The sequence below is a fragment of the Psittacula echo genome (genome assembly GCF_963264785.1).
Source record: "Psittacula echo genome assembly, chromosome: 3".
Lineage (NCBI taxonomy): Eukaryota > Metazoa > Chordata > Aves > Psittaciformes > Psittacidae > Psittacula > Psittacula echo.
In genome coordinates this window covers 44,520,265-44,592,353 of record NC_137736.1, presented here as the reverse complement: position 1 = coordinate 44,592,353, position 72,089 = coordinate 44,520,265, and the positions used below count along the sequence as shown (strand labels likewise).

Genomic DNA, 72,089 nt, shown 5'->3' with positions numbered 1-72,089 from the left:
GGTCCTCTCCATTCACCCTACATCCTGAATGAGTCTTCTTTCCACCTCAGATCAATCAAATCACACTTGGCTTTTGATGGCTCAGGCCACCAGAAGAGAGCAGAGGAATGGAGACACAGGAGTCCCAGTGTTCATGTGTCCCTTTGAGTCTGTCTGTAGGTGGCAAGTAGGCCAAGAATGCTTAACTCAGTTTTCCGCCTTTGGAAGTTTAAAAACCTGCTGAGATCACAATATGCCATCAGTTGACATTGCTCCCACTATCTTCAAAGCACTCTGGTTCAGGCCTCCAGGGGTTTGCAGGTTCTGTGCCATTTGTCTCCAAACCTCAACATCATTTTTCCCTGAGGCATGTAGTGATCCCCTATGCAGTTTCCTTCTCTTTCTAGAGGAATCCTGGCACATTAGCTCCATCTCTCTGCAAGGCTCCTGAAGAAAGTTCTTTTGTACAAAATATTGGCCCTGATAACTGCAAATTAAAGATATTCAGCAGATAAATGAGCTGGATATTATTCTATTGTAATTTAAACAATCATTTTTGAAGTATGTAAGATTATATAGAACCTGTAATCAGAGCCAAGAAATGTCACTGAATAATACATGACATGCTATAAATTAAGGAAAGAATGATTATACGTAATAAAAAAATAAGAAATTTCTTCTTGCAGGAAGGATAGGAACCACATTATTACTGAACAGAGAGCGATAAAAATCCCAACTTTATGAATAAAGCAATGGAAAAAGGAAGTACCAGAGACAGTGGAAACAACCAAGGGAAGCTTGACCAGGAGTTAGTAAGCAAAGTCAGGGTCTTATAACTCTTCCACACAGAGCAGGGCAGTGATGCTCACAAATAATTTATTCAACAACCAATGTATAAACTATTGATGAATAATTTTTGGTTTTCAAAGGGCTTTGCTTCCTACAGTTTCCTGTCTGATTACAAAAAAACCAAAACTGGCATAATGATGAGCTCAGTCCTGAATAAAAAGTGGAGTGTTAGCCAGCAAAAGAGCAACCTCCCCTGTGCTGGTGTAATTAACCCTGCATAAGGAATCCTGGAACAGTGCACAAGGCACTTAGGGAGAGTAGGGTGACTCATCAGGACTGACATTGTGCTCCCGGACACTATTGCTCTACAGGCAAGGTCATCTCCTTCTGAGTCTGCTAATAGAGGTAAAAATGTATTTGTTCCATGGAAACTCATGCCTCCACTACTTCTTATACTGAATGGCCATATAATAAAAGAAATTGCCTGTGTTCAGCCATTCAAGATATGGTGGTTACTCACAATATGATAATTGGTCACCTAGGTATGATAATACAAGGCGCTCTAAGAAAGTGAATGTGGCAGCCTCTGACAGCAACAACACTCAGAAGCTTCTGACTTGTAAGGTCAGTCTTAATCAGCATCAGTTCCTAATAAGCTTACACCCCCAAAGACAGCATGAGTGACTTGTACCCTCTAAACCAGACTTGGTGATGGTTGAGAAGTTCATATAGAGTTGAACCACTTTTCACCCAGCTCAGAGGAAAAAAAGAAAAACATAAAGATTTGCCATACTGAGGATAGAGGAGAAACATAACTGTGACTCCTGTACGTTGGTCTGAGCCTCCTTTGCCTTGCAGAATAAAAAACAAGGTGGTGCCCATACTCCAGCCAGAAATGCTGCCACAAAGGTGAACAGCAGGATCACATTAGGCAGCACAAAGGGGTGCTTTCTGCAAACTTGAGAGACCACTCAGAGTGTGAGGAGATGGAGAATCAGACATTCATCTGCTGGGTTTGAAAACATTCACCTGAAAACAGGCAGAATTAAGCTCCGCTAAAGACGAATAAACCACAGTGCTTCCAGAGTAGATGTAAGGATAAAGATGTGACTTCAGCTTAAGAATGAGCAAACTGAAAAAATCACTCTCACGTCAGTGTTATCATCCTCTTATGTCTATGCACTGTTCTGACCCTCCTATCCTGTAATATGTCAGCCCTTCACAAGTATTTCAGCATAGGTACAACATTCTTTCAATTGTTTTCTTTCTTTGCAGCTGGCAGGAGAAAAAAGCTTATTAGTTTGCAGCTTGGGAAGGGAGTAGGAGGAAAAAGGGCTGCAGTGCTCATTGAAGAAAAGCTAAGTCAGCAGCCTGAGCCTGGCACTGAGCTGGGCTCCCAGCTATTCTCCCTGGATGAAGAAGCAAGTTCTCCTGATCCTAAAATATACATTGCATTAAGTACAATAAGGGATTTGATGGGGTTTTATTTTCAGTACTGTGCCATCAGAAGAACAGGCAGAAAAGCCCTGTTAATCAGGAAAGAAATGATGTTACCACAGCTCTTTAGCATGCAGGATTGATTTCTAAATGAAGCAATATGCAGTTTTCACATCATGACCTGAGTCATTTTACATACAGTACATACATCTCCAAATCTTTCTTCATTATAAAGTATTAGTTCTTTGAACTCCTACAGCTACTTTCCTTGACAGCTGCATATCCATTTTTCCTTCCTCATCTGTTTACAACGCAATGTGTTCAACAGGTTATCTGCAAAATGCTCTGCTATTTTCCTCCCCACTAATGATGAGGAGCTCTTCCAGGAAACAGAAAAATTGGCATTTACACCTGCATCTTGCTTCATATGTTCATCATGTCTCAGCTTCTGCCATGCTTTCCCTTGGCACTAGTGAGTTTGGGGTTAGTTTTCTGGCTGCTCTCACTTCCCCTGGTGTAAACCTTGAAGCAGCCACAGTAAAATCCTCACAGCTTGAACTGGTGTAAGGAGAATAAAGGGTAATCTTCAGTGCATGGAGCTTCAGATGAGTTTATAGTTTATTATTTTTTACAAAGTAGTCTAGACAGAGATTTTTCTGACCAAAAATAATCATCTTCGTTAGAAAATTTAGTTCTGTGAAGGCAACTTCCTATGTCCAAGGATGAATTTCTGGCAAAAAAAAATAAATGCTTTTCTGCCTACTTCAAGTGGTTGCAGTCTTCAACCCTACAATCACAGAAATGCATGAGCTCAGACAAGTACCTTGCAAATTCTGCTTCTCTCTGACGTGACTGAAACTTTCATTTAAAAGATAAGAAGAAAAATGGGAAATTGTCTTTTCTGACCAGCTTTATTTACTGATCTTTTTTAAAAATCTTCCTGCCTTTCCATGGTAGGCTTGCAAGCTAAAAACATGGAGAATACCTTGCTAAGTAATGCATATTAATGCAAATATGAATTTATTTAAGCTTCTTTGAAAGACTCAGTGTCATATCATGCCTAAAGAAACCCATTAATCATTTCTTGAAAATTTTCACCCCTTTAAATATCCATGATCCTAATAACTCTCTCCTGGTTTTCTTCATCTCTACTGGGTAAATATTTTGGATTAAATCCTGTTGATAAAACCTAGTAAATCAAAGCAGGTACAAACCAAGTTTAATAATTGAATTATACTTCTAAATACTATTCTGCACTTACCTGGTCTCTTTAAGCAGAGATTCCAAAATATTTTATAAGAGTGTATTAAATGATTGATAAATTAAGCCTAAGAACACCCTGGGAGGCAATACAGTTAGACAAACAGAAACACAGAAAGGTTAATTGTCCAAGGTCACACAGAAAGTGATTTGCAAAACCAGGGCAAGCACCTAAGGAGTCCTAACTGCAGTTGCTGCAATTTGCTCTCTGAAATATGTCAGGCCTGATTCTCAATTGTCTTCATCTTTGTGTAATTATCCACTGCAGTGCAAGACAAGTGTAAAACAAGAGTAAAACTGGTGCCAAATCAAAATAGCATGGGTATGAAACGATGCACAAGGCAGAATCCTTATATTTCTTGTCCGTCATGACCAGCTTGTCTCTGGTCCATTAACTCTCTTGTTTACCTACCAACTTAAATGACAAATTTAATAGTGCTCTGTTGACAAACGGGTTGGCTAGTTATCATTTTGCTGATGGATGACTCTGCAGCAAATGAGGTGTACTCTAGGTGTCATACCACTTTTTCCTTCTGTTTTTTCAGCAACAACATGTAGGCAGAATTAGAATTCAGGCTTTTTTAGTGCACTGTGTCATACCAGGTAGTTAAAATTCGGGTCTTAAATTTAACAGAATTTTTTTAAATGTAGGAGTATATCACATATATAGGTACCTGAACTAACATCTTCTTATATAGGCCTAACTTGGCAGTTGCATCATGCCAGACAATATTAAATTCAACTTAATTTGAACAAATTAGAGAAAGATTAAGGTAACACATTAAAATATTTCTCACTGAAATACAAAATGACTAATTTAGCAAAACACTTCTCATAACATTATCCTTCCCTGTTATCAGATAGCTAACATTTTAAAACACATTTAATCTCAGTAGTGACTGAAAAATATGCTGAAGTATGGGAGGGGTTAAGAGACAGTCGCTACACCCACTGTATTTTAGATTCATCCTACCTAGAATTGGATTAGAAACTTTATATTGGAAAGATTTTTCCAGCAGATAGCACATATCCCACATAATGAAATATTGGTGGGGAAGAGGATATATAATGTTACTTTTTGGTTTCACTAACCACAAAAACTTTTAGAAGCATCTTGATTTAGATAGTACTATTCAGATGTAAATATTTTATTGTGACACAAAATGTTTATATTTTGAAGCAGTCTGGCTGGGTTTCACTGTAATGGTACATGTGTTCAGTTCTGCGCCCCTCATTATAAGACCTATACTAAGTTGCTGGAGCAGGTCCAGAGGAGGGCAAGGAACCTAGTGAAGGATCTGGAGCAGAAGTCTCATGAGGAACAGCTGAGGGAACTGGGAGCATTTAGCCTGGAGAAAAGGAGGCTCAGGGAGGACCTTATTGCTCTCTACAACTGCCTGAAAGGAGAATGAAGTGAGGAGGTGGCCGATCTTTTCTCCCAAATAACAAGCAACAGGACAAGAGGTAACAGCCTCAAGCTGCACAAGGAGAGGTTTACACTGGATATTAAGAAAAATTTCTTCGCAGAAAGGGTGATCAAGCATTGGAACAGACTGTGCAGGGAAATGGTGGAAGCACTCTCCCTCGAAGTGTTCAAGAACCGTGTAGACAAGGCCCTCAGTGACATGATTTAGTGGTGGTCTTGGCAGCGCTGGGGTAACGGTTGGATTTGATCTTAAAGGTCTTTTCCAACCTGGTTGATACCATAATTCAGTGATTTCCCTGCTGTGAGCTATTCGTCCCTGGCTCATTTTTGTTTGGGCCAGTTTTTCTGAGACGCATCTCCCCTGTTACAAAATAGCCTTCTCCCACTATTTGCAAGACCTACATTTTGCTCTGATTGAGGCAAAATAATGACAGTAACATTTTCAATAGCTTATAAAATTTAGAAAAACTGTAATTCAGAAAGTTGTTTATACATCCATTTCATTGTTTCCCTATCAGAATCGATTTTTTTAATTTTGATAATTTAGCATTTTTTCTTCGCTCAATAAAAGTTAATGTTAAGGAAAAAAACCTCCAATTTTCATCCAGCTCTAATCTTTTATCTCCGAAACATGAAATCAGAAAAAAAAAAAAAAAAAAAAAAGACAAATTATTCTTTCATTAGTCTTTACAAAAAAAAAAAAAAAAAAAAAAAAAAAAGAAAAAAACACACCAAGCCAGCAAGCAAATCACAAATCCGGAGAAGACATTGCAAGTCACTTTCAAAATAACAGCAACTGAAGCTCATACTGCAGAACATGGCATTAAGAAAATCTGCTTTAAAACATAAACACAACTAAGTGTTTTTACGATGATCCTTTGACTAAAGTACTTTTCATGGTAATGTCCATCCAAAGACCTCACAGCAATTTTCCAGCACTGATGCGCTGACTCCCGTGAACTGACAAACACACCATTCTTCCGTTTAGCAGTCACAGAAGCTGAGCCACAGAAAATAAATTCTCCCACAGGAAGCCTTACAAGAAGCCAAAGTTTCCTAGGTGTTTGTTCTGCAACTCAAGAAGCTGGCCACTTCCTCCACCCTGCGGGTACCAAGTTCAAACTCTCCAGTTGCACCTTCAGCAATGTGGGTCCCACACAGCACTTCCTTCAAACCTCTGTGACATGAGCTTTTCCTGCAGACCCCACCACCACTGCTTTGTCAACATTCCCAACCTAAATATCCTTAATTTTTCCTCAATAAAGTATGACTGGCCACAATTCTAGAAAGGTCTAGGTTGAGCATTTGATGTGCTCTACTTGAAAGCCACCTTCAGCTGCAGTCCAACCGCAGGACACCTGCCTGTTCTGTCCCTACACCTGGTACCTCTTCCCAAGCTCTTGCATTTTGCTCCACATGCTTCTTTATATTCAGTTCACTCCCGAGGCATCTCTTTTGCCTCACTCCAATTCCCAGGAAGTTGCCTGGAGAGGGGGTGGGAAAGTGAAGACATGGAGGAGGAAAGGCTGCAATTAAATGGACCCCAAACTTCATTCATGCTACAGTAAGAAGTAGGGATGTCCTTCTGTTGCCCACCTCGCTTTCTCTCCTCCCTTACTTCATTTGCCTGCCCATGATTTTTATCATAGATTAGGTAACAGTTTCTCAGGGTAAGAAGAGGGACTGTATTTGGCAGGCATGAGTGGTGCAGTGGCCAACGGTCCTCTCCCTCACCCCAAGCCATGGTTGCTCACCCTGTGCCCTGCCCAGGACGGCCCCAAGCAGGTGGTGCACCTTTGCTTCTGTACATCAGGTGCCCTGTGTGTTTTGGAGCACAGAGAAAAATGCAAAATAGACAGGAGGCAAGCTCTTCAGCTTGGCAAAGGTAGGACTGCGATGACAGAAGCTTGAAAACCTAAAATGCTGGTTTCAGTGTTTAACCTTTTAAACTGGCACCAGCATTGCACCACAATTAGTTTTTAATCTGTCACTGCCTAAATCCTTGTATCTTTGTCCCAGGCATTATATTTGCTGTAGAAAATGTCTTATGATCACCTGCTACTACCGAATTACATAACTGAAATACGTTCCAGGGTGTACCCATCCAACATCATAAAATATCAACATGTCAAGCAATTTTCATGTTGACAACAATTTCATGTGTGCACAAGCTAGGGAGTACATACACCTTGTCGGAGGTGACACCAGTTTTCATAAACCACAATTAGGCAATAATCACAGTGAATAATAACTAGGGTCCACAGTACAGACTCATTAGTCTGAGGGAAGATGGCAGTGACCAGAGTAAGAAAAAGACACTAACATTAAAAACCCTTCGCTTGTCCTGGCAGCAAAGGCTGGCAGACAAGAAATACAATGAACTCAAAAGGTATAAGAAACTAAACCTACAGTTGGTTCTTGTAGGCAATGTACAGACAGTAAAACCCCATGGGAGGCGTGTTTGGAGCATGCAGGGAAAAAAAGGAGAGGGAGAGCCTCACATTAGGTAAATCTTCCTGGGCGATGCCTTGTTTTCCACAAAGGCAGCTAGAAGTGTTGGAAATGAGCAGTGGAAGGCCAGGTCTTCATACCAGAAAAACATACAGCAAAACAATGTTTATTCCTTCCTTACTGAAAAAAACCCACACTTATAAACAAAGCACAGACAAGGGTTACTCCTCAAGGCTTCCTAGCAGGGCTGTGGGAGCTCCCTTTCTGCTCAGTTTTACAGAACCATGCAGGAAAGGGAGGTGATAACCCCCTGGCGACATTTCACTTAACACTTCTATGGTAGGCAGAAACTCCTGTGTGCCACAGACACCAGCATAATGGAAGCAGGCTCTGTCTCAGAGAAGAGAGTTAATGTATTTGCAGCACACAAAGGCACTATTATGAGCTTAATCCAAGTCTTGATGAAAGCAATGTAAAGCTCTTACAAGGCCTTTGTGACATTAGGTACTTTTACTTCAGAGCTCGTGTTGTTTGGCAACATAAACACTGGAGACTCCAAATAAAAGGAAACTCAGGCCTGACCCAGGAACCAGGTAGCAGGATTTCCACACACTGCAGGTAAGTGAGCCACATCCCTTCCACTGAATATGCAAGCAACAGCAGTGACTTGAGTAAATAAGCAAACTTTAGCACATACACACAAATCCAAAAGTAATAAATGTTCACACTGAAGCTTTTCTAAATGAGGACCATATGATGAGCTTCAGTTGCTAATTAACAACAGCAGACTGGGAGCACAAAAAATGGGGAACTGTCCCCCAGCACTTCCTTTTAGGGGCAACTTATTCCCTCCCCAGACATCCCTCAGCAGTTTGCATGCTCATTCACCTTGCAGGCACAGGTTCTCTTGAGCTTCTTTGTACAACTAACACCAAGTTTTCTTACAAGCTGATTTCTTTTCACAGTCAGTAATAGTGGTGCTTACTGCAGCCCACAGGCTAACATACTCATGCATTTTTAAGGGCTGCTGTGGACTAGGACATGTTTCATGAACAGATAGAGAAAAGAAGAAAGAGCAGGAAAATGGAGCTAAGGGGAGCTGGAAGTGTTAGAATATCAAAGCAAAACTGTATCTGTAAATGATGGCCTTTGCTATTTTTAGCTATCATTACATAAACAACAGTACTGATGAATACCACCTTTGTACCTCAACTCCTTAATGGCAGCTGCATCCCTTCTCCTTGTGGTTTTACCACCGCTGCGCAAGTAGATTATCTTAAGCAGACAAGGAAAGCAGAGCAGCTCTGCATGGGACTGTGCCCAGTGATTTAGCTGCAGAGCTGCCACTCATTTTGCTGTCTTGCTGTATAGAAGCTAATTAGCCCCACTGAGAGTCAAGCTTTATTAGCCTGAGTGCACGTTTGTTAACCTTGTCTTACCATCTGGGGACACTGCTGGGCCAGCACAGGACCAAGGGTCCTTGCACTAGGCACTTGCACATAGACGTGCCACATGTATTGGGTCTGCCCTGGTTTCCCCAGTGCAGTGTCCAGCTGGGGAAGCAGAGGCATGATTCACTTTGCTCCCCATTTCTTTCCCATGACTCTCATATGCAAGCATGGGAGAGGGCATACACCAGTTCAGCAGAAATTATGTTCTGCCCTATAGCTGCTGCTCACCATAAGAGTAAACATATTACAATAGTGGTACTACTTCAAGTTTGGGACAAAGCAGAAACTTACACACAGCAAACACTGTCATCATGTATTTTGCACCTACATTCCTGTTACTTCAACTGCAGTTTGGACCCAAAGTGCCAAAGTTATTACAAGCAGAACTTAGGATACCTGGTGATGGACCATGCTTTAAGGCACCTTGCCTGGAACCTGTCTTCTCCGAACTGGATGCAGGCGACTACATGCTCGTGGCAAGGCACCAAAGGTGCTCAAGCTTGCTGAATTTTGGCTACTCCCCATGAGCTCATTTTACCTGCTGAGGATTTCTGGAGCCTGTTGCCCCTCTGTACTGAAACAGCTAAGCAGATCAGGACCTGGCCACAGAATCCTCTCCATGGCACTTTGAGCCTGCAGGTCTGATCATGGTCTGCCTTCTCCAGCCATCCTGGGTTTCAGTCAGTACATCTCTGCAGTGCCTCTAATAGGCACACGCTGTCTCTATGGCAATGAGAGACAGGAAGCTCCTGAGAAAGATACTGCAGAAAGGACTGTGTCTGGCACCAGGAGGAGACAGCAGAATGTGCAGAAGCCCAGAGGGAAATGTTCCCTGAAGGCGTAAAAAAGTGATGTGGCCATAGGATGACATAAGTGACCCAGAGGAGGATAGCAAATACACATCTGTTTTCTTCAAGTCAGGTTTTTAATTCCCACTGATGTTTTTATTACCTTTTATTTATAATAGATTTTTAATTATACAGTACTATGAAAAGTGCTTACTGCACATCACCCAGCTCAATCTTCATCAGGTTCCTGTAAACTAGGAAATGCAACCTTTCCAGCTTTCTAGTGGAGAATTACACAGCATGTTATGTACTGTGTTGTAGCGCAGGAAGGGATGTTACGAAATAACAAGTACTGCATAAGAGTACTTTCAGGTGCTCTCTGTGTCAGGCTTTTCCCACTCCAGAAGAACTGCAGTTAAAAGGCATTGCATTAGCATAAAAACCATATTTAACTAAAAACAGATCTACTATTCTATGACTGATGATTCAGAACAGGAAAAAAGTAAAACTTCACTCTTCCCCATTTATTGTTTCCTTTTTAACACTTCATTCAGACAAGAACAATGGAACAGCCTTGTCAGTCTCAGCCTCTGCTTATGGCTACCTTTCAGCTCAGATGGTACTAGTGCCATCTTGTCTCATATACAGGAACAAGGCAAGTAGGTTTAGAAATTTCCATGTTTTAATTTTGTGAGGATTTGACGTCGCTAGAGAAAAGTGCAATAAAAGTCTCCGAGCTTCTGCTTCTGCTATAGCTTAAACTACTGATCGTGATCAAGACAATATGACAGATTATTAGTCGTAATAATTGTTATAATTCATATTCAGAAATTAATTTTAATCCTGCATATACCTATTTGCTTTTAAAAAACTATCAAGAACAGAAAGGCCGCTTGTATATTTAAATCCCTAAAAAGAAGCTAGCTAGCTATCTACAAAAGCCGCTGCAATTCACCTCTATAATTTCAGAGGGCAGATTAAGGAACACTGCAAATTTTTACTTACACCAAATAAAGGAGGAAGCAATGCAGTATGTATTTGCGAGCTTATTCACCTGTGCTGCATTCCTACTGTGTGCTCTTTCACAGCCATCTATTCTCTACAAGTGGCGAGGAGTGAGGGGAAAAGTGGGAAGGAATGAAAAACTGGGATGAGGAAGAAGTATATAATCGTGAAGTCACTGGAGAAATCAATACACAGGTAATATATTAAAGTACTATACGTATGCATAAACAAAAGAACAGGAATAAGATAAAAATCTGCATATGGAATATGGAACTTTTTCTGGAATGACTCCCTGAGAACATACACTGCTGCCCTGCTGCTGTGGTTCTCAAAACCCACATCTTTTCTAAAAGGGAAAATGTCTGCACCTAGCAGATTCTAACTTCGTGTGGGTGTGTAACTGACTTGGTTACCAAAGAAACTAGTCCATGTTCTACCCCACTTAAAACTAATATTACTATTAGAATAAATAATTTGAAGGCAAGTAAAGGAGGGGAGGGAATGACTGCACTGCAGATTTGTAACAACCAATTAATGGCTAGAGAGAGGAATTCCATAGCCTTTGTCACAAAATTTTCAGTCTCCCTACACCATCCAAACAAGCCTTTGCTTTCGATGCAAATATTTCAAAACCAAGCCTACACTGCCATGTTCACGCACCACTGCACTGCATACATGACATGTTTTCTGCATAAGTGGAGAGTTGCAGACATCTTGTACTGTTGCCAAGACACTCTGACACTTGCTCAGAGACACTCTACTGCTACTGCTACTGCTGCTGCTGCTGCTGCTGCTGCTGCTGCCGCTCAGGAATGCCCTGACTTCCCACACTTCAGTGCTGTACCAGGGCTGTCCCTCACTGCTTACACCTTCAGCCTTGCTTTTCCATGGCATTGGAGTTGCCTTTCTTCTCTGCAGCAGTATCCACCTGTACCTGAAAGGTGAAAAAAACAAACAAACAAACACCTAAAGGATAGAACCTGACCATTTATTTTGGGCAGAAATACCATATTGCTTTGTAGTATTTGATATGCTGGCTAGGTAGCACCCAAATGCTTAATGCAGCCTCACACCAGAACACCAGCTTATTCTTCAGCTCAGGAGCTAAAGCATCCGATTCAGAGATTCAGGCTTGTTTTCTCAAATGACCCAAGAAGTCCCACAGCCGCGCTCACACCGCAGCCTGCTGCGAAGGCCACGCCTGGTTCCCCGCCGACGTTCGGCGGCCGTTAGCACGCAGAGAGGCATCGCTCGCCAGCCAGCGCTCGTCTGCGCTGTCTGCATAGGGATTAACTTCCACGCCCGTGAATGCAAAGTGGAAGCCGAGAGCGGGAGCCAGAAAACCGCTCATGACTGCCCTCGCCGCTGGGCCGGGCCACCTCAAAAGGCCCCACCGCTCCCCGCGAGCACGTAATGGCGTCTCAGCCCCGTGAGGCCTCTAGGCACCGGACCCTCCGTAGCGCCGTCCACCGGCGGGGCAAGGCGGACAGGCAGGGTCTCGATACCACCGCCACTGGGCCGCACAACGGTCCCGGACCCCGCCCGGCCCTGCTAAACTCGCGGGAGCGCTGCGCAACACCGCCGCCCCGTGGCCACAGCCTCCCTGCCGCTCTCCGCGACTTCCTCTGCGGGGTGGGAGCCGCTAGCGCGTTCCCTCCCCGCCACCCCTTTTTTGCCGTTGTATGCCCGGCAGTCGAAGAACAGTCCGTGGGGACGGCGGGCACGGCCTGCTGCGGCTCAGGCTGGCAGAGCCGGTGGGAGCTCACAGGTGGTCTGAGGGGAAGAGGAGGGGGACACCGAAGACAGTGCAAAGGAGAACAAGGAAGAGCAGAAAACTCGGAACCTCATAGTGACATAGAGTACAAGTACGCCCTGTGCACCAGCCCAGCAGAAGCAGGGATGTTGTCTTGCCACAGGATTTGGCTGAGTGCATCACCAGCAAGCTCCTTCATAGGCTCTTTCCAAGAACTGGAGGCAAGGAATCCACAACATCGCAGTCAGTGTAAATGGAAGGCACTGTTTTCTTTACAAGAAGTAGTAGACCTTTTTTTTTTTCCAGGTAATCCTCTGTGTTTACAGTCTGTGGCAGCTGATGCATCAGCGGGCTGGTGGCATCCTCGATGACCTCTGAAAGCAGCAGAGCCTCAGAAACTGCAAATGGGAAGGACTTACGAAGCTTTACCAAGAGATGGTGGAGTTTAGCAATCTCTCTTGACCCTGAACTCCACCTTACTGAAGGTTTCCCTTTCTCATTACCTTTTTTCTCACGTCTGTGAGCTTGATTGTGCCAAAGCCTGGCCACTCTTCATATTCTGCTCCTTTTCCTCCTCTCTTGATCTGCAGCCAGTTTCACCTCTGTCCAGGCCATTCCAAGCCACCTGGACCTCTGGCTACAGACCAGCGACCCAGGGATTAGTGTCACTTATCTTGATTTTCTCTTTCACTCAGAGGATCTCCCAGCCCTGACAAGACAGATAAGAAATTTCAGGAGTCAAGGCTGAGATCACTCACCTTACTGCAGCTCTTCCTCACTCAAGACCTTTCCTCACGTACTTTTACCCAGACAAAATCGTACTTCCCAGTTCTCAAGTGCCAGAGTCCTCAGGCAGTCAGACATAGCAGTGAGAGGCAAGGACAAAATCTGGTTTGCAACAGGGTATACAGCTATGTAACTCATGAATCTTTACTTTTTCTCTTTCCTCTTTGTTCCACTCACAGCTTCTGTCCAACACCTACAGCACAGAAGGCAGTGTCTGGCCTCCAGAGAACAGACTCACTCCATGTGCAATACTGACTTCTTCCTTAATTGATCCTGGGCACCTAAAAAGGAAGGGCTTAATCCTCAAAAAAACAAAAAGCTAATGTGATACCATGTAAGTAAAATGTGGGCGCACTGCGGCCAGATGAATGTTAAATTGGCATCTCAAATTAGGTGTTTCTGAACATTGCAGTGCTTGACTCTGCAACCTGAATGCTCTTTAAATATAGATCTGTATATAAATTGGGGGGGGCAGGAAGGTGTAATTTTAAAGCAAATGGCTTCTCCTCCCCAGCTGCACTCTTGCATGCAGTGTTGACCCACTGGCAGATCTGAACTCCTAATATAGAGACTTTGACCTCACAAGCCGAGAGGGAAACTTTCCAAGAGGATAAAACACTCCCTTTACTGTGATTGTCAATACGCTACTCCGGCAACAGAAGAGACTCACTAATACAAAGACGAGGGATATATGGTGGTGGTTACAGACACATCTTCCTGTTCATTTTCTGTTCCTGTAAGTAATGTGTTCCCAAGGCTGGGATTCACTCTCTTACTGTTATATCCCACCTGCTCCCAGGACCCAGTTCCCCTCTGCACTATTATTCCCCCATCAGCTTCCGAAGACTTCTGTATTTCCATGCTATATCCCACCTGCTCCCAGTTCCCCTCTGCAGCATAATTCCCCATCAGCTTCCTAAGGCTTCTGTATCTCCATGCACCTTTGTTCTTCTCCATTCCAGTCAGACTAATTCATCTTCCATGATACAAAAAAAAGAGAAGAGGAAAACAGGAAAAAAATCTCCCGGAATTTAACAGAATTGCCAGGAACCAGAGCAGCCCCTGGCTTCCAAAAAAAGCAATTGCAAAGCCCCAAACTGAGCATGCTAAATACAGTGTGGTTTAAGCAGCCATCTCTTAGGAACCATCTGCTAAGCATGTGCAAATAGTGACTTTTGAGATTATTATGACTTAGTGAATTTGGGAAGAATTTTACAGGAACAGCAAGAGGAGGCTCTAAGTACTACTGTGACATATTACAGAATAATGAAATACTGATTTTATTCTTAGGAATAACATTCATCTCTCATGAACCAAAATGTAAGCTTGCAGCTGCCTTGAGGAAAAAAATACTCTTAATGATTTCCTCAAATTTACAGTAAATTTCATTGAGATAGATATAAAGCAGTCTTTCCTCGTATGATATTCCCATGCAGTCAAAGCATGCACCTTCAGGTGCAAAGCCAAACTCAATTAGCATTATACACAAACCAGAATATACCCTGAATTCTGATCAGAGACAAGCTGATGATTCATACTGCCATGGTCTGCACAGGCGTATTTGCTAAGAAAGTCAGTGTACGGCTTGATAAGGGGTTTTGATCCAAAAATAGGCACATATGAGATTTTAAACATTTGCCTTAGAAAATCAGGTTTTGACACTCTGCTTTAATTGTGTGTCCTCTAATGCTGATGGGCACTTACCCAGGTAGATCACCAGCTCCTCGATTAAGATGTAGAATAACCCATTAGATTTGCAGGAATAATTCTGTATTCATGAGCAGAAAGCACTGTTTGGGATACAGCTTTCATAGAAAGCAAACCCCAAAACCTTATAAAGATCAAATGTACATTGTACAGTAGCACAATTCCCTGCTTCTGTTTTTATCTCAGGAACATCAGGAACACTTGGAAAATCAAGCCACTCCTATGTAAAAAAGCATGTAAGGTAAAAAGGCATCTGATGTTTTCTTACTTGGAATACACACCTCCTTAAATATCTAGTGCTTCTGAACTGAAAATGTATGTCTCAAGAATAAGTGCTCTCTACCAAATGCTCTATGCATATCTTCTGCTCATAAAATGCACACCTGTGACTTACTGCAGTGAGTTTCTTCCAGCACAGTACATTCCATGCTTTGTCATGAGAGATTGTAGTGCTTAAAAATACAAACAGGCAGTCTATTGTCTTCCCAAAATTCAGTCCTCAAAGAAATCTTCAGCTACTGTCTTGCATATTCTTTACACGGCAACCTGGGGTAAGCAAGTAATGGGACATTTTTAAGGGCTATTCAGATATGGCTGTGGTACATTTTTTGTGATTTCATGTAAAATAAGGGATGTATGAATGGCAAATCCCCTGCTGTAAAATAATGTGGCCGGTACAGTTTGTTTTTCTACTTTTCTACTATTTCCTCCTGATTGATTGTGGCCAATACCTGACTTCATTCATGGGTACTTACAGCAATGCAGGGGAAGACATGTTTGTGACAACAGAAGGGACAGCAGCAGCTCCAGACACAGCAGAGAAACAGCACGGACGTACATACAAACTCTTGTCAAGCAGGTACTTGGTGCAGTTGTCCAGTGTATGTTGAGAAGGCACTGGGGCAGGGCTGTGACAATGGCCATATGAGATCTGTATTTTTGCAGGGAGCTGAAAATGGGCTGGTTAAAGAGTAATTAAAATTCACCTTCCTTTTATTTTCATTGCATTACTTGGCTCATTTTGACATTGAATAACAGTTGATAAAGAATAACAAAGCATATCATTAAAAATTATCTTACAAGTAAGGGTTTCTGGTCTGAATACTCTATAACTCTGCATTGGTATATCATACTGTATTTCCTAAGTGCTGCTAAATTGCTGATTATGCTCATTCCATTCCCTGTGAAAGGCAGACAACCTTTATCATCCCGATTTTAAAGATGGGGAAAGTGAGACAAGGGAGATTACAGTGAATTGCATGCGACCATACAGCACTAGCAGAACCTGATGCCTGCAGCTTTCAGTCCTTGGTCCATTGTCTATTCTGCATCCTGTAAACGATACAAACCTCTGGTATTTTCTAAAATCTAGTCAATCTGATAGCAGTTCATACACACATTCTGAAAGACTGGAGAAAAATTAAGAGTTGGTTTGGGGTTTTTTTAATGTCCTTTACTGAAGGTCTTTTACTTTATAGCCAACTACACTGCCAATATGACTCAATATGCAATCTAGATGCAGGTGGAAGAACGTGACAGAGCAGTATGAAGACAATTCTGAGTCAGTGTGCTGTCCCAAAGCTGTACATCTGTAATTTATATTTAGATAATTGTCTTTACTAACAGCTTTAGAGACACAAAGCCTAGCCAAGGGCTATAAAGTCAGAATGTGAAGCAGTAAAGCAAGGGAGAAATAGGCTGACCGGCCCTGTCTATACAGCTTGGCTGCTCTGCCAGGGACTACCACCAAACCCATGTTTTCTCTTCTTGTAGGCGAGCTAAGGAGGAGCTGTCCTCTGTGCTCAGTAATAAATGTCTCTGCATCTGCAAATCACAGGCTGTTTTCTTATACTCCATCAGATGTGGATGTGTAAAAGCTAACCTACCTCTGGGCTATACCCTAGAGACACAGCAAATAATGCTGACTGCCAGAGTCCTCCTAGACACCTAGTCCATTCTTCTACCCCAAGGTGGGATTAGCAGTATTTATGTCATACCTTACACATTTACCCAGCTTGCTTTTAAAATTCTCCAGTACTGGAAAGCCTACAACCTTCCCAGGTGACCCTAGTGCTCCACATTACTATTAGAAAGTTGTACTTTTAGAAAGCTTTTCTAGTGTCTGACTTAATTAGTCGTTTTCACTGAAGCGTCTCTAAGTAAATATATATAAAAATCTACATTTACATACATAAATTTATATGTAAAGCATTTACATTTGAGATCTATATATATGGTGTACATGAGTGTATACATTCACATATACATGTGCATCTCTGTATTTATTTCTAAATCTGAAATCAGATGCTAACCTATTTCAATAATAGCTCCTTGTGTTTTCTTCCACTTTCACTTGCAACCTACTTGTTTTGCTGAGTTTTGTATGCAGACACATAAGCAGAAAAGAAACATTCACACTATTCTAGGAGTTGCACTCTGCCAAAAGCCCAGTGCCTCTAGACATATTTACTAAACTCCCAGTTAATGTTTTGTTTTATGCTAAAACTTGTCTTTTAAAGCAGTGCTTTATTCTTAAAGCAAAGAAGCCATACACTTTATACACTTAACTGTGATAGTGAAATTATAAATTCCTATTTTCCCCATATGATTTATCCACAAATTATACCTCTTTTTTCTTTTGTTCCCTTGAATCTTGAATAACAGTTGTTTTTCTAGTATGATCAGGGTTATTCTAGCAGGATAGCATATACACAGCTATGCTTCTTCATTGGTTCACAGACTTCTTTCCCAAATAATATATTGTTTAAGTCTATCCTCTTTCTTTAGGCAAATTCATGATCTTGACAAAATTTGTACTTTTTTTTTTTTTTTTTTTTGGGGGGGGGAGGGTGGAGGAGGAAAGCTGCATCATCCAGTTGTCTGATTTAACTGCTTTCAATTAACATCAACCAGACTAGGATACCAGGCAGATTTATTGTGCTGTCTTGTCTGCTTGTTTTGTTTCTTAAAATGTAGTATGAAAGCTGTAAATTGACTCGTCTGCTTATATTAGCTGTAACATTTCAGTACATCAGGGCCATTTAGGCTGCATTTCAAAATAAGAACTTAATCCATCTTTCTGCAAGGAAGGGCTTTTTTTCAGGCCATTATTGGTTACGGCAAAGGAAAGACCCTTCCTTAAGGCTGACAGAAGTGTCAGCAGTCACTGTTTTAAAATAGATGAGAGACCATGATTAATAATTTGGTCAATAGCAAGTGTCAGATGGCCTGGCCAAAAATACAGCCAGGGAGAGATGATCCAATGGTTTCATCTTAAGAAGTAAATCTAGATCTAATGTATTATGGGAGAACCCTAATAAAAGCAGAACTGTGTTTTGTGCAGCCTATGCCAATATGCAAGGGGACAGAACCATCCTTCATTTCTACTGAGTTTTCATATAAGCAAGTTAAAAAAAAAAGCACAGGCTTCCTGTAACATTCCAGGGTATTTTTTTTTTTTTCAGTCTGTTGATGTTAATGGTACAATCGGGGATCTCCAGTTTTTGTCATCACTGCCAGCAGCAGGCTAATGGAGCATCTCAGAGACAGACCACAGATCTGCAGCACCAGCCACAGAGGGCACTTCCCTCTTTTTATTACACTCTATAAAAGATGTCACACATGCTTTCCTCAGGAATCAACAAAGAGTTGCCAAAGAGTGACCATCAGGGAGCTTGGGAAAGAATCAGGTGCCAGCTGTCAAAGTACTTCTTGGTGATTTACATTCTCTTTATATATCTCTCTATCCAAAAGTAGAAACAGGCCAGCAAGGAGCATTTACATATTTACATTTTACAAGAGAGGCTGCAAAAGAGATGTTGTCATGCAGGAGCAAGGGTTTCTTTCCTTTTAGCTGATGAAAAAAAAGACATTCTAGTTCCTGTGACTTCTCCCAAGATCTGCATTAGCAAGTCCAATTAGAGTATGTATGCCCTGTCACGGGTGGCAGAACATCAGGGCATTAGGGAGTGCAACGCCAAAGCGCATGCACAGCCATAGCTTTCTGTCAGCTTTACCTCTCTTCCATTCTGTTTGGTGAACGCTAGGGGCTTACATATGCTGAAGGAAAAATTCCAACACAACTGATTTTGTCAGTAGCCTGTTTCAGGAGGTAAGAAGTCAGCCATCTTGAATTCTGGTAATAAAATCTGTGGATGCCGAATGCAAAATGTGTGGCCATCCCTCAGCAGGGTATTGCTTCATGGTTTGTACTTTGGGTTAAGAAGGCAGCGATTGTTCAGATAGCCCCATCCTTCATGCCCCAAAGCACTTGTTCAGAGAGAGATCATACATGCTAAAAATTCTGCTTTGATCCTGTATTTCATTTATGTTTTTCTGGTTCCAGAGTTTAAAAAAGCATTTTAGTTTTGAGGTTCTCAAACTGTGATCATGCTGTTTGTGCCCATGATGCCCCACTCTTTTCTGCCAGCCAAGAGAAGGTGGGACTGAGAAGATTTAAAGATAAAAGTGAAAGTTTCATTGATTAAATTATATTTTATCTATTAACTATTAGCTAATAGAACAACTAGTTAAACTATTAACTGCACTGAAGCCAGTGCAGTCAATAGTTCAACTGTTTTCCATGGTTGCTTCTAGAAAGGCCTTTTCAGCACAAGCAAATTGCCATCCTTGTGACAGAAGTGCTGCACGTATCAGGGAAATGAATGATACTTGTGAGTAATCTCCCACTGTGATGGGATGCAGGCTGGAAATAAGAAGGAGGCCTCCTGCTTTGCTTTTCTGTAACTGCAAATGGACAAAAGCTACAAGTCTGAGGTTCCCTCACCAATCAGCAATGGGAGATTAACTTTATCGTTAACCTTGTCTGTGCCCTAACCAATTTAATTGACATTGGCCCAGGTCCCAGATCTAAGGCCAAGAAAGACAAAGTGGAGCTCAGTCGGGTGATGCAATGAGAGCTACTGCTCTCCCCAACTATCCTGGGCTGGCTACCTGTCATTTTGTTCCCTTGGCACAAAGCACGGTGTCTTTGGATGTCACCAGCCAGACTTTCAGCAGGTATAAATGAGCATAACACACAGAACTTCACTGAAAAAGGATTTGCATCCCTTAAGAATCTAGCCATAATTATTAAACTCTCCTTGAATTTTTTCTTTTTAGATCTCTTTTTTAAAAAAAAAAAGTAGCAAAGTCTTTGTTACCCATCTCCTCACTGTGGGTAACCTCATTCTCTCCAAGCTCCAGCTGGAATCTGCATCACACATTGCTCAGTGTGCTGTGGCAAAGATCATTTCCCATTCGTGGCACTAAATCCCCTGCACACACTCCTAGAATATCTTCTCTGGTTTCTCATGCCTAACTAAACAACACAAAATCCTTATTCTCTGCATACCTCCCACAGCCATCCCAGCTGCTCCTGCTACCTTTCCTTTCCCCTAGGCTCTCTTCACTCTTCTGAAGTTACTCATCAGGAATCCTTTCCTCCATCACTTCCCTCAGCTTTTTCTTTCATTAGACCACTTCTGGGGAGGTAGGAGAAAGAGGATAGTTTAAATAAAACTTTGTCCACTTCTTACTCTCACATTAGTTTTAAGATTTGCCATCATAACAAGATTTGAGCAGATGCATAGGTAGGTGCTCATTTCTGGATGCACAAAGCATCCTGTTTGTGCTGGCAGACAGCTAAAGCCCTGAGGCCTGGGCTGTGGGGTGCTTGACCCGCCCTGGCCTTGCATACCCCAGGAATGACAGCATGGCTTCATGCTAAGCACCAGATCTGTTTGGCCTTGACAGCCCCTGAGCATGGGCCAAGGTGTTATCTTTGCATGAGCCTGAGAGTCAACACGTTTCACAACAGAGAGGTTGGCTCTTGGGAGCAGACTGAACCCTGTGCAGACGCGTTCTTTATGACTTCCCCATCTCCCTTTAAAACTTCGCCCCCAAAAGGAGCTGCCCTGAGGCGTTTACTCTGAAAGGACATAATCATATTGCCCTCCCCCTCATTATCGCTCTTCCCAGCATCTGCACCACATTGTATGGTCATCTCTTCCCATCGTTCTCTTCTTAATTTAGTTTGGAAACTCTCTAGAGCTATGAGACATCATTATCTATTTTGCAAAGTGCCATTCAGAGCAGTAGCAGAGTAGAACGTATAAGTGATGGAAATCCTACCCTTCCATTTCCTCCAAAAGACAGTCAGACCTGGTTAGTGCTCAACAGGTTGATACACATTGCCTGACATGTGCTCCTGGCAAAAGCTCCAGTCACCAGAGCCTTCCCCTACAACAGAGGTGAGATCTCAGCCATGGTTTGCTCTCCACACAGTACTGCGGAAGGCCCCCAGCTGCTCCACTCTGGACAACCATAATACCACAGAATGTATTTTGACAGAAATTTTTGGAATGCTAGAGCAGCAGTGGTCAGTAACAAGGCGATTTCACTATCTGCAGAGTCAGGAGTACATAGGAAGTCTTGCCTTTGGTTTGGCGACACACGCAAGATGCTCATGGTGTTGCAACATTCTCACACAGTGTGGTTACAGCACACACTGCTGAGCTGTGTTTCCAGCAGCATGTTGAGCTGCCTATCCCACCTCTGTACATCCTTCCCCTTCAAGCAGTCCCCTCAGCGAAAAGGCAGGCCAATTCCCTGGGGTAGAGGGAGGCAGAATTTCTGTTGGATAAAAATCAATGACTACCTTTGGAAAGACATCATTTCCACCACAGCTAACAGCTCAGTCTGATGCTGGTTACAGTAGGTAATAAAAAAGACTCTGCTCTGGGAAGACAGAGGGACACCCAGCAGAACTGCTGATACATCGGCTTTCCTCTCTGCCCCTACAAAATGGATATATTCTTCATGCATTTTACTGGGTTACCCATGGCTTACCCAGTGTTAACATGCTTGGAACTGGGCTGGATGTCAGGTCCTCGAACCAGTTTTCCAGAGACACCTTGGAGACCTGTGCATCAGCTACTGGGTGGTTGCTGAAATAATTAATAATCCCCTTCATTTTTAATAATAATAAAAAATGTTTAATGGAGACAAAAAAAAATACCCGCACAGGTGATACTGTCAGCAGCAATGACAGCAGCTGTTTACTTGTTGCTAATGACATAAGGCACTCGGCATATTCTGGTGTTTCTCCTTGATACACAGTAACGTGCCTGTGCCTGTGTTGTGATTGGTGTGCAGCTGGAAACAGGCAGCGAGGGGAGAGCACAGGACTGGGAGGCAAGAGACCTGGGCTCTGCAGCCTCACCTGGTACCAAGCTTCACCCAGACTTGGCCCTGCTCCTCTCCCATGTCTGTGCTTCCACTTCCATTTCCATTGCTGAAGTTCTCTTCAAACTATGTACAAATCTTTTTTTTTTTTTTTTTTTAATCTTAAACTGATAGAGGACTGACACAAGCAGCAGGCATGATCGTGTGATAAACCCCAGCATTCCTGGATCAGGCACACCAGATGGCAGCCTGCAGGTAAAGTACTGCCAGGAGCACTTCCTGGGCTTGGACACAAAACCCAGAACCAGGGAACATGGGGACCTTTCTGGTCATAATGCGACCACTCAATCAAGCCATTCACTCACCACAGTAGAAGCAGTGAAACACGGAGAGTTCAGCATTCTAGCTGGTGACCCAGCTGCGAGCAAGGCGACGGGAATGATGTCAAGGAGGTTTTGTGCATGAAGCATCCGTGACAAAACATTAGCTTAGGTCAGACACTACTGAAATGTAAAAGGAAGGATGACTGTCAGCTTATCAATAATCAAAACAGGCAGCTGCTGCTGTTTCAAGCTACAACACGTGTAACAGCTGTCAAACAGAAACTTCCTTTTCACCGATTTGTAAAACCACCGGCCCGGGTGGTAAACGGGCTCTCAAAACCGGCACCTTCACTTTAACGAACAACAGCTAATGTCCAGCTGACAGCGGCATGAGCCCGCATACCCGCCTATGCCAACGGCCACTGACACGACCCACATGAGCACTGCCGCTCGTTTCCGTTATTTAACTGCAATTTGCGTTTACGAATGAGGCCGTCCTTCGCAATCGCACCCCGCGGGGCGACATATACCTACGCACAGGTGGTAGCCGGGGTTGCCGGCGTGTGGTTAGGGGAGCGGCAGTGCGCTCCGGTACCGCACAGCACCGTACCGCATCTCATCGCATTGGCAACAGCGGCGGAGCGGGCGCGCGGGGCGCTGCCGGGACAGCCCAGGGCGGCTCCGGGGCCGACGCCGGATGGCGGGGGTCGCCAAGACGGGCAGGGGCAGCCCCGCCGACGACGACCGGCTTTCCTAATGGGCATGTGCGGCGCTTGCACATGCCCATTCTGGCCGCGCGGGGCGGCGGGCTATACCGCGCTGCCGGCGCCGCCGCCGTAGGCTGCGTGGCGGGAGCGCGGGGCGCGCCGTCGGGCACCCCGGTACGCGGCCCCGCGCTATCCCCGGGGGAAGCGCCCAGGCGTCTCTGGTCGCCAGTCCCCGAGCCAAAGCCCCCCACGAAACACATCCACGGGAGGCGGCCGCTCCGCGGCCCCCGCGGCCCGCTCGTCGGGGGCGCGGGCAGCCTGCGCTACCCTGCCGTCCCGGGGGCGGCGGTGCCAACGGCGGCGGGCGGAGCCGGCAGGCAGCCGGGCCGGGCGGGGCGGAGCGCGCCGCCGCGTCCCGAGCGCGGCCCGCGGGGCGGCCCCGGCGGGAGGCGCGGCGCTGCGCCCCGCCGCCCTGTGGTAGGCGCCGCCCGGCGTGGCCCCGCGCCCCTGGGCGGAGGGCGGCGGCGGCGGGGGCGCCGCGGAGCGCTTACCGCGCCCGCCCCGCCTGCCGCGGCAGGGGGATTAGTCAGCAGTCTGCGGGCAGCCCCGCTCCCGCGCAAACTCCGCGGTGGGGGCGGGGAGCGGCGGCGCCTGCCCCTTCCCGCGGCGAGGGGCGGTGGGGCCGCGGTGGCGGGGCTGCCCCCCCCCCCCCCCGCTGTCCCTCCGCGGCGGCGACGAGGAGCGGCGGGTTGACAAGTGAGGCAACGAGGCGCTGGAAACTCCTCCCGGGCACGGCGGCGTTGCGGGAGGACTAGCGCCTGAGCCGCCCCGCGCACGCAGCCAAGCGGGAGCGCACACACTCGCACACACACACACCCCGCGCACACCCGCAGACTCGCGGCGGCGGCCCCCGGCCCCCCGCTGCCGCGGCCGGCAGTGAGGCGGCGCCCGGCGGGGCTGCCCCATGGTCTTGCGGGGGCCGTGGGGGAGCTGCGGGGGCCCCGGCGCGGCGCTCGCCCTCCTGCGCGCCCTCCGCACTAGGATGTTGCGGCAGGTCTTGCACAGGGGGCTGGGGACGTCCTTCTCCCGGCTCGGCCACTTCGTCGCCAGCCACCCAGTGTTCTTCGCCTCGGCGCCCGTGCTCATTTCCATTCTGCTGGGCGCCAGCTTCAGCCGCTACCAGGTGGAGGAGAGCGTGGAGCACCTCCTGGCCCCCACGCACAGCCTGGCCAAGATCGAGAGGAACCTGGTGGACAGCCTCTTCCCGGTGAACCGCTCCAAACACCGGCTCTACTCCGACCTGCAGACACCCGGGAGGTACGGCAGGGTGATCATCACCTCCTTCCGCAAGGCCAACATGCTGGACCAGCACCACACCGATCTCATCCTCAAGGTAACCGCGGCGGGTTCCCGGCCCCGGGCACGGCCACCTCCGAGCATGGCCCGGCGCCCCGCATCCCGCCACTCCCGAGCCCGCTCTCCGCACCTACCTGGGAGTGCCGGGCTCACGGACCCACCCGTGCCGCGGGTGCTGCCACCGCGGATACCCGGTCACCTCCCTGCAACAGTTGGGATGCCTGCCCGTCCCGGGAGCCGGCACAGCGCTCCCTGCCAGAGCCTCGGGCTCCGCTGCCTTTCTCCTTCCCCCTCTCCTTGTTTTTTCAGTCTTTTTCCCCTGTTGTGGTTTGAGTCGCTTTGGGTGAGCGAGAAGGGCAGGCTGCTGGCTGGAATGATTTTTCAGTGCCTCTGTACTCGCCCTGCAGCCGTGTTCCTGAGTTAGGGCGACTCGGGCTTTGATAAACTCAAACTTCAAAAACAGTTAGGTACCAAGATGCCAAGCTGCCTAGAACGCTTTTAGGGGCTGCTGCTGTGGCTGGACTGCACTTCTACCTGGAGAGGGATCGCACAATACCCCTTTCTCACCGCTCATGAAGGCAAATGACATAACTCAGCCGATTATTTTTAGCGGATAGTATTTTCCCCCCCTCCGCTCCCAACCCACCAGCAGAGAAAATGCTGGTTTTGTAGCTGAATTAAAACGTAGCTCAGCTGTAGGTTGCAGGCATGGTGCAGCCTGCGCTGCTGGTTCTAGTCAGAGCGGGCAGCGTCTTTCCCTGTCACTTGAGCGGCTCAGAGTGTGCGAGTTACAATCTCACAGGACATCTCACCGTACTAGATGTCATAACATGTCGGAAATCAACATTTTTTTGAGCTGGTACTGTAGCTTACACCCTGCTAGTTTCGAACAGCCTTGGAAGGAAAAGCAGGGAGGACAGATGCAAAAACTGTCTATTAAGAGGGTCAGGTTCACCGGAGAAAAAAAGAAAGGAACGTTTACAGATAACCAGAGGTGTGGCTAGCGCAGTCCTGCCCGTTCTCACTGTTGCCGTGTGGAAACCCCAGAGACTCAGCATTGCTGCTTTTTTTTTTTGTTTGTTTACCCCTGAATGTCAAGCTGTCAGCCCACACAAAAAGCCAGGGTTAATTCCTTTTAATCGCTTCAGGGAGTGTCTCTTCTAAAATGGGAAAATAAAGGCAAATACCTATTGTAAGAGACTTTGGGGAGACCTCACTCTTTGCTAAACAAGGAGATAACTATTACAGTGGGTTTACTTATATTTTATTTCCACTGTATGTACATACAGAACTATAGCACAGAGCCAGTTGGTATTTTGTCTTCCTTTTGACATATTGCCCAGTGGTAATGAACAAACAGATTTAATGAGCATCGACTCACTAAGTACAGTAACAGAAATGTTACCAGCGAATGAGAAAACTCCAGAGAGATGATTTTCATTCCTTCATTTTCTTGTATCATGAATTGCATTCGCATCCAGTATGTGCACATTTACTCAGTCATAGGATAATAATGATAATGGATTTTTTTCTCTGTACCACTTTCTCCAGAGATCTGTAGTTTTGTCAATAGCATAGTGACACACAGATAAATGGTACTCAGAATCTTTCCGCAAGTAAACTTCTGCATAAGATGCATCTCATCAGCGGAACTATAACTTACAAAGTTCTGTCAGTATTTAACACTGCCTCATTTTTAATAAACAGAATTTGCTAACAAAATGGTTATTTTTCATTTAGTGATGTAATGAATATTGCCATTTGACTGTTTCCTCTTACTGTTAATCTGACATTGTCAGGCGTATTTGAAGCATTATTTCCAACTCTTATCTAATTAATTCCAGTATGTCTTGTGCAGAACAAATTATGGCCTTTGTCCTAATTATTTTTCTGTTTAAGGGCAGAGCCAGGCTCGGGCATCTGCCTATCCAACCCTGTGGACGCCCCGTGGATCAGAGCACAGGAAAACAGGAGGGAGGACTCCTCCTATCTCCCAATATTCTTACATCAGTGGTGATGCAGGGCTACGTCATTTTGTATTAACATGGCTCACCAAGGGAAAGGTGGCCACCAATGTTTTTTTTATATATGTGCAGTTGCGTGAAGGGGAGAGAGGAGCAACAGCTTCCCCAGCCCCAGTCCAGAGCCAACCAACCCAAAGTGCACTGCTTGTAAATAAGTGTCCTAGGTGAAACCATGGAGTAATCCCACCTACATTCCTGAAAATGTGGCTGTGTAGGCAGAGTCAGGGCAGAGATGGTATATAGCAGCATTTGCTTATCTTTCCTTTCCTGGAGAAGGATGACCTTCCCAGGGGAGAGGCTTTGCTTTAGAGGCATCAGGTCGGACACTAGCTCCTCCTGAATGGTTGTTGCTGCATCTCCACCCATTAGTAGGAGGATGGGAGACCCAGGAGGATTGTTGCCCCAAGCAGGCACCAGCTGCTCTTGCAGCAGTTCTTCTCAGCTTTCTTACCTGCTGTATCCCACCTCATCAGCCAGGGAGAGGAAGGAATGGGCCTTGAACAGCTGCAGTTACCTTAGTCACGTGGCAAGGGAAGGAGAAGATTTCCCCTGGTTTCAGCAGAGGAAGAGGTCAGCTTCCAGTACTGTCCTCTTAGTAAAGCGATACAAAGTTTTGGGGTGTGAGCAGCTGAAATTGAAACGTAGCTGGTACTATCAAAAGTTAATTACTCTAATATCCTAATCAATTAGTTAGTTAATGAAATAACTTCTTCGGTGGCATCTCTAAAATACTCTGTCCAGCTTACTGCGATGTCCCATGGGCATGTTCCAGCCCTAGAAACTCACTGTTACCACTACTAATGATACCCTGTTGGCTGGCTGGGAAGACATTTAAGGAAGGGCTCAGCCTCATGGCTGTCTCAGGTGTAGATCTCAAGCAGCACTCCTGGAGCAGAAGCTGCTGTAGGACTCCCCACTGACAGCATGCATCTGCCAGCACAACGCTGCTGGCACACGACAGCAGCAGCCCTCTCTGAATGTACAGGCTGCTCCACACAAGGTCTCTCGTGCTCATTACAGGGAGGTGTGTGGCTGCTTTGTATAATAGATTTGACTTGGAGATGATGACAAGTACATTTTTTATTGTTAGTTTGTGTAAATCTCTATCCCTCCTTCTCATAAATCCCCATAAATGCTTAAACCATTCTAGGTCTGCCATCCCAATGTTGTGTTTGAAGGTGGCATAGTCATTTGCAGAAGGAAGACAGAAACCTAATCATGTCCTGAATTGCTGGCCTTGAATAGATGATCCAACAAAAAGCCTCAGTAGAGTCTTGTACATGCAAGAGATACGTCCTGAGACTTGAGATGCTGTGGGAGGACAATAATGAAATTTTACTCACTGCTCAACCTGCTCTGTAGCTGAGCACAGGGTACCGGTATCTTGTGCTTCTTCCTCTAGATTTTACTCTTTCCAGAGAGAAACAGGAAATAAAAACGTGTAACTGAATAAAGTGTGTTTTTACCCCTGTATTTCCAAAAGTACTTGGAGAAACAAACGTAACTGGGTTATTTGGTGTGGATCATCATGCAGAGGTTCAGATGACTCGGATAAAGTTTGTAGAAATAGTCAAAGCCTAGATGCCACATAAATAGTGTTAGAGCAGCCCCCTACCATTTCATTGTGGTATTTCCACTTGCAGCTAGAAACTTGGTAGGTTAAAGGCATACAGAGTCACTGGAAACACAGGTCTAGCCAGATTTTTGAGCCCCAGAAAATATATTCTGATTTAGCCAGAATCTGAGGCACCCGTCGTTTTGAGCCTGTTCATTCCTCTATACTTACGGTGAGTTAACTGCATTATACTACAAAAGACTTTTTATTTTTTAATGAAAGGTTTCCTTTTCTTGCGGAAGAATATCCTCTCTTCCCTTTATGTTATTGTGTTTGTAACAATAACACAGTACTAATTATTTCTTTGGCAAAAACTCTGCTTAAGATGACAAGATCCAAAGATGAAAAGAGATTGAAATGTAACATGCTTTACTGAAGAGGATTGTATTTGCAGTTTGCCTCTATGAAAATCTGTAGATGAGGGTTTATTTTATTTAAAGAAACTTCTCCTGACTACATATTTTCAGACAGTGCTTATACATTGTCTCTCTCATATAAACTGTCCATCAATGGATCTGGAAAACTGATTACATATCTATTTGAACATGCAAGTAAATAGCAAAATTGCATATTTCGTTTTAAGGACACTTTTATTTAAGAACTGCACAGCGTCCTTCTGCAGAACAAAATAGTTTTAACTTCAGAATTTTACAGACTTCATACTTGTTGGGGTTTTAAATCCTCTCTCTACTCCTTAATTATTATGTCCCTGCATGCTCTGTCTACAGTCTTCCCAGCTTTCCTCACTTATTTTCTACATATGAGGAAACTCATGGAGGAAATAACCATATTTATGTTCCCCTGTTTGTATTTCCAACTGTGCTGCTGTGCAAACATGGCATGCTTAAGCCATTATTTTCCAAGTCGGTGGAAGTGGGTTCTGGTTGTTCAGCAGAGCTGAAAGCTGGGTCTGTCGCAATCCTGGCTAACACAAGGTTTTTTCATTTTAAAACTTTGACTACTTCTGAATGCCTGGACATAGGCAGGTAACTGTAGGTCTAGCTATAGACACAGTAGGTTTCCACCTTCTCTAGGCAGCTCCAGTACTAAAAACACATATGGGCAAGCAGTCAGCAGAACAAATTTTGCTAAAAAAAAAAAAAAAAAAAACCAACAATAAAGGATGAAATGTCTTTATAGCAAGGCCATAAGATGAGGGAAGAGTCCTAATACAAGAAAAACAAGGGTGTAAAAGCAGCAGAAGTGCAAGCTGTTGTCATAGCAGCACAATGCTGCAGGGCTAAAATGTATCTTATGCGAAAACAGATGAGAATTAAGATACGCAGGTAAAATCTGGGCACAGCCAGGGAAGGGGGAAGATAAATAGCACACAGTGAGGAGAGCGTGGAAGACTGTGCAGAAGCCCCCCCTGAGCTCCCGATGTCAGCAGCGGCAGCTCCTCTGTGTGGTTCCTGTGGTTAAGAGAGTTTGATCTCTCCTGCAAACACTGGTCAGTGGCTGGAGCAGAAGTCCTGAAGTTGCCTGTGCCTGGGAGGACAACCTCATCCCACTGGTACCCACCACCCCCCTCCCCTGCTCCAGCAGTGCTGGCTCTGTTGGAGCCTTTCTGCTTTCCCTCCTGCCTTATGCCATGGTGCAATGCTCCCCTTCAACCCTGTGCTCCAAGCTGCATGGGCAGCCCATGCTAGAGATGCCCAGCACCCTGTGTTGCATCTCCTTTCCTGCCTTGGAAGGTCAGATTTCACCTCACAGCTAACAAATAGAGCGCATGGGGAACAGATTTTCTCAGTGCATGCCTGGACAGGTTACATCATCCTTCCAGGAAAGCACAGCAAGTGGGCAAGGCATTGGAGGCCCCGTGGGTCACAGCCATCAAAACCAGGCCACTGGTGCCCCAGGCAATGCTGCAGGGCTTGAGAGAGCTGCTGGGGCTTCCCAGCTACCACTACTGGGCTTCCAAAAAGCTGTGACTGTGCCCTGCCTTTTAAGTTGGGGTTTACAGCAGGAGAACTCCCTCTCTCATATTGGAAGGGAGAGCCAGGCGCTGAGTCGTTAATTAACACAATGTGAACTTGTAGCTACTGAGGTTTCCCTGTGGTAAGGAAGGGACTGGTTTTCACACTTTTGCTGGAGGAGCCCTTGGCAAGAGCCCACACCATGTTTCCAGCCCCCTGGGAAGCAGTGGAAGGATGGAGAGGTGTTTATGGAGGGATCTGAGGCGCATGGAGAAGGCCACTGGTGGTGGGACTGGTGCAAGATTAGTCGCAGGAGCAAAGTTTTCATCTTTCTTTTACCATCATGAAAGATTGATCTCAGAGGCTCACACCGGGCTGCACAGAGGGGTTTCTGCTGCCCAGGCTCCCTGTCCTCCAGCAGCAGTTGGCCCAAAAACCAGAGTGGGCTTCTCTCGGTGGGACAAATTCAGGCAAAATTACCAAGGCAGTTGTCAGAAGTAAGACAGCATTGATTGGAAAAGCTTCTCCACTTCAGATTAGAAAAGAAAAATCATAGCTAGCAATTTTCTGTAACTACCAAGAAGGCAGATGGAAATGTAAATGCACCAACATCTGCCACTTCGAGCACTAATAGTTGTCCCTCGTTTGATGACTTGTAGTTTGAACAATTTTTAGATTTTATTTACATGAAAATTGTTTGAAGAAAATATAATTCACCATGTTTTGGGCAGCTAAAAAAAGTACTAGCAAAAATACATAGCTTGCATCTTAACCTCTCTTCAGGAAACCTGATTGTAGGACTGCTAGAAAAAGAGCCCAGCTACCCACAGTGATCCTCAGTGCACTCTCTCCAGCTGCAGCTTCCAAGGTTTATCCTGAGCTGTTAGGATGTCCCTGCCCATGGCAGGGGGGTTGGAACTAGATGATTTTAAGGTCCTTTCCAACCCTAACTATTCTATGATTCTATGATCTGCTGCCTTCCTCCACTGTCTGTGTGCATGCTCTCCATCCCTTGGCTAGAACAACTTGGTCAGGAGGCTGCTGCTCACCAGCCCCCTTTGAACCTCTGCCATGGGTTTCAGACTCATGGCAGGACACAGCCACATTCTGGAGCTCCCTTGCCTTCCTTCTCTGCATCTTCTTCTGATGAAAATACACCCTTAATAGTTTAATTCTGCCCATGTCTGCAGAGCCCACAATGTTTTCTTTTGTCAGTTAAGCTGGGAACTGTGCAAGTCTTTTCCCTCTTACAGCATTTTTACATTTTGGCTGAGGCCATCTCTTGAAGTGAATAAAAAAGCACTCTGCAAAGATGCAAAATGCTTCATGAGATTACTGATATCATAGAAAAAGTAGAGAAATTTATAGCTATCCATTGAAGGCTTTTTCTCCTCTTCATTTTCTTTGTCACAAGTTACCTGTAAAAATTACCCAACTAGCAAACCAGCTTCACATGAAAATGAAATCTATATTTAAAAGCATTGTCTTCATGCTGTCTAGTTTTTCAGTCCTGAACCCAAAACAGTGATGAGATTTTAAGCAGTAATAGATAATTAGTTCATTCTTCACTTTATTTTTGAGCCTTCTCAGGCTTTCCTTCATAACCATGAAATCAGACATTTTTATTTTCTTTTCATGAAAACTGAGATTATTTTTTTTCTTTTAAATCACAATACTCCAGGCTCCAGCGCTCAGAGTAAAAACAGACTTGGTGAAAACTGCAGTAAAAGAATTGTAAGAGTTCACAACACTGACTAGAGTGATGCTAATTTTTAATTTGAACCATCAGAGGTAGACTGAAAGACAGTCAGATAATGGCAACAACAAGAAGTAATACAGCATTACAATGATCTTACTCCTGTGAGTAAAAGAGATCTATGTGCCAGATCATCCGCAGTACAGGAGGACATCCATATATCTAGCTAGTTTTGTCTAGTTGGCCATTCATCAACTGTATGTCATAGTCAGGTCCTTACAATGAGTGATGTCTCCTATAAAACACACCACGTCACTACTCAGCAGCAAAACCAAACACAGTTTTGCAGTATGTATGATAAGTAGAAGGTAGTTGTATACATCCTTAATATTAAAAATGGTGGCTGTGACTCTGATCCCACAGGAGTCAGGATGTCTTTCCATGAGCTGGGAGTAGGAGCTTGGCAAGACTGAAATGTCCCATTGCATGTTGCTGTCACTCTTGCCGCAGTTTCTGTGGGAGCAAAGCTGTGCCACCAGACCCACGTGGACACCAGTGGACATTGCGCTGAGTCCTCACGCCTCGTCGCACTTGCCCATAGCTTTGATGGGGGTAGCAGATTGTGTAATGCAGGTTTAAAGGATTTCTGGGATTGGACCATTTTGCAAATGAATCAGCAGTTTCTAACCCCTCCCTGCTGGGATGGGATCTGTTTACTTCACAGGAAGGCTGCAGACTTTTTTGTTACCTGATTAAGCTGATAGAATCCTGGTAATACCTGTTCACTTTTAAATTAAAGAAAGGACTTCTGAACAAAGCGAAGGAGCTTGAGGCGTTCCTCACCCTGTTCTTGTAGCTCCCTGCATCTTCTGCATGGTCTTAAGAAAAAAATCAAGCTTTCCTTTCTGTCCTGAATACACATCGCTAGGTACAACACCTTTGCCTTCAACTTCAGCTTTGCTGCCACAGCTGAAAGTTGTGCCAAGCTCTGTATAGGGAAGAGCTATCTCACAGAGCCCAGTGCAAGGCTTGGCTATCCCAGGGCAGCCAAACTGAGCCTCCTGTGGGGCTCTGGTTCCTGGCGCCTGCCTTCCTTTGCTGATGGCAGAGGTAGGAGGACCAGCAGCCAAAAACAGCTTGAAGAAATCTTTGCAGCCGCGGCTCTCTGAAGCCCTGGAGCAAATGGCTTAGCCCAGGATAAGCAAAAGGATTTCAGCTTTTGCTTCCTGGCATCCCCTCTGGGCCCGCAGGGAACAAGCCAATGAGGCAGTGCGATTTCACCGCCTCTCATCTGTCAGCTGTGCCACAGGCTGAAATCTGGCTTGGTGTGGAGGCATGGAACCAGCGCAGCCCTCACCTGGAGGTATTTGCCGAAAGGGATTTGTCTCCTGGTTGAAGCCACCTTTCCTGTCTGCCTGAAATAAATAACCGAGTAAGGATGGTACTTAAAGTAAACAAAGACCAAGTCTAAGACATTACCAAATGCAAATGGCTAAAGTCTGAAGGAATAGAAAACACTGTTCTAGAAATCTGTGGTATGATACAGGACACGCATACACACCATTTTTGGAAGGGAGAGAGGAATTTCAAGTGATGGTCGTTGTTTAAGCAATGGTGAAAGGGAGAAGTGAAAGTTACTATTTCATGCCTGAGTGCTTTCAGGGACAGTGTGCCGCCGTGGCAAGGAAGCTTAGGCAATACTGTGCAGTTCTCATACTGCAGTGCTCTGTCATCTCAGCAGCAAACTGCTTTTTGGTTCCTTGCACTGTTAGCTAGCTGAAAAAGCTGTGAGCGATGAGCAAGCAGTGCATGTCTCCCTTCAAGAAAAAATGTTTATTCAGCTTTTGTTATTCCTTTCAATCTCCCTTTCTTCTAATAGGATCAATAAGGACAAGAAAACAGCTGGATAAATGAGAATCTGGTGATCAGTCATTTGTCCCAGTACTAGATACCAGGTTTATTCAGAATATGGTTACTTGCCATTAAAATCTGCTGCACTGAGGAATGCAATATGCATTGTGTATTAGCACTTGCTAATGCTGTCCCCATCACGCAACAGCCTTTACCATTTCCTGTTAACAAACTGAAGTTTCCTGAGGGACCTCCTGGTGTACCATAGGCAAAACAAATTGCAGACCATGTAATCCCTGGAACTGGTAGGACATGCCCTTGTAACCTCTCATCAGACCTCCTGTTTTCTGTGAAAGGCAGTCACCCTGGGCTATGGGTGTGAGCTCTGGATGCAAGTGGCTGCAGCTGAATCCCCAGCGTGGCAGCGGAGTGGAGAGTGCCATGGGACTGCAGCTCTCAGCGGGGAAGAGGCAGCAGCCCTGCAGCACATGGGCTGCCACAGGCAAGCAAAGGGAGAGAGACAGCCTGCAGCCACACTGCAGCACACCCCTGCCCTGCAACTGGGGTGACAGAGGGGTTTTTCCAAGGATCTGGTCTGTAAAAACAAAGTGCAGGTGAAGTGGTGCATTTCTCTTGAGGATGAAAGTCTCAGTCAGGCTTCCCACAGCTGAGTCCTTGGGCATGCTGGGGCAGTGCTCAGCATGCTTTGCTGGGATGGAGGGAATGGCAGGTTTTCCTCCTCTTTGGCTGCTTGCCTCCAACTCAAGGCGATCGAACGTGTCCACTGGCAAAGCTCAGAGTACATCTTATAGCCGCTCTGAACTGTACAAGCTTGCAGCCGGCTCTGGGGGCCACTCGGCTGCTGGGATGTGCCAGGACACAGAGCTGGCTGCCTTCTCCCCTTTCCTTCCCAAAACCGCTTCGCCAGGAGGTGCGATGGTCAGGTCACCCCCACAGGTCCAGCCCAGCATGGCTTTGCAGGAAACATGGGGCCGCTGCCACAGAACGGGCTCCTGCATCTGAAATGATCATTTCCAAGAAGAAATGAGTATTTTAGGTATGACATTTAGCTTCTAGCCTTTCATTTCATCTTTAGATGAAGTAACAGATGTGACACATGAGGTTATTTAATAAGCTAAATATTAAAAGAAAGTGCTTCAGATGTAGAAGGAAGCAAACGCAGCAGTGAGGCAGGGTAGGTAAATAGCAAACACACATTGTTTCATAGAAGTTGCATAACAGTTTAGTTTCTTCTGCATTGTGTCACTCAATGGATCCTCTCTGAAGAAGTTGTATTGTGAATCTAATACAAGCAGGAATTTTTTTCTGTTCCTCCTAGTTGTCCTCAGCTGTGCTTCTTCATATGACATCTCATTTTACAACCGTTGTCAGTGAAAACCATACAGTAGCTGCCATTGTAAAAGAATTAAAATCAGATACCTGTCTTTGATGCAGTAAATAAGGGCATTTTCCCTGAACTGTAATAACATACATTTGAATTTGTGTGCCAAAACAGCACTTGCAAAGCAGAGCTTTTGCAGATACAAGCTTGAAAGACCGGAGGAATTCCCCATACAGGTTCACTTCTTTGGCATGTTCCTGAAAACCTTTTAATTTGCACAACTAACTTCCAAAATGAAACAAAAGCTCCTAATCTGTTGCACAGACAGTTACTTCTTCTCTCACCACAATGGGGAATTTTGCCTCTCACCATGGCCAGGTACTGTGTTCTCACAGTACTGTGAAAAGATTGTTTAGTTCAGTTAATTTCTCAAACCTATCTTTCTAATGTCAATATTGAATCGTTGTTCTATCAAAAATAAAAACTACTCAGATGGGGAAAAATACACCCCCAAGCTACTAGAGAAACAAGAATATAGGAATTTTTGTCGTCTTTGCTTATATGATGTCATGTCATCCTGAGGAACTGAGGCAACATAACTAAATTTATACCCATCACAGATTATGCAATGTCATCATGAAACAATCAGATTCATGGTATCGTATTAATGTTGGGGCTTTTTCTATGATAGGTCAGAAATACCACACAAAAGTCACTATGACTGTTTAATTTCATCAGATAACATGATTTTGGCTGTGAAACATTGCCACCCGATGAGTATATAAGCTCTACTGCTCTCCCTATGTTCTATTTTGTAACGACTGTTTGTCTTCAGAAAGGCGCTGGTTCCATTAAATGTTACCTAATCCCAGCCTTTCCTCTGGGCATAAGAGCCTCCGTGCCCTCTTTGAATTACAGCAGAAAACAGTATGTGCAATTAGAAAAAAAGAAAAATTACATCCATGTAGCGAGTTCTCTGTGTCTTGCTCAAAATATGAAGACATAAAGTAACTATATGCCCTTTTGGGAAAAGAAATTAGAGGAGTTCTTAATTTGGTTCTTCAGCACCCTGAAAGAGCTGTGGTCTCTCCACTTTGCAGGTAGTGGAAGGCTTCTCTTTTATCAGCCCTGCTTTTGTCGCCACACCTTTGCAATGCTCCTTCTATCATTTCCCTGGGTGTAAAAGGGACCAAAGGATAAATCCATGCAGTTCCTCAGAGCAGATCTGTGATCACAGCAGCAAATGTGGCCACCTGAGCAACTGGGCTGTACAGACTGCCATGTCCACAGGATCATTTGGAACAGGCAGCACAAGGGCTGAACATCCCTCTGCATCGTCCCTGCTCACACCTTGAGAGGATTGCATGACTCACCAAGCCATGCACAAAGCATATATCCAGCAGCATGCAGGGGCCTCTGGCATTTGGGATGTCAAGTACCCCCTGCGTCACCTAGAAAAGGGCAGAGGGAGCCCCTTCCTGAACTTTTGTGGTTACCCACCATGAAACACATGATAGCCACAGGGAAAATCTGCTCAGGCTTCTGGTGATAGTTAACATAGTCTTGGCCTCAGCAGCATCCTTATGGAAGGTCTTGGTACTCTACACAACTGGAGTGACACAGAAGGAGCTAAATGGTGATGGTGGTGGGTGAGGCCTGTACATTTTGTAAGGAAAATGTTCAAAAAAAACTCAGTTTGCACTTTGCTAATGCTCCCAATGTTAGAAAACTCAATATTTTACTTTTGAAAAACATTGCAACTCCACCTGTTAGGGCTATTCTTTCAGATCTAGTCATCTTTCGGATTTCTTGCCTCTTCTGTGTTGACTAAAATGGATTCATAAAAGGTTACAAGAGTTTTCTATATTTTTTCAAGAGGTGAGGGTAATTTTTCTGCCCTCCTGATACTCAAAAATAACCGAATGTGCTTTAGGTCAGAGCTCAGGCATGGCAAATTTCAGAAGGCTGACAAACAACTTACAAAGGAGGCTGCACTAAGAGCTGCTAGACCAGGCAATAAGCGGTAATAACTTGCAGTCCCTAAAATTATGGGTCCTTCCCTGATTAACTGAACCTCTCAGAGGAAGAAAAACGATGTCAGTCGCTGCCATTGCTTCCCACTCTCAGACTTGTTGTGGATTTGATGGGGGAAAGAGGGAGGGGAAAATAGGGCAAGATGAATTAATGCCAGTTATCCCTGCTACACTGACAATCTCTGCACTTAGGACATGCTTCTGTACCCTCAGAGTGAATGCTAGACCTCTACTGCTGCCAGGTTGCTGGTATATCCCACACAGGTGGCATCCCTGGCCCCATTACTCTTACGCCTTCTGTACCTGCAGTTTATCTGTTAGAGAGAGTAATTTGGCAATCCTGAGCACAACAGAGTCCCCAGAGATGGCCAGGCCGTAGCTCTCCCTTTGATGTTCACCGAGATTACTTGAAAGTGGAAGTCCAGGCCTTTTGAGTTTTCTTATTTAGAGAGGCCAAACAGCAAGTTTACCCGGCACAGATGCAAATCACAACCCACCCAAGTTACCAGCAAGGCATACAGGGGAATAATCCTGCTATTTTAATGCATGTTTCGGTTTTTTGCAATGAGCGTGCTATTAATACTGCAGTCACCAGAACTTCTGTTGTTGTTGCTTAGATCAAATAGGAAAGGGACGAAGGTGAGGAGCCGCTGTTGTTCTGGCTGCTGCTGCGTGAGATGAACTGATGAATAACGTATGTGATTTCTCTTTCCCTTGTAGTTGCACTCTGCTGTGACCAGGATCCAAGTTCAAAGACCTGGTTTCAATTACACGTTTGCCCATATATGTATCTTGAACAATGACAAGACATGCATAGTGGACGACATAGTGCATGTACTGGAGGAATTAAAGGCTGCTCGTTCTTCTAATCGAACTAATTTTGCAATCACTTATCCGATTACTCACTTAAAGGATGGCAGGGAAGTGTATAACGGGCATCAGCTTGGTGGGGTTACTGTGCACAGCAAAGACCGGGTGAAGTCTGCAGAAGCCATTCAGCTCACCTACTACTTGCAGGCAATCAACTCCTTGAATGACATGGTGGCAGAGAAGTGGGAATCCATTTTTTGTGACACTGTTGAACTTTTCCAGAAATCCAACAGGAAAATCAAAATGTATCCTTTCACTTCTTCTTCGCTGAAGGAGGATTTCCAGAAGACAAGCAGGGTGTCAGAACGCTACCTGATCACAAGCTTGGTCCTTGTGGTCACCTTGGCCATTCTCTGCTGCTCCATGCAGGATTGTGTCCGCAGCAAACCCTGGCTTGGCCTGCTGGGATTGCTGACCGTGACCCTTGCCACCCTGACTGCAGCCGGGATCATCAATCTCACTGGTGGGAAATACAATTCCACCTTCCTGGGAATCCCCTTCGTCATGTTAGGTAACTATTTCCTATCTCCTCTCTCTTTTGTGTGTTCTGTGCCTCCCTGACGCATTTCCCAGCAAGCAGAAAAGCATCACTGCATGGCTCCCAGTGCCTCCTCCCTGCCAAATCCACACAGCCTGTTTTCCTAAACTGTTTATGCTGCGCTGGGGTGTTAAAATCATGCCTGTGGGCTCCGGTGCAGCATAGCACCCTGCTGTAGGATGCAGTGCCTGTGCAGTAGCAAGGAGCAAGGATGCGCAAATGTGGAGAGGGGGAGCCCAGCTGCTTTTCTGTGAATGTTTGATTCTGGGTTTGGTAGCCAGCGTTGGAGGGAAACATTTGTAGAGGTCCTCGTGCCACAATGACAGTGTCAGCTGTTCCAGTAACTCAAAGGGCCTGTGTGTTAGGCAATAAGAGAGCGCTGGGTCCTTAAGAGAGCAGAGCAGTGCTGTCATGGCTTGGCAGGCACCTGTCTGTGGGATAAGGACAGTGGTCAGTTGCGTTTCTCCTGACGCCCCTGTGTTGGCCGAGTGAAAATAGGGAGGGTTTCACAACACTGGCATGGACAGTATTGCTTCTCTCAGTCAGAACGGACCCGTTCGCGTAGTGCCAGAACATCCCCTGGTGGAGGGCTATGAGGGAAGCAGCACTGGCCGCTCCCTGGCTCTGGTGCCTACAGAGGCATATGCATTTTCCCGGTTGTTGTACCGCCTTCGCTCACTGGAAGGTGTGGAGTAGTTTCATGTTGTTTTGTTTTCCTCAAGGGTAGGAAGGAGGAGGAGAGAAGGTGGTCAGCTTGCTCCCAATCCAAAACCGGTGCCCTTTCTTGTTGGCACCAGAGCATTTGTGGGGATGCCGTGCATTGTATCCAAACAAGCAGGAGGACTTCACGGGAGACAAAATGAGAGCTCTGGAGAGTTCACAGCCTCTTTGTTTGTATTTGGTTCGTAACCAGTGTGAAAAGCTTTGTGAACTGTAGGTGTTTAATATGTCCTCATTCACGCCATTATTCATTTGTGGAGAATAATACGTGCATTGATTTGATCACAGCTTCCCCAGCTGAAAATCAGTGCTCAGTAATACTTCAGGTTTCAAGTGTAAGAGTGTCTCCACTGACTTAGTCATATTGTGTAGTGGTATGACAGATTTCAGCACAGCTATTTTTATATCCAGTGCTGTGTTCTTATGCCATTCTCATACTGTAGCTGTGGTATTGTTGCACTTTAATTAAAGACTATGCTTCAGTGCATCACACTCCCAGTTAAGGTACAGAATATATTCAGTGACAAAGAGAATTCAGCTGTATTGCACCAGCTCTCATTTTCAGATGACATCCATGAAAATTAAACTGTATCATAATCTGGAGGAAATGCAGCATGAGAAAGAGTCAAAAGAAGGCTAACTGTCTGACCTATGTCTTTGGTTTCTTTTGTGGATTTTTATGCCTGTGCATTGTTATAAAATTCAGTTCCTCAAACTAAGTAGTGTATATTACATACAATATTAGGGAGGTGTCTTGCAAGAGCCGTAGAAAAGCAGTCTAAAGTCCAGCCGTACAAAATGAAAATACCTGGGGAAAGCAACTCAAAAATATGAAATATTAGCTCTGCTTAGGGGTCAAAGCATCTGCTCCCTGTGACAACCTTTCACTAATAGTGACTATGCTTAGACTTGAAATCCTTAAAGAATTACAGACAACTATGAAAAGTTTCACACTTCTATTTTAGTGCTGCTTTAACTGCTGAGCTGTACAACCAGCTCTGCTTTTCTTTTCCTTTTTTTTTTTCCCCTTGGGTTTTTTTTTTGGTCTTGCCTAATTGAAGTATTCTACTCTTACAAGGAGTAAGTTTCAAATATGGAGCTCAGCTCTCACTGTGAACAAGTCAAGACAGAGCAGTCAAGCTCATGTGAATCTTACCTGCTTCCCCTGCTGCATAAAGTCTCCCAAGGGACAGGAATATCAACAGGTGGACAGAAGGCACTAAAGACATACATACTGAAATTTTTAATGGGAGCTGGTTTAAACCAGCAGAGAGCTAGAAAGGGAGGGTTCCTGGTTTTTTACTGCAGTGCAACAGAAAGATTCAGCATGCATTTCAAAATTTATTTTATTTCTCTATGTTGTTTTGCTTATAAAGGATGGTTTAACTCAAGGTAGCTGAAGGATGGAGACACAAACCACCTTCCGTTATAGCCCACTGAACGGCTTCCACTTAATTTCAGTGACCATCAGATTAGATCATAGATAAACTGACCTTTAGAAAGCTAAAGGATTTCTGGCTAACGGTGTAGCACTGTTGCTATTACTCATACTCTTATGGCTAAAAGCAAAAATTAGATAGAAAAAATTATTACACTGGACACATTTCAGGCAAGGCCCCTTTACTGGTATAAATCATTAATGAAGTTTATAGCAGCTGAGGATTTTTAAGTTTTTTCTCAGCATCTCAGCCAGAGAGACACAATCCAGACATCATCTGCCCTCTGCCACAGGGTCAGATCATGTCTTTCTTAACAGATACTTTTCACCCTGCATTTTGTTTCCTCCTGGGCCGCTTCCTCCTGTGTTTCACTGCACTACTGCTACAGCATTTGCATCATGTCTAACCTGAATTCCCCTTTTGCAACTCAGCTGTTCTCTTTATTTATCCACTGCATCGGGAAAACTATTTATTTTATTTTTCTTTGCATCTTTGGGACCACTCTCACTTGCCCAGTTCTCTTCCCTTTCATCCCAGGTTTCCTCACGCTATGCTTACCAGACTTCCAGCAGTCTTCTTGCTTTTGGCCACTCCACATCTTCCACGGAGTGCGGTGCCTAAATTCAGGTGCAGGATTCAGGCTGAGGCTTTCAGCGGCAAGTAGAGTAGGAGGATGATTTCACACATCTTGCATATGGCACTCCTGTTCATACATCCCCATACGACATTCATCTTTTTCTCAGCAGTATGAAATAGTTAGCATTTGGTTGGTGGCACATGGCAATTCACTGATCCTCCATGTCACTTTCTACCCTGTTTGCACAATTAGTTATTCCAACCAACATGTAGAAGTTTGCCTCTTCATTAAGTTCATCTTGAGACCATCACTGCCCTTCCAAGATGCATTAGATGAAGTTGGTCAAAAATGTTTTGCAATTATTGACTTCTTCATACTTTCAAGAATTACTTTCTGAATAGTTTAAGTAGTTTGTCCAGTCACAAGCACATTCTGATAATTTGGGAGTATCTCTGCAAAATACTCTGTTCAAGGTGCTTGTAATACTTGATTTTATAAATCTGTTTTCTGTAAGATCCCTTCTGCACCAAACATTTCAAAGAGCGAACAAGCTACGGTGAAAGGTACCAGCATCTGTAGGTGTTGAATCCTTAGCCTTTGCATCAATAAGACAATTCTAAGTTACTAAATTATCAAGTTGCACTCTTAAGCTCAGGCTGTGTAAGTGTAGGCAGGAACATCTTTTGCCTACCAACCTGTTAAATATAACATACTGGTTTAAACACTTCATGCTTTGGTTTTAATCACTTTCATGGTAGTTTATTCTAATTTATTTTACTTTTTAATGAAGGCAGGTTATTGTAACCCAGCTAACAAAAGGTATCTCATTAAGTCAGAATAACTCAGTCACTGATGACTGACTACTGTAACAATTTTTATGTTGTGGCAGGTTTCTTTTTAGCCCTCACTGGTTGCTAACTGAATGGCAAAAAATTGAAGCCAGCAGAGATGTTGCCAGAAATCTCTTTCCCCATCAGGCACCAAAAGAGCAGGGGTACCCTTTGGTTACCAGCGGTTCACTAGCAGAGAGGAGAGGGCAGGCTGGCTGGAGCCATTCTTTTCTCTAGGGGCATTTTGTCAAATCAAGCTGGAAACTGTTCTTCAGCTCTGGATTTATATAGGTACTTCTAACGTGAAAGTGAAGCCCAAAACTTGGCAAGCTCTCACCATTCGTCTGGGCATATTTTGAATTAGCATATGCCTCTGGTTTTCTTTTAAACTATCACCTGCATTTATCAGTGTGTAAACAAGTAATTTAAGGACAAGATTATTCACATGTCTAGTTCATGTGGAATCATTTGCTGAACAAAGACTATTCATTTTTGACCCCAAGAACCAAAAAATTTAATTCTTCAGTTTGGTTGAATTTAAAATAGCTGATTTATAGTGTCAGCTGAAAAGCAGAATGAAAATTCCAATTTCCTATTGCCTAACACATTAAAAATTACAGATGTTTGGTCTGGCACAGATACTAATGTATTCATCATAAGTTTCCCTTACGCATTAAATGTTGTTTAATAACTGCCAATCCTTTAAAAATACCAGTTTCCTCAAAAAGAACAGTGTTACCAAACAAACCACTGGGCAGCAAGCAGCACTGGCTGAACAAGTTCTTGGCGTGACTTTTTTCACTTCCCGGAGGCGGAGCACAGCATCTAACTTAGGGACTCGAAAGAAAATTGCAACACTGCCCTTTGCACTGAAGAGAAAACTAGCAGTCTGTTTCCTATTCCTTCAGGAACTCCTACAGCTTATTTGGGGAGAGGCGGCTCTCTTCAGCTGCCAAGTTCGTGAAAAGCATGGGCTCAGTGAAATCGCGTTGGAATACCAGGCACTGCCAGATACGGGCATACAGGGATGCAGGGCCTGCTCCACGGGCTTATATTTAGCCTCTGATGCTGGCAGGGTAAAACCAGCTAGCAGTTACAAGAGCAGCTTGGGCCTGCAGCATGCTGTAAACGGAAATGATAGCCAGCCTTGTGTGAAACTCAGCAAAACAGGGATGAACGCAAGTACCTGTTCTTACAACCTCACATCCCTTTCAGTACACCCTTTCTGGGAAGACAGAAGGGGAAAATGGTTAACAGAGCAAGTCCAGGGAGGGCCGACTGGGAAGGAGCAGGTGGAAGCACTGAGAAGGACCAGTCAGGGTACTCCTGAGATTCAGTCACAAGTTGGGGTAAGTCAGGCAGAGAAGGAGACTACATGGGGCTAGATCTGGCGGGAGTGGGCACAGGAGCAGGAGAGGTACAGAACACTTCGGGGGGTACCTGGAGGTACCAGGGCTCCTAGAGGAGCACCTTGCAGATGCAGGGACGCATCCATCGCTTCTCAGAAACTCAGACTGTTGGATGCATGCCTTCCACATGCTTTGCCTGAGGGAGAGATGTGCTGCAGGAGTAAGCTGAGATACCTGTCCAGGGGCTTTATAGATGCAAAAAGTTGGAGCAACAATGATGGGATTTGAGGGCAGAGACAGTTGGGAAAGAAGGTCAGGAGGAAAACATGGGGAAATAAAAGAATAGGTAAAGTCAGTGTGTTTGATGATGGGAGTGAAAAGCACAGGAGGGCGAGAGGATTGCTAAAGGTTACGGACCGTGAAGGCAGCAGGTAACTAAACCGAGGACAGCAGCTAACAACCAGCGTGAAAACCCTGAAAGGACAGTTGTGCTTGGGCCAGCAGGTCCAGCACGTTTGCTGGAGCTGGGCTCCTTCTTCAGTTCTCTGAAAGAATGTACAGGTTAGGAATTGCAACATATGCCAAATTTGTGCACTCTAAAAGCGCTCATTATCCTCCCTCTCAAGCACCCAAGTGTTTTCTATATTCAATAAAACTGAAGTGTCAACACTGGTTACCTACAGAGAGTTTCAATGAGAGAGAAACAGCCCCGCCATAGGTCTCCCTGATGCCCTTCAGTCCACACTCAAAGGTAGCACTCACACACACACAAATGTTTGACTTTGTATAGTACTTTTCCACTGATTTTCCCGTTGCCAGTTAATAAAAATGTGAAGTTTACCGTGTCTCTCTTGTTTTTATTCCCGGAGCTAAGCTTTCTCACTCTCTCTGTCCAGCTGCCCCTCTTTGTGCTGGGAAGAACTTTGTCCTGTCTCAGCTGGCTCCCACAGCTTCCTGCCCCCCTGCCCTTTTCTCACATCTCATCCATCTTGTTTGCAATTTCCGGCAGCCTCCTCCAGCAGGTCTCACCCATCTCCCTGCTCCAGGCCACGGCATCTCCTTCCTGATGCCTGCACAGCTGTCTGCGCCTTTTGCTCCCCTCAAGCTTCCTTCATCTTTTCTCCCATTTTCCCCACCCCTGCCAGTGTGTCCCCTCTGATTTATTTTTTTTTTCAATTGCTCTCCCCTCCTTCCCTCTCCTCAGCCGCAGCTGGGCCCATTGCTCCTGCAGTTTTCCCTGTATTCTTCAATAACTTCCTCTGCTCACAGACAGGTCCCTACCATACCCTGCAATTGTATCTCAGCTGCTTCAGATTTCCCAGTTTTCCACCGTTCATCCTTTCCTTTTTTTCACACTGCCGAAGGATGCCAATTGTGCCCTGGAAGCACACTTGCTTTTTTGTCACTCCATCTGCTCAGCTTCCCCAGTTCAACCATGTACAGTTCAGTTATAGTTCTGAAACATTCTGGGTTTTGTTCTTTTCATTCTTCTTCTAATAAATAAATAAAATTACCTGAGTTTATCTACCCTGAGCAGAATCCCAGACTTTCTTCATTGTTCCTCTTTCCTCTCATTTTAATGCCTCAGTCCCTCAATCTCTTCCTGAGCTCTCTAAGCAGCCATGCACGTTTTCATGCATTATCCAACATTTCTGTTCCTATTGGGGAAGAAAGGAAGTAGGCTCCCAGGCCACCCCTCTTCACTCAGTGCATCAGTGAGTCATCTCACCAAAGTCAGTGTTTTTCACCCAAAAGTGAGATGGTTAACCACTTCCTCCACCTCCTGGTCTCCCTCTCTGTAGTTCTTCTGAAGGATGATGCCCCAAGCCCCTTGAGGAACCCAAACACCAAGAAGCCACAAATGCATGGGAAGGAAATAGGCTGAAAATACAAATAGTGGCAGAGTATTTTAGACACTTATACCAGCCCTTTCCCATGTAGCACGAAAATGGCAAGTAGAGCTTGCAGCTGGCCACAAGTGATGACAACAACCAACATGTCCGTGTTTCCCCTCTATCACCACAACTCCCAGTGAAATTCTTGCATGCATACGTGCTTCTTGGCTTCAGAAGTGTGTCTATGACTCAGAAAATATAATGCTTTTCGGAAAAGAGGAGCTGTGTCTGTAGGAAGTCAGTCTAGAGAACAGTTTAATACTGAAACCAAGTGCTATACAATCATTATTTCTCTTGACTGGTCGTGCTCCTGTATACACTTGTTATACATAAAGTGTGTTAGAGGTGATGCAGTACATTTAACGAGCATTCATTTATGCAAAGAGTAGCAGAAGGATGTTACACTTTTACTGTCTGCATTCTTTTAACTGCAGAGAAGTCAGTGCATGTGATGGTTTAATGGAGGGGCTTATCAGAGGTGTCCCAAACAGTCAAAGGTACTGCTAGTTTGGCTCTGACATTCTCTTCTTCAACTGGTGAAGTCCCTCAAGAGAAACTACCATATATATGAAAATAAACTGGAGGTTCAGTGGTAAAGAAAATCAACCTTTTGCTATCTCTATATATATGTAGGAATGTTGTATGTATGTTTATGGCATACTTTGCATACTGGATTTGTATGGTCAATGAAGACCTGGGGAAGGTCAGCAAGAACCAATGTGACCTTTCATTTTACGTCTTTCTGTGAGAGAGATGGTCCACATTTTGGGCTTCTAATAAATTATATCCTCCAAATACACAACAGCCGAAAGGCACGTGTGGCTGGGAAGGCACCTGCCATTTTCAGGTCATGAGACCTTTGCATTCTGGCACATGATGCTGGCAGAGATGGATAAAGTTAAATCGGATTAAGTTAAATCTTGGTGCTTGATGGAAAGCCCAAGTAGAGTTCCAAACTTGTAATTTTTTCATTTTTTAATCAGTAAAAAGAATCGGCTGCATGTACTTTAACTAAAGTTTTTTGAACATTGTGTTTCACTTATAACTGATCTATATATCATGAGCAACAGTAATGACAAACATCGCTTAAGCAGGAGAATTTAAGGATATGCTTGTGATGTTTTAATTGCAGCTTTCTCACCAGAAATGGGGAACTTGAAGTGTGGTAAAACAATCCATATTCCACTGGCCCATATTCCACTAGGACAACACTCCTAGAAGCCAGTGTTATTTTGCCTTGTGGCCTTAGAAATTTGAAACAGATTTAGAACATGATTTTGCTCAGATATACTCACTGTGTCTTACTCTGTCTTCAGGAGCTGTCATGTACTGTATGTCACTTGGCTGTTCTATAACATGGCATAAATGGTAACCTTTCACAGGTGACTGCAGGTAGCTTTCATTTACCTTCAAGTAATTTTTTTACACAGCAGGCATATAATCTGCCAAAAACTTTGTGGAGAAAATCAGTTTGCAGTTTTCATAGAATCAAAGAATGGTGGGTTAGAAAGGACCTTAAGGTCATCTAGTTTCAAGCCCCTGCCACAGGCAGGGGCACCTCATACTAGACCAGGTTGCTAAAAGCTCATCCAGCCTGGCCTTGAACACTGCCAGGGATGGGGCAGTCACAACTTCTCTGGACAGCCTGTTCCACTGCCTCACCACCCTCACAGTAAAGAACTCTTTCCTTACATCTAAGCTAAACTTCCCCTGTTTAAGTTTGAACCCTTTATCACTTGTCCTGTCACTACAGTCCCTGATGAAGAGCCGCTATCCAGCACCCTTGTAGGCCCCCTTCAAATACTGGAAAGCTGTTATGAGGTCTCCACGCTGCCTTCTCTTCTCCTATTTTGTTTTCTGATACAAATCTAAGCAGCGTGGTGACTTCATAGCAACCTTCCAGTATCTGAAAGGGGCCTACAAGGATGCTGGAGAGGGACCATAGTGATAGAAGAAGGGGTAATGGGTTCGAACTTAAACAGGGGAAGTTTAGATTGGATATAAGGAAGAAATACTTTACTGTGAGGGTGGTGAGGCACTGCAATGGGTTGCCCAAGGAAGTTGTGAATCCTCCATCCCTGGCAGTACTTAAAGGCCAGGTTGGACAGAGCCTTGGGTGACATGGTTTAGTGTGTGGTGTCCCTGCCCATGGCAGGGGGGTTGGAACTAGATGATCTTAAGGTCCTTTCCAACCCTAACTATTCTATGATTCTATGATTCTATCTCATAATGCAAGACGAGCCCAGGGGTACTCAACATAATAACTCTGTATCTAACTGCCTTTTTGGCTAGTGAGGCTTGAAGTACACGAATCGGTGGGGAATTCATCTTGCTAGCCACATCTGTCATTCCTTTATTATCCTGGCATCAGACTCTTCCCGTCCTGGGCAGCTTCCCTGCTGCAGAGGGTGGTCATGGCTCCCCTGGGGTACACCCTGGGGTCTGTACCCTGCCAGCAGTTGTGGCAGGCAGCCGCAGCCCTGTGCCCTCCTCCTCTTGTCATCCTCCATGCGGAAAAACTAAGCCTTGGTCCCTGTCCCTTCAGATAACAGCTTAGGCAGGGCACTGTGCTTCCTGGGGGCTTTTCAGATGTTTCCAAGTCAAAGACAAGGAAGAGGCTTTCCTGGGAGGAGCGGAGGCACTCTGGGGCAGGGAGACCCTTTGGAGGCCAGCAGGAGTTAAATGCTCCCCTGCTGTTTGCCCCAGAACCATAGACCTGCACAAGGCCCAGGTACTCAGTAGGTGAGTGTGCCATGCTGACATAAATATTGCAGCAGCTAAAACCAGATTTCACTAATGCTCAGCAACTTCTGTTGCGCTGCATAAAATAGGACATTTAACTTTTGCCAGGTCTTTCATGAAAACAGAGGAGAGCAAGTCAAACGTTTAAACAGAGTTGACAGCTGGCTATTTAAATGCCAAAACAAGCCTTTGCCGACTCTTAAGTGGAATTAAATATTCACTTTATATATAGAAAAGTAGATTTTGAACTATAACTTGCTTTGCTTATGTCTTTTTCAAAATAAAAAAGCCACTCAAGTTTTCTCTCAGATGTATTTCTGGTTTTAAAATGTGCTTATCTGACATTCTTGCTATCAGCGCAACAACAAAATCTCAAATATTACATTGGTTCAATGCTAAAAAAAAGAGTGATTAAAAAAAAAGAAAAAACCCTCCCAAAAAAGAAAAAAAAAAACCCACCAAAACAGAAAAACATCATTTTCCCAAAGCCTAAATCAGTAATTTTTACTCTAGTGAAATCAATGGGTCTATTAAAGAGTAACCGCATGCATGGTGAATTACCCATATAATCTTTATAATCTTTTTAATTCTATTAGTTAGAATTGAATTTGGTATAGTTTAAAAAAATAATTTGAAAATTTAATATTAAGTGAGAATATTCTTTTATTATTATTAATAGCTTTAAAATACACATACTCCAAAAATAAAAAGTGGCAAACCATGTCACTGCCATTGCTGATTAGTGATGGTGATGCAAACTAGAACTGTGAATACCGAGGCATTAATTCTACTTATTAAACTACTTCTCCTTCTCTTTGTTTCTTTTCCCCTTACATAGGTAAAAAATGACAGAAATGTCTGTATGTGTTTTGTGTATGTCTATGTATTTCTTCAGTTAGGGATTTATATACAGAACGATTTTGATTTCAGTAGTAATATGTAGATTGTGCTCTTAAAATTACCTTGTGATTTGTATGATTTTGTGAAACATCATCTCACTATTGCTTGTTTGCCATGATAAAAGATAGTACTGGGGAGTCTGTAATTGAGATGCATCAGTTACCCCAAGCATCACTGACTGTGTCCCAGTGACTTAGGGGGAGACCAAGAGCATGAGGATGATTTTGTCACGGCATTCTTTGTGCAAATACGCACTTTTTAGTATGACTCAGAAAGGGCTGCGCCTGGCCAAACCAGCCTGTTGCACAGGAGAACAGAGAGCCAATCCTATGTGGCATTTCCAAAAGTTAAGTTTAGAAACTTAGAAAATGTAGGATATTATGGCAGATATTCATTGCCAGAAAACTGGAATCAAAATCCCCCCAGTGCAGCAGATCCATGTGAGTTCCATGAGAGTCTTAAGAGGAACCTAACCACCTTTTAAGCTGTGCTTGGCAGCACAACACGAGACATAAATGAGGCATCAACCTTGTGCAGGGCTTTCAGACGCACCTTGTTTTCCTGCCTGTGCATTAAGCAGTTTGAGCACGGGCTTAACGGCCTAGGGAGCCTTTCTGCAAGATCTACTACTAAAAATAACATTGTGGTCTCACAGCATGAAGCAATGAGCACCAGTTGAAGATTCCTTCTCTGCATGCACCAACCAATGCAGTGTGTTTTATGGGGAAGCTTTATCTTCAGCAGCGTGCTTCTGTGGCACAGCCGCCCACAGCTGTGAAACACAGCAGATACTGGGAGCATATTATCAAACATTTTGGTTTCTCTTATTTTGTTGCCAAGTAGATACAGCACAAAACAAAACTCTCTCTTTCCAGACACTGAGGCAGATTTTTATCTAGTATCAATGCACCAAGGAGCTCATGGTTTTGATCCTGGTAGTTAGCTGAGGAATGCATGGGCATGCCTGGGGCTTTCTGACAGCAATGGATGGTGCTGTTGTAAGCATGGTTGGAGAGATCAGCCTGACGAGTGAGGGTGAATGGCTAATATTCAAATGTAAGCCCATCTCAGAGATTGATCTGCTGGTATCATGCCTAGATGCCTAACAGACTGACATATCTAATTTCAGTATGTTTCTCTTTTGGAAAGATCCGAAGTGGGATGTTAACATCTGCAGGCATAGTACACCTTAGTGATCTATGTGTAAAATTTAGTAGCCTTTAAAACAGTAATTTCAAATACTGAACCCACCCAACATCATTGTCGTAATATCTTTGAGGTATGTTGTCATACCTCTAATTCAGTTAGAATACAGGTATGTAGGGTCTGTGTGACAGGAGATAAATAAAGTGTTGTAATATGCGCAGCCTACACTTATACCAGTACATCCCGTCCTGTGTCATTCTTCATGTGTTGTGAATGCAGATACCATGCCTGCACAGAACCTGTGCTTGGAGGTATGAAATGAAGTCAGGCTGCACTTGGGTGGCGGGGACTTTGCAAATGAGGATGCATTTAAGACTGCTCAACTGCCTACAGCCCTCAGTCCCCTTGCCATAATTCTTCTGATACAAACCCTGCTGCCTGGAAACACAGTTCATCAGATGAGTACCTTATAGGATGTTAGTGTCACACAGGATTTTACTCTACACTGTGAACTGAGCTCCCAGAAGTATTCAGGCAGGAGTAGGGAAAAGCAAGTAGGATTTGCAGTGCATTTTCTTTGCTCAGCAGAAATGTTTGGGATGAGCAAGTCTGCACACAGTGGGATGTCCGATCTTTCTGTCTGACATTCATGCGGCAAAACTGTGGTGTTGCAGCGCTGTTTATGTTCCACAAAGGTGGACATTGGTTAGAGTAACCCACAGTCTGTTGCAACACCATGTTAACAATGGTTTACCTGTTTGGCTCAACCCATGCCACTAAATTGCTATAAACTCAGTGAAAACTGCTGTGTAGGTTATGCTTAGTGCTGATTCTGTCTGCATGCTATAGGATCTCAGTTAGCTGTAGTATTTTAATATTTTACTGAGAACAGGGTATGAAGCCAGGGGTTTACTTTAGCTGGATGCAAATTCTCTTGATGTGCCTGCATATTCAGTAGCACTTTGAGCTTGCTATATGTTCCAAGTTAAAATCATGCCTGCTGGGAGAGGCCGCATGAGGCAGGTTGCGTATTTAGCCCACAGCTGGTTGATTGCAACTCCTGTGACAAAGGGAGTCTGGATTAGCAGTTTCACTTGGCTTTTCAGAAGATGGAAGCTGATGAGCTCACTGATCTAACTGGAAAAAATAAGTCAGCAGGGGGAAATTATCTCAGCCTCTTTGTTGACATAACTGTGGAAAGTAGTCCCAGAGTTGACCAGTGTAACATTGTTATTTTTAACACTGTCAGCTAGGAAAATTCATTGCACCTTCATTATATCGTATGTTATTACAGGTATTGTTTTGGAAAGGGCGATTCCTGCAGTATGATTCTGACCTCCTACGTACTAATTTTGTGCAAGTGCAGTTCTTGAGACCTTGCCTGCATTGGCAGAGAGCTGGGATATGAATTTGTAGCATCCTAACTATTTCATGTTAGTTCGTCAGATATTTGTCTCTGTGGATGATATTTCACTCCACTTTGCATGTGAATCAAGGTGTCCTTCACAGATTTCCACAAAGAAAGCTGGTGCAACATAGCTGGCCCTCTGTAAATTCACACACTTCTCTACAGCACACTAAATTCCTCTTGCAGACAAGTGCTCCTATTCAGTGGGATGATTTCAGGCTTAAATCAACCTAAGCAAGACAGCATTCGTCCAGTTGAACCAATAGTGTTACAAGAATGCAGCCATTACAATACAAGCAAAAACCTTAAATCCAAATCCAGACTTAGCCTCGGTAACTGTCAGAGCATGCTTCCACTTCCATTTTTTGCCTACCAAGTTTACGAGGTTCCCATACAACCTACCGTGACTCATTCCCAATTTCAGCAACTTTTTTGTGCCAGCACTGTCAGGAAAAGATTTCAGGTTAAAAAATAAGCCTCAAAAAAAAAAAAAAGGTTGCTCATGTTTCAAATCCCAACCATTCCAATCCCAACCATTCCTTTAGTACAATTTGGATTAGAATCTGGCAAGTTAATAGTAATGAGGGAGCAGCAAACTTCGGTAGGGCATAGGAACCAGTGCCTGAGAAGGGGGAAACACCCCATACCCCAGCTTTGCTGCTAGAGAGGTCTGTCGCCTTAGGAAGACAGTTTGGTGTTTTATTAGTCTTAAATCTGGCAGGTAATGGGCAACATACGTACTGGTGCAGCATTCAGCTCACTGAAGTGAAGATCAATCATTATTAGTGTTTTGTGTGCCACTGCATTAAAATGGGATGAATAAAATTAATTACCCCTAAAATGCGACCTTCCCCAGAGAAGGCTGTAACTTCACAGCCTGTAAGTGGTACTTTATTCAGAGAGATTTTACTCAAGCATCAAACACACAGAGAGACATGCAACCTTCGAAATAATAAGAACAAAAAAATGAGACCCACAGTGTAGCATTATTCTCTGCTTTCATAGATGGGTAAAACTGTAAGAAGAGGAACCCAAACCTTTTTCTCAGTCATTCCTCTTACATTTTCTTACAGAAGTCTGTTTAATACCTCAGCCTCTTCTTATCATAATAAGACCAAAACCTCACATGATTTTAGTGTAAAATTGAACATATCCCTCAATCTCTAAACAACAAAAGCAGGCAGCAGCCTTTGTTTCAGGGAATTAATTAAGCCAGATTAATAGAGAGCTGGTCTGCGACTCCGGTAACAGGGAGGTCGCTTCACTGCCCTCTCACAGGCTTTGGGGCTGCTTTAAATCCCTTCACCCCTCTCTGCTTCAGTCTCGCAATTTTCCAGGCAGGAGCAGAGCCTAGGCTGCCGATGCCCCTTCATAAAGGCTTCTTGCTTGAATAACCACTCAGCAGGAGAAAGGATGCATTTCTTTTCTGAGATTTTAAAATGGTACTAAAAAGAACAGTTTAAGTGCTGCACATAAATAGCATTTAAAATGAGGTAAATAATTTGATAATTTCAAGGAAGATAAAATAATTGTCTTAGTTTTCACAACTTCCTGCAAGTGCTTTTTTCTCTCATGCATGCTTTGCATTGATTTTGCAGAGTATGTGTAATTGAATCTGAAGGAGGCAAATGAAACTCTTTATAGCATTTTCAGACTACTCATAAAAGCACTGTGTTTAAGCTAGGTATAATTTATTGGTTTTATTGTTGGTATTGTATTAGCTTCTAAAGTTAAAGATGGCCCACATCAGCTTGTAAAAAAAAAAAATTAAGCTCTCCAGAAATAGCAGTGACTATCTGCTTCATTTTCTTTGGCTACAAAAGCCAGAATTTCTGTCCTCAGTCATCCAAGGCATGTGGTAGGAGTATGTCCTACAATGCAAAGCCATGGGAGAAAAGAATAAGAAAGGTCGGTCCCCATTTTATCCAATACCTTTCTCCTACTTCCATAACATTTTCCTTTGCCCTTTCAGAACCCTTTTTCCTTAAAAAAAAAAAAAAATCTATCTTTCCATGTACTCCTCCTTCTTAGCTCATGGTTGTACAGCCTGACTGTAGGGCACAACCAGTGAATCATAATAGCAAATGTCAACAGGAAAAGATCTCCAATAGCCCATTAGCTGTTTGAGTTCATATTTATTATTTACTGAATGACTGTGAATAATGAACAAATTGCTCTAAATCATTACAGATTTGTGGCTTAATCTCTATTAAAAAGGGAAAATTGGTCAAAGCAATTACAGAATTTATTTGCAAGGAAAAATATGCCTTCTTCTCATTCATATATAGAGTAGACAAAGCACCAGCAAGAGGAACAGAGGTAATCAGTGCGTATCATTAGGGATGCAAAAAATGGAAACTCTGAAATGACAGAAAAGTGAAATAAATTCTCAGAAAATGCTTCCATGGAGTTATCGGCTATAATCTATGTGGGTTACGCTTATATGAGCATCAGTGAGTTAGATGACATTGGAGGTTTTCAGCCCATGTTGTGCTTGTAGTTGGTATTTGAAGGAGTAAATTAGGTTAGGTAAATCCCATTCTAGTTAAATAAGGCTAATCTTTGGACTGCCATGCCTAATTTTTGCACAAGCTTGGGCTTAATCTTTTTCTTAGAGGATGTTGTATCAGATCAGTAGTGCCACTGATGCAAAAAGGGTGCAAGTTTGGCAATTTAGGCTTGTCTTCCTAAAGGTAAATGAGAATGTTGTAGCTATTATACAAGTGGACAGAGAAATTGCAGACTCTACAGTTGAAGGAAAATCCCAATTCCTACCATGCAGATTGTGTAGCAAACAACAAAAGGAACCTGTCCTAAAATAGAAGAGTATCTAAATGTTTTTCTGTTGGCTTTGTGGAGCACATGTGGTGACGCCTCTTCATGCCTTTACTTGAGCAGTTCCCTAAACCAGATTCCATTTTAGGGTAGTCTCAAAGGTTGTGTAAGAGCAAATTGTGGGTTTATGCTTCCTACTTAAAGAAAATCTGTGGTATCAGGAGTCATGTTATCAGACATTATCCAAAATCTTATACCTGTTAAAAAGTCATGCTCAGCATCGTATTTAATTAGCTCTAAATTCTTTTTATCATAGCAAAGTCAAGAGCTTTCTGAGTTAATGCGGCTATTTGAATATTTTTATGCAAGAGCCTATTAATGCTGTAATGTTTTTTTACAAAAACATGCTATAGCTAAAGCTCACGATGGAAGTAATTTGTAATATTCAATGACCTCATTTTATTCTGTTTTGCTCACTCTAAGCTAATGCATATGATACTATATGAAATTCTCAGGCGAGCCTGTCTGCAGGACTTATGGGAGCCATAAATGGATTAAACCTCTCACTCCTTGCTTTGGCAAGTGATCAGTTACATTTAAATAAAGGTCAGTCTGTCTTTACAAAGAACATACTGAAAGCAAGCTTAATAGCTTTCCCTACCAGGCCTAGAACACAACTATTTGAAGCATAATTAGCAACAGGGTGCCAGTCACTGATCGTGCTTTTTCGCTTGATTTTACATCTGGGGACTTCCAATATTCCCCATTAGCTTTAAGAGGGGGCACGGTGCTAGTTATCAAATTGACAGCCTTGACCTGGCCCTCTGAAAGCAGCTGTAAAACATTGCTTGGCAAAATTAAGATGAATGCCAAATGCCATACCAAAACTGGGACTGTAATATTGCTACAAATTGGACATTCGTGGTCCATGCCATGATTCCAAATGACAACGTAGGTAAGATATCTAATCTACATGAGAGCACAGACTTCATTATTCTAAATACCAGATGACCATGATAAGGAGACACACCAGCTGTCCTATTATCTCATCTTATGAGCTCTGTGTTTTGAATTCTTTATAAAATACTCCATACCTTTTGTTTTTCAGCGTTAACAGACTGATCAGCTCTGCCATCTGTTAAAATATAGATAGGATATTCCTTGCAGGAAGGGTGGAGTGAATCAGCTACAGCTTCCACTACAGTAAAAGGTACTGACCACAGAAGGGTTATTTTCGCAAGTTAATTAAATATTTAGCCTACGTGATACATTTAAGAATAAACGTGATCATAGAATCACAGAATGGCTTGTGTTGGAAGGGACCTAAGAGATCATCTAGTTCCAGCCCTCCTAAGATATCCTCTGTTTTTCTGGTTCTTCACAATACCTCATTAGTTTGGGGGTTTCTTGACTGATACTGTGGCAAAAGTGATAATCATCTACAGGCAGAGAGAACAGAGCCAACAGAGCAATTTCGGTACTCTGCAGACAGTCTGAAATTCTAAGAGATCTGTGAATTACCTTGACCCGCCTGACTGGAGCATTAGCTTCAAAAGTCCGGTGATTGCACTTCAGGGTCATCTGCAACTAATTTAGCATTTATAATTTTATCTAATGTTATCAGGGAATGGGTAAGAGCAAAACACTGTGGACTGGCTTTTGGGAATTTCTGGCGATAATGCAAGAGCAGGCCAGAGAGGTAGCAAGGTGACAGCAAAAACAGCAAAAGAATAAGGAGGAGTAAATAAAAGACAGTAAAAAAGGTGGGATTAGATGGAAAGGAACTATTAAGAAAAAATGAACATGATGTGAATTACTATGGGAAAACATTAGTGTCTTACATTTTAGGTGTGATGCAAAGACTGTACTTTTTTGTTCTTCTCTGTGTAAAATATCAAACTAGTTTTATCTCAGCCACTCTCACCCTATAGCTGGTCAATGGCTGCCTTCCAAGCTCAGGTCCACTATGAGAGAGCAGAGGCCTCTGTCCTCTAAATGCACCTTGGTTATCAATCACAAAATAGAAACTGTAAGAGGAAGATAACCAACCAGGGATTAAGATAAATCCATGTACTTTTCCTGACTTACTTGCACTTCAGGGTTAAACACAGGATTCTAGGTCTGCAGGTCCATCTCCTTTCATGACTGCTATATCTGTTTTAAGAGTTAATTACAAAATGTAGGAACTGCCAAGAAAAATAGAGCTGTATTTAGTTTTACAAACCCTTAAATATAGTAAAGTAAGAAGACTAAGCGCTTCCATATCAGTTCTACCATTCTGCATCTTTAAAATAAATTTGTGCTTTTTTAGTGTGCTCTGTTTCTAGGATTTCTTTTTCCTGATGGAAAATTTGTTTAGGAGGTGAAGAAATCAGTGACTGATTTAACTGACAATTTTCAGCTTATATGGAAATTTTATTTTTTACAGATTTTCCACAAAACAGCCAACTAATGCTCTGCTTCCAGCATAAGACACTTCAAGGTTGTATTTCTTTGTTTTCATCACAGGTCATATCCCATCACCAGGAAAAACTAATTTCAAAGCATCTTCCATCACAGGCACACCAAAATAATGAAGTGAAACAGCCAACCAGGAACAAAAATCCTTTTTCTTTAATCCATCAACCCTGCGCCAGCGATGCAGAACTCTCCTCAAGCTCTGGCATTAAAATTTGCTAGTCAGGTGGCAAATGCACTCCATAATAATTTCTCTCCTCTGCAGGACATTTGCTTCAAGGACTGGTAGCGGCCAGCTGTGTCTCCTTTGAGTCTTTGAGCATGTCCACATTATGTTTTTCCACGTTGATTTGAGTACTTTAAACACCCATTTTGTTCTCTGTTGTAGGTCATGGTTTATATGGGACTTTTGAAATGTTGTCCTCCTGGAGGAAAACTAGAGAAGACCAACACGTTAAAGAGAGGACTGCAGCTGTATTTGCAGACTCCATGCTCTCGTTTTCTCTCACCACTGCCATGTACCTGGTCACTTTTGGAATAGGTGCCAGTCCCTTCACTAACATTGAAGCAGCCAGGATTTTCTGCTGCAATTCCTGTATTGCAATTTTCTTCAACTACCTCTATGTACTCTCCTTTTATGGTTCCAGCCTGGTGTTTACTGGCTACATAGAAAACAACTACCAGCATAGTATCTTCTGCAGAAAGGTACCAAAGCCAGAGGTATTGCAAGAGAAGCCTGCATGGTATAGGTTTCTTCTGACAGCCAAATTCAGTGAGGACACAGATGATTCAGAGGAAACAAACACTTATGAGAGTCATCTTTTGGTGTGGTTCCTGAAACGCTATTATTGTGACTGGATAACAAACACTTATGTCAAGCCTTTTGTAGTTCTCTTTTACCTTGTTTATATTTCCTTTGCCTTAATGGGCTACCTGCAGGTCAGTGAAGGGTCAGACCTGAGCAACATCGTAGCGACTGCGACACGGACCATTGAGTATACGACTGCCCAGCAGAAGTATTTCAGTAACTACAGCCCAGTGATTGGGTTCTACATCTATGAGTCGATCGAGTACTGGAATACCAGTGTCCAGGAGGATGTGCTGGAGTATACCAAGGGCTTTGTGAGAATATCTTGGTTTGAAAGCTACTTAAATTACCTTAGGAAACTCAACATATCTACTGGGTTGCCCAAGAAGAACTTCACTGATATGCTGAGGAACAACTTCCTGAAGACCCCTCAGTTTGCCCATTTTTCAGAGGATATCATCTTTTCCAAGAAATACAACAACGAAGTTGATGTCGTGGCCTCCAGGATGTTCTTGGTGGCCAAGACAATGGAAACTAAGAGGGAAGAACTTTATGACCTCTTGGAGACCCTGAGGAAGCTTTCTCTCACCTCCAAGGTGAAATTCATTGTTTTCAATCCATCATTTGTGTACATGGATCGTTATGCTTCTTCAGTGGGAGCACCCTTACAAAACTCCTGCATTAGTGCTTTATTTCTGCTCTTCTTCTCTGCATTCCTCGTGGCAGACTCTCTGATCAATGTCTGGCTCACTCTAACTGTTGCCTCGGTTGAATTTGGAGTTATAGGTTTTATGACCTTGTGGAAAGTGGAACTAGATTGTATTTCTGTGTTGTGCTTAATTTACGGAATTAATTACACAATTGACAACTGTGCTCCACTGTTATCAACCTTTGTCCTGGGCAAAGAGTTCACAAGAACTAAATGGGTGAAAAATGCCCTGGAAGTGCATGGGGTAGCTATTTTGCAGAGCTACCTCTGCTATATTGTTGGTCTGATTCCTCTTGCAGCTGTGCCTTCAAATCTGACCCGTACACTGTTCAGGTGCTTGTTTTTGATAGCATTAGTCACCTTCTTTCACTGCTTTGCCATTTTACCTGTGATACTGACTTTCCTGCCACCGTCCAAAAAGAAGAGGAAAGAGAAGAAGAATCCTGAAAACCGTGAGGAAATAGAGTGTGTTGAAATGGTGGATATGGATAGCACCCGAGTGGTTGACCAAATTACAACAGTCTAACTTGTTTGTTTGTTGCTTTTTTTACACTAGGTCTTACTGAGAAAAAAAAAAAAAAAAAAAAAAGGAAGAAAGAAACCAGTAGTGACTGAATAGCTGAGGAGAGGAAGGGCTGTTTTCCTCCCTCAGGATGAAAGGAGGAGGATGTTTTCCTCCCTCACCCCCACCCCCACCCCAAGCTAAATCCAGGAATATTCAAAATGATGGGAGAAATTAAAAATTTTTTTTTAAGAGCTGGAGGGATTGTACCTTGCTCAGCTCCTGTAACAGGTATTACGAGGGAATTTGCACACACATGCAAAGGGGGGGGTTGAATTTCAGACACATGAAGTAAGATCTAATGAGAGAAGTTGGGTTCTTAAGCAGCTGTCTGCATGGTCTGTACTGCAGATGCTGCAATTATTGTGGCTAAACCCAATCAGACTTAAAGGTCAACTGTCAAGGCTGAAGTAGCACTAAATGTTCGCTGGATGTAAAGGCTTTACAAACTTTCTGCACAGCAATAACTCAAGTCAGTGAGTCAGCTCTTATAGGTCTTAGCCATCACATTTAATTTTTCTTTTCTCCCCTAATTTAAACATTTATGCAAGACTGTGTAAAAGATAGCAAACTGTACTGGGAAAGAAGGCAGTACACAGCAACCAAATGCTTTCCAAACACTTTCATGTTAAAAATCACTTTTTTTTCCTAAAAATAACATTATTTTAAAATGTAAATCATCTCTTGTAATATTTTTAATCATGGTTTTATAGTGGTTTCTTTTTCTTATAAAAACAAAAAAGAACAAAAAAAAAAAAAAAGAAAAAAATCCCAGTGACTCTGTCACTCTAGAAAATATGTAATTTTATTTTATACATGTCTCGCTACTAGCTAAACATGTAATCTGCTTTACCAACTGTAATTTTGTTAGCACTCTACTAACACATGTGAGTATATCTAGCAGCAGACAGAAGATGGTGTACTGAATATTTCAGCACCGAAATCCATGGCAAAAACCTCAAATACTAAAATGTCATCAAGAAAGTGAATGTTAGGGCTCTTCTAGTGAGAGCCTATTTCAGGCCATTCACTGGTAATGCACACTAAGAGGATTAGTGGGTAGTTTTGCATAATGGATAACTTAATCCCTCTATCTTCCTAGTACCTGTAAAGCAATAGACCTTGCAGCTATGGGCTCTTCCAAAAGACAGTCGACCATCAGAGTTGTATGGAAAACACCCAAGGTTGGGACTGCAATTTAGCAACCACAAGTTTCACAACATCTCCAAAGAGCCCATATCTAAGGGGCCTATTGAAAACATCACATCTGAGAGAAGGAAAAAAACAAACAAACCAAAACTTATAAATACTGCATTACTGAATCTTTTTGGAGATGTGAGTTCTAAACCAATAATTCTGTCAGCATCTGTGATGTGGAGTAATACAGATAAAGCAGCATCTCGTTCCTCCTCCACCCCCTCCACCCTTAAGAGCAACAGGCTCATTACAGTAAGGTTTTATCATGAGGTTGAACCCCAGTGGGGTTATAGAAGCCAATTCTGTAGGTTTTGCTGAGAGTACTCCAACTATACATTGCTTGTGAAAACCCATTTGCAGAAAGCTGGCTGGTGTGTCGAGTGCTCTCATGAATATACAATGTATGGACCATTGCTTTTTGGTTCAAAGATGAATGTATTGCAACCTGACTCCTTTTTACAGCTCACCCAGAAAGTAAGAGCACTGGAAAAGTTTTCAGCAGTTGGCACAGTAACACTGTGATGTGTCCAGATGCCTCAATGACAACATCTGGATGGAGCACGAACGGATATTGTAGGAGCCATGAGGCTCGGACCTCTGGGAGTGCTGTGGCTCAGGAGGCTGCCTGTTCCCCATGCAGTGATTAGCACATACCACAGGGTCACAAGCCCAGGGTATGCTTCATTTTATGAAACTTCTCTTTAACATCCAATCCCAGTGATCCCCCAAAACACACTGTGCAAAACCCGCAAATGCCACCTAGTGAATATTCATTTGCAAGCAAAGAGGTACTTCTGAAGCTTCCTCCCTAGCAGAAAATAAGATAACCAGATATTTTGTCCTGAAGCAACATGTTACATCCTGGTTCGCAAAACAAGTCGGCGGTGCAGCTGGATGAGTTTTCTTATTTTCCTCCGGATAAATCCCTTCTCTGACCAGAAGGAAAGGAAGCTGTGTCCAGGAACGCACAGGCTCTTTGCTTTAACGAAAAACATTTGCTGCTGGGAAGCTGTAATAACTTCAGCCTTGACATAAAAATCAGGCGGACAACTTGAAGACAGCCAAATGAATGTGAGGCTACGGGAAAGATCTGTTTCCCCTGTTTTCTTTAGACTCAGGCCTGGGCCTATGTTTTCCAGCCAAAAATCATTCCTTAAATAATACTTCACTGTAGATTTTATGTTATGGCTATTATGTCATTTGAATAACAGCCATGTTATCTCCCGGCTGACAGCAGGCAGCTGCAGTGGCTTTTAAACTTATGAGGGCATTAGCAAATTAGTTGAGAGTTACAGAGGAATCACAAAACGCTTTTGGCAGCAGCAATCTACTGGCTTGTGGGACAGCAGGAAATGGGAGATGTGTGAAAGAGGTTGTTTGTACACTGCAGAGAGGAATACACGGCTAATACTGATTTTACACCTGTGCTATCCCTGATGCTATCACGTGCAAATACCAGATGCAAAGATGGCTACCATGAACCTCCTTATGTCTAATTGAAACGCATAAGTAGGAGCATCTTTAAAGAGATGTCCAAAGACAAGCTTGTAGTTTCACAGATCTCATTAAATCTCAGCATGTGAGGCCTTCAGAGATCTTCGAGAAAGGTGATAAAACCAGTGATAAAGTTACTCCTCTATCTCCAAACCTGTCACAAAAAGGATGTGGAGGCACTCCTATAGCAAATTGCCACAGGACATGCCTGGGAGTCCACAGAAGACAGGGTGAGCAGACACGCAGCCCATTTCCTTGGTCCAGGGCAGCGCATGACATGTAAATCCTTTCTGAAGAATGTTTGTCCACCCCATTCCTAAAAATCTTTTTAAAGGCAGATTCCTCCCCCCAGTGCCATTTTACCCCATTGGTAACTAGTAACTCCTGCTGTTTGCCTTGTACTGGGAGGTGGAAGGCGAGCTGTGCCTCTCTGTGCACAGGGAACAACAGGACAGGCAGGAGGCAGTCTCTGAAGCTTCCCCTAAGCAGAGCCAAAAACAACCACCATACATTTTTCACTGTGTTTCACCTCAAGCTGCCAGCCTACTCCCCACCTTCAGGCTTAGTGAGGTAAAGCCATGAAAATGTCCAAGGCATAGTACTCAGTCTGTGAGATTTCTGCCTGAATCCTGATGTGTCTGAGCGATGCACCAAATACTCCTTCTCTACAGGAGAGGCTTGAATACCTCAACACAAACCAGAAACAGCATGTTCTCAAGGTTTCAGACTATGCTAAGCCACTTTGGCCTTCCTCCTCTTTGACTTTTTCCTCTGGAGCTATTATCTCACCAAAGTCAATTGGTCCTCACTGTGCCAGTTGATTAATAGGTGCAGATACTGTGCTCTGTCTCAGTCCAAAGCTCCCCCAGTGGCTAACTGTGCATAAGATTTTATCCTTACTGGTGAACCTTCATTTTGGAAGACTACCTAGGCTTAAACAGGTTTTTGTCATATTCTTAAGTGGCTTTTTAGCCCAGGTATCACTGTGGTTTTATTTGCAATACAGATGACCCAATTTTTGTATAAATTCAGAGGGTAGAACAGAGTATTGTACACTGTCAGGCACTGATTAAAATCTAACAGAAAAATTTAAGCTAAGGCTAACAGGACTATATAGGACTGTGGCTCACTGGGCACGTGTATCTTCTACAAACATTACAGTTTCCATATAGTAAGTTATAGTGTACAGCATATTTTTACTGTGGGGTAAGCAGAGGGAAAAAAACAACAGCCTAAGTGCATATGACCAAGATCAGTCCAGTTTTCTTGTAACAGAATTCCTAATGTTGTCTTAGCACAAGTTCATTTTCAATTTACAAGTATTCTAATTGGAGAAAAAAATGAAGAGTGAAAAGTTGGTATAACTGGAATAACTGTGCTATAAAAATTAATTGATGAAGCCAGAATTTTCTGCCCAAAGCTTTACGTGAAATGTTCTAGTTAGATTAAAATTAGAACTGTGAAGGCTGAGAAAAAGCTGTCTGGCAAAGAAAAAGAACTTCTTTTCCAAAGACATGCAAACATATTTATCATGGTCAACTGCGTGAACCTGGAGGGAAAACAGTACCTGAGGTTACACTGAGCCACGGGAGGATCCGCATCTGCTCTCAGAAGCTTTCTGAGCCAGCGCTGAATTCAGGTAAAATGTGTACTATAAATTGCAAGGTGCACTTTTAAATGCTCTTTTCTAGGCTGACTGCCCTGTGAGCTTCCAAATCCCACCTCAGCCAACACCTAGTTTATTTTTATTCCAAGAGAAAAACAAAACAGAGTGGCAGCACGACTGGGCAGAGTTCAGTCGAGTCAGAAAGAAGACTATGCCTTCCCTTGAAAACAGTGAGAAAGACAGAAACAGCTCTTTAGCAAGTGGGCTTTGTGGGAGAAGAGCTGATTCCTTCAAAACTTAGCAAACTGGTGTTTTGCTTAATTGTTAACTTTTGAAGCACATAGCATGTTCAAGGAAGTGCAGGGAAGCGAAGCAGAGTTAACAGGAGTTAGCCTGGATTTCACTGTGGACCCCGAATTACAGTAGCTGCTCTTGTGAGCCTGGGAGTGCAGAGGGGCAGGGACAGCTCTGTTGTGTGGGCATGGGAGATGCCAGACCAGCCACTGCAGCAGGGTCATTTCCCATGTCCCTGTCCCACAGTCCAGCCTGGCAGCTCTCAGGGCATGCACAGCCAGCAGCGTGCAGGAGCTCCCGTGCACACACAGGTAGCCCCTCATGTGCCTCATGTTATGACAGTGCTGCTGGGTTTTGCTGAACCAGAGCGTGCGTGGTAAGGCACAAGCTTTTCCCATGGGAAGACGCTTTTTGGAAGACCCTGGTCAGAAAGGATTACCCACAGCTTTTTTCCTCCCCCCGGCCTCTATGGGTGTTAAAACCCCGATACATACAAATCAAGTTGTACAATTAGCTATGTAGGGGCAAAGTATTTCTTCCCTGTATTTATCACTAAAACTACTTGTCATTTATTTTCTTATAAATATTTAAAACTCAGTAAGCCTTCCTGGGGTACACACAAGTGCAATGAGAAGGGGGCATGGAGGGAAGAGAGCCCCTTCTTCTCCCCAAAGGTGGGCAGTATCTTCCACCCATAGGCCAGGCACCACACCATCACCGCAGGGCACCCCCAGGGGTCCCAGCCCAGTGGAGGTGGAGGGAAACCTTATCTCCCTTCACCCCCTCCCCAATCTCATTAGAGAACACGGAGGAGCTCTAGCTCCAAACTGTGGGGGTATTTAGAGAAAGGCATGGCAAAAGCATCCTGGGAAGGAATTCAAACACATATTCCTGCCCGTGGTGCATAGGTTGGGGCAGAGCAGCATGCCCCAGTATGCCACCACTCACCTTATCATGGTCCTGGCACAGCTTCCTGCCTGGAGAGAGGGTACCTCAGCATCACCTGGGGCTGCCTGGGGCAGCCGCTTCTCAGGCAAGAGATGGTCTGATGTCATTGGCGTTCTGCAAGTCATCATCCTTTTTTTGGGAAAAGGAAAAAAATCAGCATAAATAATTCTAGATTATTTAAGATCCAAGAAGTCTTAATCTGTGCGTCAAATAAATGGCTTGCAAGATGTCAGGGGTTTTTGTTTGGGTTTTTTTAACCAATTTTTACTATTTTTGTATTAACTTAGGAAAAATATTGTATAATGAATCTTAATGTATAGCATAAGCCTAAAATAAAACGGCTGTCTCTCTCTTTGCTTCCTGTGCTCCCAAACTGCTATACAAGTCCCATGCCATCACCAACCTAACAAACTGATTTGCCTGGCCTAATCCAAATAGTCAGGTCTGTGCACTTTTTCCAATATCAGAGAGGGGTGGTGGAGCAGCTCAGGGGCAGCAGCGTCCCCAAGACAAAGGGTGCCCTTCTTCAGTACTCCCTCTAGTCCTTGGCTGCATAATGCTCAGCAGCAAACACAGGGAAAATGGATTCACTTCACATCTATTCATTTCCATGTCAGTGGATTCCAAACCCTTTTTGCAGGGAGTTCCTAGCTAATCCAGCTAGGAAACTCAACCCAAGCAGGCGACCAACATATAAGGTAAAATCTCAAACAGATTTGATCGAAAGTTTAGGGTTATCTGCTCAAACAAGAACTAGACCTACCGAGATCTGGTAGGTAGACCTGAAGTATTACTATTGAACAGAATACTTACTATTAAAAGTTTTCATATCAACACCTTAGCACCCACAAACTTCGGAAGCCACATCATCACTGAGAGACCCACCCCCTTACTCCCCAGCAGAACCACAGCCCCTGCCCCAGGATCTTCCCATAACAGTGATCTATCATACTCTTCCCACACCCAGGTAGACCACCAATTTACACCTTTTTGCCATATTTTGGCGGAGAGCAGCAACCCTGAACCAACTGGTTCAACGAAGAAGCAGACCACCATGGCTAGAGCTAAGGGTGATATATACAGCTGCTCTGTTACACCTGGTTGCAGCAATTAAATAAGAAGCAGTTTACTATAAAAAGCAGGTGAGCCAGACCAAAACTCAGTCACTGCAAACAGTAGCATGCCTGAGAGCTAATGGGGTTCTGCCTGCCAAGGGCTTTTGACCACTTTAGTTTAGTGGGAAGTTTGGGTCTGCAATCTAAAGGTGACTCCTGTCACCTGTTACAGGTCCCAGCCTTGTCCCTTCCAGTCATTCTTTCTTGTGTTGCCTTAAATTCAGGATCTACAAGCACTGTTGGCAAAAATTCTGGCTGAAACAGAAAACCAAATTACCTCTATTTTCTAATTGCTAATCTAATGTAAGAGATGCTACATCTAAGCACCACACCGGAATTAGAGGGCAAAACTCCCATACAAGACTGGTGTGCCTCATTTGTCTGTGTTAGCAAGAGCTCCTTCACACAGTTCTTCATAGATCTAATTTACAAAAATCAGGCTTTTCAAATGTTTAATCAGTATATTTTATTCTGAAAAATCATCATTATGTGTATCTTTAAATTAGAGGCGTGTTAAGTCTGATTTTTTAGGTTACCGAGAAATACAGTTGAGCCCAACAAACATTCACAAATGAGATGTCTGAATTCCATGTGTACTTCTTACACTGCTGCATACAAATCAGAATATTCCAAGATACCACATTTCCTTTTTTGTACCACTAATTTGCACACAGAAACTAAGCAGGATTACAGACGCAGAACAGTGATGTGTGCTCATGTTTACATTCACTGTAATTATCACTTAAAGGTATAAAGATTAATGAATTTACTGAGGAGAACAGGATTTGTTCTGCTGACTTCAGCTTGCTGGCAGAGAATAACTGAAATATATGCCAAGCACCTACCTAGAAAGAACTGGGGAATAAGACATCTAACAGTCCATCAGCAGAACAAAAGTTCACTCAAAAATTTATACATATGGGAAATGTAAGAATTATTTTAAAGACCTTTGTAGCTGGGTATCCAGACTATATGCAATAGAGTACATTATAAATAAATGCAGAATATTTTACTCTGATTCCCTTTGCCCATATTCAGTCCCCTTAAATATGCTCTGTTCTGTGAGCAGGCATACTTTCGAGTAAGACCGACACTTGTCTTCATGGAAATTGCCAAGTTGCGCAGGTGAAGTTTGCTGGAAACAAAATTTTAAATGTATACAAACAAACTGATGCCAGAAAACACAATTTGCAGAAAACATGCCTTCACATACTGATTATATTTCATAATAAGCAATCTGTTCACTGATGCTACAAGTAAAAATGATTTCATATTTGTCTTCTATATTCAGAAAAATGAAATGCCCCACTAATGTATATATAGTGCATACACCCCCACACCAATTATGTATTTTTTATACGCCCATCGCAAGTTGGCTCCATATAAAGAGGAGGAAAAGCCAACCCAGCAACATAATTGAAAGCTGGTAGGAAGAATAGTTTAGCTGTCCTGAAATTAGTAATGATTCAGCAGGGGAGGAGCGACAGAGAAGTTGATGAGGAGTTTAGGAATAAAGAAGCTAGCTGCAGAAATGCAAAGCTGTTGGAAAGGGAAATACTCAAGTTCTATTGTGTCAGGCAGATGGGAGAGTAACGATACAAAAACTTCAGAGTTGCAAAGGCAAGGAAGGGCTAAGGTAGAATGAGGGGTGAGCAAAATTATATGTGCATATGGAAGATTTGCAGCTGTACCGTATATGAAGGCTGTCTAATAAAAGACAGAGTCTGTCCATGTATGGAAAATAAAAATTCACAGCTGCCTAATTATATGAATTCAGATATAGATTCAGTACCTCATTGCTTTGGAATAAAAGGTGGGTATCATTCATAATCTAATCTGGAGCCCAGAACTGAAGACTTTAGCATGATATATATATATAAAATATCATACAGAAAAAGAGATCAGTCAAATGGATTCTGGCTCGTAACTTACTGAAAAATAACAAATGGACCCTCACTTTTTTATTGCAACTCTTACCTAGAGAAAAGCATCTGACTTTTAACGCTTCTGAAATAGCCGTATGTTCTGATAAAATGCTCATATGTTGGAGGGATTCATTTTCTTTTCTTTTGAAGATGAGATCAGTTTTCTTTCTGGACAAAGTGAGCCCTCAGGCACTTTACCTACAGTGAGAAGTGGGAAATGCTGGCTCTTCTAAAGTGATTCCTGAGTCAAGAACATCTGCAATTGAATTCCTCTCTTTTCTTTCCTCTCAGTGTGCTATTGCAGATTGCTCCAGACTTGCCTATTGACGGTTTTATCAATCAGGGTACCTTATCCCTGGCTGCAAGAGAGGTGGGATTCTGCTGAGACTCTCCTGGTGTTGGCTCCAGGGATAGTAACCACGTTACGATTTCACAATTATTCCTGTTCATTAGCCCCTCTGATGGGAGTCATTTCTGGCAATAATTTGGATCTTATTGCAGCAGCTATTACAGGAAAGCCAGCAACATTTTGCTGCTCTGACATGCCTCTGGCATATACAAGTGACATAGCATATATTATTACATCTAGAAAGGAGAAGCACTCAAAGCTCACTGTCAGGACATCATATTATACTTACTATCACCATCTCTGTGGATGTGATACAGCAGATTTATAATACCAAAGTTGCAAAAATAGGGAGAGCAAAGAGAGTGAGAGAGAGAATACCATTTAAACTACACTTCAGCACACTCCAAACCTCTCCATCAAAGGAAGAGTTACTGCCTCAGCGGTGACACCAAGCCTGAAGAATCTAATTTTCAGGAAAAAGGTTAAAAGAACTGGCTTAGAAAGGGGAAATCTGGAGCAGAGATATGTGACTTCAGAATTATGGAAAGGATTACTAAGATCGGTGAGTTCCTTTTTTTGCCCAGTGTGTGCTTCCAAAGCCAAGATCTCAGAATACAAAATATTTGAAGTGAAAAGCAAATAATAAACTTACGGAGAACATTTCACAGGTAAAAATGAGAAATACATATTGGAAACTGGAAAGGCAAGGGAGACAAAAAGCTGACTCAGATGAGAAATGCCTATATTTATTGTAGATAACTCCATAAAAACCTGCACAGAAAATCTCCCAAATGTACTCACAGCCCTGGAGAGCTCTTCAGGTGGTCTGTTCCAGCAAAGGGCTGAAAATAAGGTAAGAGTTTTAAATTATTGACAACTGCAAAAAGCAGATATAAATTGAGAAACTTGGGTAAGGGAGAAATGGGAAGAAAAAAAAGATGGGAAAAGTACTTTAATGATGTACTCTTTGTGTACATCAGCACCTCTCCACAGACATCACAGGAGTTATAGCTAGGATCATTTGTTTAAAGCACTGCCCATCGCGTTCCAGACAACTGTTTTCCTCTTCCTCTTGAAGCCAAAGGCTGAGTTTTGTTTTGTTAGTTCATATTCTAAAGTCAGACAGTCCCTCTGACACTGCCTGAGCGACTGAGGACCCAGAACACAGACGCAAGCACAGACCGGCATGGTTACAATGGGAAACAACCTATACCTGAGCTACTGCAGGGCAAAGCTTTGTTAGTCCTTCATCAAAAAGCAGTGCTAAAGAGGGCATTCATATTTTTAATGTTCTTTAAAGCTTACAAGAATAATCGGCCTCTGTGGTGCTCTGTAGATGTGCTAAGATGTACATGTGCTCTGGATGCCATCCAGGCATACCTATGCTTGTGCTTTTCCAGTGCTTGGTAGCCTTCAGCCCTTGGCTTTATGCCATGCAGCTCTTCTGAGATTCATATTGCAGGCTTTGTTGAGATAACTGTTTGGTGAAAGAGACTTCGTTTAGATCAAACAAATCTTTTTAAGTATTAACTGTTTTATTCACACCAGAAGGTTTTCCGCACCTGCCAACTCTATCTTCTGTTAGTACCTTTGGAAATGAAGGTGGCCACAGCAGGAGGAAGAGAATTGGAAAGCAAGTGAAAGTCCCATTATTTTTGCTAAGTGGCAGCTGATTTTATGAGGCTCAATTACCAGTGATTTTATGAGGCTCATTTTCCACTACCAAATTTTTGAAAGGTGCTCAATATTCCACTATTAAGCCAGGAGGAACTATGGGCTTTCAGTATAATCCAAACAGAACATAACAGCTGGCTTCAAAACATGCTGCCCAGTGGAAATAAAATGCTGGAAGGAAGAGGAGAGGAGGATAGGGTTGTTGGATTTGAGACTGTCAGCAGAAAATACTAGGATTTCTTTAAAAAATTCACATTTTTACCTTTGTTCTGATAGGAAAGTCTTACTGAGTCTGACAAATTTGAAGCATATGAAATCATTTACAATAACTTCTGTGCAGGAGGAGAGAGGCAGAAAGTGAGCTGAGAAAATGTATCTTTTCTGACTTACTTCTTTAATGTGTCAGCCTTGTCACAGAGCCAGGTAATAGCAGTATGCCCAGTATCAAATCAGTAGGGTACCTGTGCTTGGATACAATCGTTTTATAGAACAGTAAACTGGTAAATAGTTCCCCAGTAAGGCAGATAATCACCAACCTTATTTCAAAAGGATGCCAAAGGGAAGGAAGGTATTGAGGTATTGAGCTCTAAATCCATCAGCCAGGGTCAAATGAACTGCAAGTGAGCAGCACTTCACAGGAAAGCAATAGGAAATGCAAACAATAGCAAAAACCAGATTTGAATGCATAATCAGCTAAACATTACCATAAAACCTCCTGATCGAGGCAAAATAAAGTCAGGCAAAGATCATCAAAGTCCAGATCCCCTCTACAGTTTTTAACTTCTTGGTATGGTTTATGTGTAATGTCACCACTTCCCTGGAACTCACACACGATTCAAATCCATAATTGTTCCTTTAGACATAGTTCCCATTAATATACATTAAGTCAGCCAGTGAGCAAGTATGAGCCATACTTAGGTGGCCAATCATTGATCTCAAGTAGTCAAGGATCATCCTTTATGGCTATCCCCATTCCTAAAATGCATATCAAATACATGTATTTCACAGAATAATGGAAAAAAATCTATACAAATTCAAATCTACCTGAAAAAAAAAAATTTGCTTTAACTAGGCCAAACAAAATACAAAAATTGTTCCCAGCAAATATTTTTATAAGCTCTAAGTGTGAAGCTAAAGTAGCTCTGTTCAAGCCTTCTGAAGAGAATTAGAGAGAATTAATGCGAAAAAGCACAGAGTACAGTTTAAAGAAGCACCAAGCAAATCATGACCAGAGTATACCTATAAAACCTTGGCAGTTGACCTTCACTGGATGAGAATGGTGAGTGGTTTGGAGAATCAGCATTTCATCAAGTGGTATATTTTCACCGTTATCAAAATATGACCCAGCACTTCAGGTAAAAACTGATCATGCGAGGTTTGTCCATTTGCCTGCTCTCAGTGAGCGTGAAAAAAATCATATTCCTAAATGAACTGTGATCTCTGCCAACTTTGATTACTTCAGATATATTTCTGTAACATCTAAGGGGAAGAAAATCAGGAATAAAAGTGCTCTAAACCTTTAATACCTTTAATACCTTTTCTTTTGTTGCGAATCTATCCTGCCCTTACCATTAGCTTATTCTGCTATGCCATACCTCTCTGATGAAATTCCCCAATTTTGGCCAATTGGCTCAAGCGCTCCCCTAATATGCTCTTGCAATTGTAAGCACTCAGGGGTTCCACTAAAAGGGTGGCTGGATGCAGCTTCAGGACTAAGTGTATCCTATGAGTTATAGAATTATGCACCAACAGCAAAAAGGACACAATTACAAGGTGAACTATTGTGACACACACTGTGTAATGTCATACAATCAAATGCAATGTTTAGTAAACATGAACTTCTTTGTCATTTTGTATTTATTTATACAGGTTTAAAAAAAAAATAAAGCACACATTTAAAAATATCCCTTTCTCCATTGTGTCTCTGCAGCATTATGCAACTTCTGATGGGTAGGCAATGACTCTGTCAGTGCTTGGGGGAACTAGGTGATGAGTAGCGAGGAATATGCAGTGCCCGTTTGATTGAATTACACCTGCAAAGAGAGGGCTATAGCCTTTCAGAGAGAGCGGGAGAGAAAAGGAACAGCTTATCAGGGGTTAGCTGGGTGGGAAAACCAAATTTCTGCAGAAGTAGGAGCCTTAACTAGGTCACTGCTTAAAGGACTGCGTTTTTCCAGCCATGTGTTTACGGCCCATTGTGCCGGTAATGAGCTGCCAAAGGGTTTCTAACGCCTGGGCTCTCTTCTCGGCCACAAAGCTGGAGGGAAAAGGAAAAGGGAAAAAAGTCTTCCGAGTGTTACTGGAGCTCAAGTAAAGCTCCAGCATGCCCTAAAAACAGGGAGGTGACGCTCAGCTCTGCAGAAAACCAGGCTCCTGCCAGTTTGCCCAAGGATCCACAGATTGTCCCACCAGGTCTCCATAACATGCAAAGGCACTGCTCTGCAGACCTCCAGCGGGACTGTCCCCTTCTTCTCTGGGAGTGACAACGCATATTTCCAGAAAGCTCCGTCTTTCTTCAGAGAAGGATTTTCCTGGCACCTTGCCTTCCCACACTGTCATCCTCCTTCTCTCTCCTCATTTATTCTCATCTTCATTTAGCTCACAGAAGATACTCCAGTGCAGAAAGGTGATCTCAGCCCATTCCTCTCCAACCTAAGCCAACACAACTTCCACTGGCAAAGGAAAGCAATCTGTAACTGGCAAAATGAGCAACTTCCTGCTTTCCTCGCTAAATCACGGTAACAGAGAAAGACAATCTAACCACTGATATCCACAATGCTGCTGGGCGAGCAAGCGGCAAAATGCTACTCAGTTTTACAAAAAAAATGTGCTGTGAGTCAAGTGTAAGTAAAACAAGTGCTGGAATTAAATCATATGTGGAG

The 72,089-nt window shown here is 43.4% G+C and overlaps 1 protein-coding gene across 1 annotated transcript; it reads left to right on the top strand.

The window, feature by feature from the left end:
- Nucleotides 1-24,074: 24,074 nt before the first annotated feature.
- Nucleotides 24,075-58,805, top strand: PTCHD1 (patched domain containing 1). Its single transcript, XM_080613414.1, has 3 exons — nucleotides 24,075-24,440; nucleotides 37,601-38,261; nucleotides 56,915-58,805. Exons 1-3 carry the CDS (start codon nucleotides 24,090-24,092, stop codon nucleotides 58,567-58,569), a joined length of 2,667 nt encoding a protein of 888 aa, XP_080469540.1. The 5' UTR covers nucleotides 24,075-24,089; the 3' UTR covers nucleotides 58,570-58,805.
- Nucleotides 58,806-72,089: the final 13,284 nt, after the last annotated feature.

Coding starts and splice junctions, on each gene's coding strand:
- PTCHD1 (XM_080613414.1), top strand. CDS start 24,090: ATGTTGCGGCAGGTCTTGCACAGGGGGCTGGGGACGTCCTTCTCCCGG. Junction 24,441..37,600: donor ACACCGATCTCATCCTCAAG/GTAACCGCGGCG, acceptor TTTCCCTTGTAG/TTGCACTCTGCTGTGACCAG. Junction 38,262..56,914: donor AATCCCCTTCGTCATGTTAG/GTAACTATTTCC, acceptor TCTCTGTTGTAG/GTCATGGTTTATATGGGACT.